This window comes from Gasterosteus aculeatus, chromosome 16 (genome assembly GCF_964276395.1).
Source record: "Gasterosteus aculeatus chromosome 16, fGasAcu3.hap1.1, whole genome shotgun sequence".
Taxonomy (NCBI): domain Eukaryota; kingdom Metazoa; phylum Chordata; class Actinopteri; order Perciformes; family Gasterosteidae; genus Gasterosteus; species Gasterosteus aculeatus.
In genome coordinates, this window is record NC_135704.1 from 6414290 (window position 1) to 6486378 (window position 72089).

Consider the following 72089-nt stretch of genomic DNA (forward strand, 5'->3'; position numbering starts at 1 on the left):
TTATGTTCCTACTAGCAGGCCTTTCTGTCAGTGTTGGAAGCATAGCAAACGGCTGAGACACCCGTAATTTATCGGATGTAAAGTGAAAAAAACCCACTACAGATGTTGCTTTACTGACCATCATAAACTCCTTGGAGCTTGTTTTCCAGGCAGCGTGCTACACCTGGTGCTGTGGCAGCAATACCTGGCAAATACTGTAGTTCTGACAGTGATGAAGGGTTATTGTGAAATTAGTGTGTATCATAACAAAGAATATCTCCATAGCAACAACAAAAAACGACATAGTGAAATATGACCATTGATGAAAGATCTCGTCAGTATCTTGACTGACGAGATCTTTCACTGTCTACTCACCCATAAAACAAAACAGACTACACGAATGTACTTGACATATATATATTTCAACAAATTGGTGAAAGTTCAAGGACACATTTGTTAGTTAAACCTGTTGTGCATCAATAGAAAATTCCCTATTACATTCTGAATATGTTCTTTCCTGTGGGCCTTTACAGTCAAAAGAGAATCAAAAAATGTCCTACTGAATGAGGGTCTCGTTTAATGGACTCATGGGGACTGAAACGGGCGAGTAGCACATCCGACATGGTGGGGCTGTTATAACGCGGCCTTAATCTACTTTAATTTATCAACAGATTTCTTTGAGGAAAGTTGTGGAACTCCTAATGCATTTCAAAACAAATGCTTTGTATTAAGTGTGTGTGTGTGTGTGTGGGGTGACAGGATGATGAGTAAGTGTTGAGTGGGCGAGTCTAATCGACTCAGTAGAAATAAATCTTTGAATAGACATTGTTAGCGTTTTAGGTGTTCGTCAAACAGGTTGACTGCACCACTGTCAGAGGAGAGTTTGTGACCACAATCTGAAAAAGGTTTACTGCGGAGTGTGTTTTCAATAACGAGGAATTTGCCATAGTTTGCACAGACATGAAATCATATTACTGCTTCGGATTGATGCTGCTAATGTGGAGCAATCCGGTTAATCTTTACTTACTGTAATTTAGTTTATCTGATTACACGGTATTCACAACCATGGCCTGGTATAAACATGGTTGTATGTTATCCCTGTCAGCGCAATGAAGGAAAAATAACAAGTTAAAATGACATGAGGAAATAATGAGCTTTTAAAAAACCCTGGATGTTACGGCCTTTGTGAAGTTACCGGGTGATACGCCTTTGTCACAGCAACTGGGCAATGCGGTTGACTCAATGTTCCCACTAATTGAGGCATGTGTTAATGCGATTTAAAAAAATATTTTACATAACCTATGAGCTCAAGCAACCCTTAGGCTTACTGACCGGTATTAGACGATATTTAAGAAACCGTATTTTGCAAACTCAAATGACTCAGCTCACATTTAAATCCGATCCTCGACATTGTAACGTAATGGAATACCCTGACAAATTGACAGCGCCCAATATTGTTCTATTTTTCTGCAGGCCATGCCAGATAAAGAGTTTTGACTATCCAATCCGTCATTCAAAGGGAGGGAGCCAAGAACCTGTTCACGCTGGAACAAAAGTCCTTCTTTGGGAGTGCAGGACCTTTTCATACTGTTTACATGCTCTGTCTCTGGCTCGCAAAGTCAGGATTTCAGCACACCCCATATGTGCTATAGCTTGCAGAACAAAAACAAAGATGGGGCGTGTTTGTCGTGTCATGTAGAGAAAAGTAGAATTTGTTTGAGTTGGTATAGCGAATGCATTCCTTTTGGCCTTTTTGTTTTTGTCTGTGCAGTTCATGCCTCTGACTTCCATTTGCTCACACAAATGTTGATGCTTTAAACCATTACTGTTGCGTTGCCCTCGCAATGCATTTGGACAACAACCAGTGAAAAAGAGAAGAAAAAAGTTTTGCTCTTTGTCAGAGGGGAAAAGTTTGGATTTGCTCATGCGGTTGAAAGCATTGCTGAAATGAAGAATTCCCCATGCTCGTCATTCTATTTTAAGCAACAAGACAGCAAGGTTCATTACCAGGATGGCACAGTGACTCAACCATTTTTCCAGATCAACGTGAATGCCTGCAACATGTTCTGCAGATAAACCACAGAATTGTTTTTGTGTAATGCATTCCTGCATCCTTACACACAAAGGATGGTACAAACTGTGGGAGGCTTAGTTTGGGTTTCTCTGCAAACACCCTGAAACTACGTTCAGATACTCGTTCGGCCATTGTCTGAGCAGGACAGTAGTGGGCAGGCTGAGGATTTCAAATAAACTGGCTTTGATTTTTAGTTTTCCCCTCTGGAATCTATATTAAGGCACACTGTAAGCCACAAGTGTCATCACTTGCAAAGCAGAACCAGACGGTTATTCTAGTCTTCCCAGTATGACCTTGACGTGTTATTTATAGGAGAATCAAAAAACTACACATTGATTATATGACACACAAGACATTTGTGTCACTGAAGCAGCAATAGCAAACCCTGACCAAATAGTAGTCCATACCATAGCCATGTGCAGGCCTACCAGCAACAAAAGACTGCTATTTGTGTCGTCAGCTGCACTGATAACATTACTTTTTGAATAGCAAGAATCTCCACTATTTAATCTCATTGTAAGGTGCAAAATTCTATCATTAATTCAAAAGTAGTGTATTACGCAACTGTTTTAGTGCAGTATTTACACAGTAGCAGTTAAATTTCTTGTAAATCTCATATTGTACTAAATTAAAAAATGAATGTAATCAAATAGAAAAACAAAGCTATTTGCTCTTGCCAGAGCATTAACAATTGATCTAGATGTTATAGAAAAGTTACCCTCCTCAATCATAATATAACTACTAGGTTAACATTTACCAGGGAGCAGCACAACAGTCTATCTATCAATGATCTGTATTCATCTTTATCTATGTTCAGTAGAAAGTATCCCTGTCAGAGTAAAGTGGTTGAGCACTAAGTAACCAGCTAAAACCATTGTTGGCATTAATTAAACAATGCGCCCACCCTTGTATCTTTGTGTGAAACCATGTGAATGCAACCAGGTAGGTTTAAATGTATTGTATACGCTGCATATCTCCCTTCTAGTTCACAGTAAGTGTTCTTGGGAGGTCAGTTCTACGCTGTAGCTCAAGTGATGTGACTGTAAGAAAGCTCTGTTTTTCATCAGTCATTGGAGGTACTTCTGTCATTCTGTGGACCACTAACGCTGTCCAGATCTGTACTGGAGTTTACAGTGTCAACTGATGCCATATCAGAAAACTGATCTTTACGACATATGGTCCTCCAATCAGTTATCCCCGTTAAAGCCAATGATTATAATAGCATCTGCTCACGTGGCAAATTCTAAACATTCACGTTAAGATTTATCCAACCTTAATACAGAAAATAATATATATTGCATGCTATATATTTTTTTATTTGAAAGAAATGTGGATGTAAATGTTATAAGTTGATGTCATCTATATGTGATGTACATACTGTTTCTTTTTTTATTTAAAAGATTGCGTTACATGTCAAGGGGGGGGACGTCAAACGTGGCCTCTTAGCGAGCAGGAAGGCTTTGTTCAAACCGTGCACATCTTCTGGCTAATTGTCTTTAACCTGCATCCCTTCTCATCTGGTAAAACAAAAATGAAATGGTAAAACAAGATAATCACCCTACTCCGCACTTGATTTATATACATATACACTCACCTAAAGGATTATTAGGAACACCTGTTCAATTTAAGGCATACAATAGTATGGATGAGAAAGGGAGTAATTATGACCATTGACGGCCCGCTGGGATGCAGCACAAACCTGCTATCAATGAGCTTGTTTTGTGGAAGAGGGGGCGCGAGATGGCGCATAAAGTTTTGCAAAACCAGGACTTCGCCAACCATCACTTGGCATGAGAAAAGAGTCTCTGAAGCTAACACATTTTACGTTCCACTCTTAATATCCACGTGAGTGCGCTGTACACGTGCTTTCGCTCACAAACAGATAGAAGTAACGTATCATAGTACCTAACTTATTTTGTTAGGTACTATCAATGATTGCCACGTCTCTTTATGAGAGCCATTTGATGCGGCTGCTTACCTGAAAATTCAAAATACCAGCTGCTAGAGGGGATATGTTTTCTGCAATACCTTGCATCTACTCTCTAGTTTTAATGTGTGAATGTTGATCACTGTATTTGTGAAATAACTTTGGAATCAATAGATGTCCATTATTTACACAAGGGTGTAACCATGGTTTAGACATTTGGTGGGAAGGGGGGGCGGGCGCGGACACTATGGCCCCGCTGAGCGGAGCCTGATGCAGGTTATTTTTTGTGCAGGCTAGGACACGTAAGCATGCTTCACTGACTTGCCCCTTAAACTGTTAAATGCTGGCTGTTTTATTTTTAAATTTGGCCATTGATGACGCAAAAATCATCTAAGTACATCAATGTTTTACTTGCAGTGCATTTCCATGTTCTTCAGGCACATCCTCTGGTCTCATGCTTTGTCATTGTGGACTTGTCGCTGCAGCGGCCTACACGGTCCTCCTAGTGCTGTTTGGTTCTGCTGTGTCATTGTTACCAGATGATGGCCATAATGCTACAGCGCTGTGCTTTCAAACTCAAAATAGAGCACCGCGCCTCTCAGGATCCAATTCCTGGCCCTAGTTCAACCATTCTAATGCAGAACCCCCTGGGTGTGTGAATCCTCTGACCAGTGCGCATTTATGTGCGGAAGGGGGTGAGGAAATGATCACAACTAGCAAGAACACCTGCGGTTCTCGAGGAGCCATTTGAGGGTACCTTAAGAGCTTCTGGCACTGGGCCAGACAGTTTTATAAGGGGAACTGGCACAATATCAAGGCGAAAGCAGCACAAGTAAGAATACAAGGGAGCAACCATAGTGTGGCAAATATGTCCCATTTTTAGGTTGGTAATCAATTATAACAGCGGAGGGTTGTCTCAGGTCAGTAAATGATAAAATGAGCCCGCCTTGGCACTAGTGGCAGACAGACAAAACAGTCACCCTGGGGCTCTAGTACTGCTTTTAACTCAGCAGACCATGAAATCCTTCTCCAGACTAGAAAAATACATATCACAGGGAACAGACAGACAAACCTTTGGTCATATTGGAGTGCCACTAAAAATGGCTATGCACCCACTCAATATTTAAAATAATGTCTGGCTGGTGTGACGTCAACATTGACATGTTAGCTCAGAAATGTTTATTTAGTCCATGTTTTTTAATAAACTACCTGTGTTTCATTTCCAGTCAGTGCAGCTGAAAAATAATGATACAATGCCCAGTCAAGATGATCATAAATCTCCATGTTTACAAGGTATTAGAAAAAAGGAGTATCTCTGCTCATGTGTATCTGTAGACAAGTGCACGAGACACGTTCCACGTTCCTCCTTGTCCGGGCATATCAAAAGGCAGGTGCCAACCCTTGTGTTCCTGCCAGCCTGATACTGCGCCAGATTCCAAAGGTTAACAAGGATCTGCACTCTGCAACCAGACGCACACAATAGGGCCAGTCTTCTCTTTGCACATACCTACTTTGACTTCCAAACGCACAAAACCAGGCTTGTGTGATTTGAACCCACGGACCTGCTGAGGAAAGATGATATTGTTGCTGAAAAAAGGGATACAATAATTATTATAAACCATTTTCTTTCTATTTCTTCCAATTTTTAATATGTGTGTACAATTATAAAAACAAAGGACGCAATTTAACATTTACTTTGCCATTTTAATGATGATCAGTCAATTTTTCAGTTTTAGGTTTTTTTTTGTACTAATTTGAATAAAACTGTGTAGCATAACTAGTAATGAGTGACTAAGTGTAAATCTCAGCAGATTTGGAAGAACATTGAGAACCACTTCCAAAACACATGATACAGTAAGCGAAAAAGGAAAGCCTTTTTAATAATGAATTCAATTCATAATACACAGCTCTTCATTATTAAAACAATTTGATAATAAAGACATTTATATGAAAGAAATGGTTTTCATTGAAAGTAAACCATTAAAGAAAACCAAGGACTGCGTCCCTAAACCTTGTTGTACTCAAAATTGATCATGCAACTATATTTCCCCTATTTCATGCCTTTAGCTCTGTCCTTCTGCTTCTTGGCTCTTCTTTTGATTCTTTTCGTTCTTGAATCTGTAGTAGTCATGTGCTTCACACTAAGTTAAGAAACTGTTTAAAATAAAGCAAAATTTTCTCAAATCCCATTCCTCACGACAATATTTCTACAGTGGTGAGTCTGTGCCTCCAACCTATTTATTTTTCATTACAAAATGTCATAGTGCATAAAAGGTTGAATATCTGTCATTCTGAGTTAGACTGCAGTCAGACGACATGGGAAATATGTCTGTCTACTGGATAATAAATAGACTGGAAGCAGGTTACTGCAGTGTCAAGTTCCATTGCTACAAAAAACCTTGAGAGCTTTTAGGCCACAATTCAAATTCACGAAGTTGCTTAATATTAAATGTTGTTTGCTGATTGTCTTGTAAAAACAAAAGGTAAACCATTTAGAAAAGGGACACAGTGTGGCTTATATTAATATGAGACATTCATGCTCCAGTTCCCCTCTTCAAAAATGTGAGCCTCCATTCAAGTGTCTTTGGGTTCTTTCTAATGGCCAGATGGGGGCGACACCTCTGGGCTCAAGTGTTCTTCAATTCATTATGATGTTCATTTTGTAACTTAGGTCTGTGTACAGTGAAGCCAGCTATTCATTAGGGTATAACTACCTTTATGATTGACAGGTCTGTACCGATGCTTTGTATACTCTGTTAGTTGCCGTGTTTTCATCTTACAGCTTTTGTCCTGGTTGGATTGAACTTTGCTCCACCCTCTTATGTCACTTCAAAATCTTTAAAAAAGCCAAGATGGTTTTAACCAAAAGGCATAACTGCGATGGCCAAAAGCCAAGGGGGCAGCGGACAAAGGGCAACGCTTGAGGCATAGAAACCGAGTTTCAAAAACCAATAGGTGAAGTAACAGTGCCAACGTCCACTTGTTATACAGTGGCTGACATGAACTATTGCACTTTGGATTGAAGCCGTCTGAATATGCATGCAGACAAATACATTACATGTTCACACAAACACGGACTGTTCTTTATTCCAGTCCAGATTTAGTTTCACCACTATTCTGTGTTAGAGCCCGCAGAGATGCGCAGCCAAGGCTGTGAGAGCTGCTCCAGGGTTTAATCGCCTCATTTTTTTTCTTTGTTTTCTAATGTTTAGTTACTGGAACAGAATGTGGAAGATCGTATGCCATTAGACCTGTGTACTAACATCCATTTGCACAAGTCCCCAACTTGTTCTTTCAAACATGTGTTGAGGAAAACAAGTTAAAGTAGAAAAGGAAATAAAGACTGCAAAGGTTTCACAGTTACACACCCATCAAAAAACACTGCAAATTAATTGTATTGGATGATACAGAATTCTTGGGAGTATTTGGTTGTGATTGTTTACTCAGTGGTCACTCTATCTAGCCTATGAAAAACATGAAAATGCATGGATTTAACCAGGGATAGATTCGTTTTCCATGCTGACTTAAAGTGCTTACCGCAAGCACTTTGACTTTTTGTCGACCTTTGCTGCACTTATGCACTTGTGGATTCTGAACTGAAGGAATTTCTGGTGAAACATAGTTTCATGTGTTCGACTGAAAGAAAAGCTGTGAATAAACAATGTTCTTGCTGATGCTATTCTTTATATTTGTCATATTGACCTTATTACATGAGTGTCATTGAGACTGTATCATAATCTCTTGAAGTAACTTTACATCGCGGCTTCCAGCTGATTCAACTTGAAAACCCTTTTTTTGCAGTTGGTCCATTTTAAGTTTCAGAAAACATCCTGACTGACATGACACACTTTCCCAAAAGTGTGTGTGAGTGTGATGGTCAAGAACAATTCTGCTGAAGTACAATTAACGTTCATCGATTAGTTGTTTATAACAACATGTACATGCAGTCAGATTATATAAACCAAAGAAAAATCGCAAATTAAGAAGTGGGAGCTGAGGATTGTGCCTTAAATAATTTCAAAAGAATGACTGCAATAAGAGATTATCAGAATAGTTGTCAACTTTTTATTTTCTTAAACATCAATTTTGATTAACTAATGGTTTTCCTATATTTCTAGCTGTTGTCCAGATGTGGGGCTCACAGAGCAATCAATGGAAACAGTTTTGAAAAGGTCTGAATTTATTGATAAGTTATCGGATCGACCATCAGTCAGCGGTGTTGACTTGAGTCAACTATGTTTTCTGCCCTGAACCATCAACTACAGAGAAGCAAGAGACCCTTTAAAGCAGCAGGCCAAACATACGCAGTAATCTGCCACACGGCGACAACGGGGACATCGCTTCAGTACCAAGGAGAGCTCACGCCAGGAGTCTGAGCTCAACATCAATTATGTTACATTTTAGAATCAAGAATCTAAAAGTAGCATCCAAACAAACCGCATCACTTTTAATAGTTTGAAAACAGTACATATAAAATCAGCACTGTTGTCAGGTTAGCAGCACGATTTAACAAACCCATTACTTTCGCCAACTAAACAGAAAAAAATCCCCACAAGGAATATATTTTTTAGGAAGAAAAGCAATTGTAAGCGTGTGATCGTAGGGGCTCCATTCGGCACCTTGGGGAATGTTTGAATTATGTAAGTTAAGTTTACAATTACAATGTAACAGGATCTGGAAACATCAATAGCTGAATGTTTCATTCCCAGAGCCGGGTCAGGATTATGTGTTCTTTGTATGGCTGATTCATTGTTTGATAGAAGTTGTTGGCTTCGGTATCAAGTGGTATTTGCGGGTGGTGATTGCAAACCCTGGGACAAGTTGAAATGCTTAGCTCTTAGGAAATGTCACTCACTTGGATATGAAGTCAGAGTCTAACCAATGAACTTGCAGCAATTCATCATCTGAAGCTGTTTTTGTTACAGTCCTCGTGTATTTACTTCATGGTCCGCAGCGAAAGAGAATGGACTCTTGTTCTTCACTGCCAAGGTGTACTATGTGTCAGTGGGGTCCTGCTCAGGTATGAGCCCACAGCGTCTGTGCCATGGAGCATTTCACAAGGATTAGGGAAATGTCAAACAATCCTTGAAGACAACCATCAGTTCAAGGAAAAAATTTAATTTATGTATCACATGCTCTCAATCACACATGCTAGATATCCTGTATGCATATACTTTATGTCGTGATCATTTGATACTGTATCTGGATCAAAGACAGTTTTTACATCCAAGAGAAATATACTTTTTTGGAGTTGAACTGTGTTTAATTTCAATAAAGTTTTGAATGCGGGTCTTTCCATGTAATGGATTATTTTGTAACTTTGAATTAGTCAGTTGGGGAAGTCAAAATAATCCAGTGTCTCGCTTTCACATAGCAAGACTTGATCAGCAGATGGCTAGTACTCCATTAGAAGTGCACGGCGTGCCCCTCTGAATAAGTGTTAGTGCCATGCAAGTGCTAGCCTAAACTGACATCTAGCAACAACACATTTCTTTGCTTGATCATTTTAACCCCAGCTGGCAAATGCGCATGTTACTAATATGAATTAGTTGCTTCTGCTTTAACAACCAGTCCAATTTGAGTCTTAATTGCCTTCTTACTGCAATGCTTTCCTTCTTATTAAGCTTTACAAATTTGTAAGATACTTATTATATTTTATTTCAGTTTGCAAAATAAAGGTCAGCACAGGGGTTGTGGTTGTATTGGCAATGACCTGGTGTTACAACAATAGGAACATACATCATAAATGTATAGTCAATACCAATCAGAGCATGACTTGAACAATTTTTTGCTCAACGGCCAGGGTGCCTACTTACTAGCAGCTCAGCAATTTCATTAGCCACAATTTTTGTTGTTGGGAAATTTAGATTCATTTGATTTAAAGTTGACTACATTTTCCTACAATTCACTTAAAGAACTAGATTTAAAATCCTTTCAACTTTAATTCACCCAGAATGCAGCAGCTCAACTGGTCTTTAACCTTCCAAAATTCTCCCACACTACTCCACTCCTCCGCTCTCTTCACTGGCTACCGGTGGCTGCCCGCATCCAGTTCAAAACATTGGTGCTCGCGTACCATGCTGTGAATGGATCGGGTCAAGCTTACATCCAGGACATGGTCAAACCCTACATCCCGACCCGCACTCTCCGCTCTGCATCTGCAAAACTGCTCGTCCCTCCCTCACTGAGAGCAAAACACTCGACTAGATCAAGATCACCGCAAACTAAAGACACACCTCTTCAGACTCTACCTCGACTAAAAGACTAACAAATTGTAGCACTTAAATTGTACTTATAACGCCATCTATAGCAAATTGTAAATTGGCTTATTTGAAGAAAATTGCACTTTCTTGTTCTTCTGAGTTTGTACCCTATGGTTGAATGCACTTAATGTAAGTCGCTTTGAATAAAAGCGTCAGCTAAATGACATGTAATGTAATGTAAAATTACCATTGTAAACATCCAAATCAAGACTACATAAAATGTGTGTATGTATAGTCACCAAATCTCCTGCTCTTATAAGTTTGAAGCTCCTTTTGTATGAAAACATCTGCAACTGATAAAATCAAAGAAAAGGAGCTCGTTGCATATAACTGGTACAGGGGCTTCATGAGGACCAATGGACCTAGACGCAACACTTTGTTGTCTTCCTCCGCTTGTACGCAATGCTCCATCCATCCATTATCAAACCGCTTATCCTGCACACAGGGTCGCGGGGGGGCTGGAGTCCATCCCAGCCAACTTTGGGCGATAGACAGGGTACATCCTGGATTGGTCGCCAGCCAATCGCAGGGCTACACCGAGACATACAACCATTCACACTCACACATCTACGTGCAATTTAAAGTCCCCAATTAACCTGATCCCCAGAGCATGACTTTGGACTGTGGGAGGAAGCTGGAGTACCCGGGGAGAACCCACGCAGACACGGGGAGAACATGCAGACTCCACACAGAAAGGCCACTGGGCGGAGTCAAACCCAGGACCTTCTTGCTGTGAGGCGACAGTGCTAACCACCACGCCACCGTTGCGCCCCTCTTGCTCATGTCCCACAATATCTCATTGTCCTTTATTGTTTCCACTGTGAACTTGCTTGTTCCAACTACAAGAGACCTCCTTAACATTTCACTCCTGTACGTCCTACAATCAGTGCAATACATTTTCTTTGCTGGATCATAAACCTGAGGTCTGAGGTCAAAGTTAAACAGACTCAAGAGTAGACAAAAAAAACCTTTTATAATCATATGTATTTTATTTTATCAACCGATTTTTATCTGCATGAGCATGTCTATAAATTAGCCACATAAATGCATGCCATTATAGGGCGGTTTGGGGTCTCATAAAATTGTTAGATAAACTTTATTTTCCCACTGGGAGTGGAATTACATATTGAAGCAGGTGTCAACATACCACTTACTGTACGTCATATCCCCGAAGGCGCTCATTAAATCGATTCCAGGCCAGACTTGCTTGGCAAAACCCTTCCAGTGTGATGTATCATCGTGACAAAGCCATTCGTATGCTGGAAGTTACAATATGAAAATCCATTACGGTATTTATATTTCATGGATTGTATGCATGAAAGAAGAATACTGTCTATACAGATTTTAATACATACAAGAATGGTTTACCTTTTTTCAGCAATATCTTTCAATATTTTGTGTCTGGTCACAGATTTGCCAAAGCATGGGGGCATTTAATCGCGTCTACCCGTTTAAGTATCATTGCATGCCGTGCCGCTATTACACAAGTACGTTTTAATGGGTTGGGTGGAAAGTATCCAGTGGCAGTCTAGAGGCTATCTGAGTGAACGGTTTCGGTTCACCAAGGGACACCAGATCATTACACAATAACAAACATTCCCGCAAAGTTAACATGCATCTTCACATATTGTCCTCGTTGTGGCCTACGGCTGAGTTGATTTTGTGATTTTATTTGCCCACAGGTGTCTTCCACTGTTTCTGTCATTCACATTAAAAGACGTTTTTACAATGAACTAGGTCTCATCTTTAAAAAAGAAACAATATTTACGCGTGTGTATATATTTCTACGTATGTGTTATACATAATATACAAATATATGTCTGATTAGGGCCAAGCGTGACACCACACTGATCGGGAGTGTGCTGGTTGGCTTCAGTTGCATGTTGGATGCCTCACAACCACTGGCTTGCCAAATCTCCGGGTTTCAATTGCACAAACAGCCAACCAGTGGGATGTGGTTCCCCAGTAATTGTTGTGTGCGATCATTGCTGGGCTCTTCCCTGATTTTTTTTTTCTTGCCGTGCCCAAGTGGCCATTGTTGCAATGTTGTTCCCAAGCCGTAATCATAGGCAGATGGCTTGCTGCTCAATCTGGATGGGGCTTTCCCCAAATAAATAGGCTCTGCTCACAGAAAGGTGTGATGTAAGGTGTTCGCTAGGAAGGATGCTTTTGGAGTTCTGAGACATCCGGATCTGGGATGTTGTGTTTGATACATTCCCTACTTGGCCATGAATATGTTTTCGGGAAAAGATCTCCACTCGTCTGGCCACACGACAGTGTCCAGATTTTGCTGCAATGCAATTGCTTTTTGATTTGAGTATGCACAAGTGGGGAGAGGGAAAGGAATCAAAGAGTGACCACCGTCCCGGTCGACTCCCGGAGGCTCTTCGGCCACTTGACCGCCGTCCTGGCCCACTCCCTGAGGTTCCCCGGCAGCCTGACCGCCCGCCAGGCCGCCCACCGGGCCGCCAGTCAGTATTCACCCGGCTGCCTGACCCTCGTCCTCGTCCTGTTGTCTGTTTTCTGCCCGTCCCACCCGCCCTTGTGTGTCTTAGGTCCGTCTGGAATCCGTCCCATGAGAGGTGTGGGGGGGTGGCGGGGGGGTTCTATCATGATTTGGGTTTGTTTCCTGTTTAATCTTGTAGTTTTCTACCTCTTGTGTCCCTAGGTTAACTTCACTTCCCGGGTTGTCCTGGCATCCCCTGTGATTGTCTGCTGTGTCCCAGATTGTTTCCACCTGTGTCCAATCACCTGCACCTGCACCTCCCCAGTGTATTTAAGCCCTTTGTGTCTTTTGTCCCTGGTCGCGTCATTGAATGTCCTACCCTGAATGTCGTGCTTGTAAGTTCCTGGTCCCCGTCTGCGTTGTGCCCCTCTGCACCGAAGCCCTCTAATGATATCACAGATCTGTTTTACTGTGCACAATACTCACATCTATTCTAGTCTTTCGTTACCAAAGATTCCAACCAGGCCTTTTCACTCATTGAATGTCCTACCCTGAATATAGTCACCCTGTCTTGCTGTGCTGTCCTGGTCCCCGTCTGCGTTTTGCCCTTTGGCATATTTGATTTGTGAATTTATAATGTAGTTTTGCTCGGAAACTCTGCGTTTGGGTCCTGCCTCTGCCTACCCTGTTCGTGACAGAAGGAGGCAACCAACTAAGGCCTCAGCAGAGTTTTTTCCCCAGAACTCATTCTGGGGAGCCCGTCTGGCCCGGGGCGGGCCACGCCACATTCAGCTGGCTGCCCCGTCTCGAGTCCAACGCTTTCCCTGGATCTCCAGCTGGCTTCCTGGCGGACGCCGGCGGCTCTCCCATAGCCCCCGGACGGTGTTCGGGTCGCCGCCCTCCGGAGGTGAAGGCCATCTCCTGGGGCCTCATTTATAAAACCTTGCGTAGGATTTGCGCCAGAAGTGGCGTATGGATGAAACATAGGACGCGCGTACGCACAGAAATATTCAGACTTATACAACCGTGCGCACGCACGTCCTACGCAGTTTTCCCTTAATAAATCACAATCACTTCTAAATGCAGCGCAGCTTTTGCGGCTTCATGTCACGCCCATAGTTGCCCATATATAGTCTGTGGAACGCCCACAAATAAATATTCATCGATTGCGAAATCATGGCAAACACTGAGAGGAAAACGAAGAAACGTAACTTCGAAGTCGAAATGATCATTGGCGAGGTGGAAAGGAGAAGTAAAATGCTTTTTGGAGGGCAGAGTATGGGCATTACTAATGCCAAAAAGGCACTTAAGTGGCAAAACGCTGCAGCCTCACAACCTCGGACTGTGGCCGAAAAAATGGTCTGTCATCAAAGTGGATGCAAAAAAGCTTTTAGCGCGCCATCGCCAAAGTGTTCCTGCCACGGGTGGGGGAAAGGGGACACCGGAGCTGTCCCCTTTTGATGAGAGACTGGCGGCAATGATTGGGAATCGGGGACAGGGTCTGGGCCAACATCGGCGTCAGGGGGGCGAGGCACGTTTGGAAGCTGTGCCACATTATGTAGCACAGCACATGCCAGCACGATATTGCACACCTTTTCAGGAGTAAACAACAACCTCCCTCCAGTGCAGTTGAGGCAGCGCCATCTGCCCTTAAACAGGCCGATGGTGCGCTCCACTACAAAGCGAATCCTTCCATGTGCCACATCTTCTAAGAGCCCAAGATCAGCCATTTCGCGTCATTGTGATGGCTTCATGGCATTTTATTACTGTCCATTTGATTGCATCTGACAAGCAACAGTTGTGTTTTGAGGATGAATTGCATAACATGCCAATATTATTGCAGAACATATTTCACTTTTCTTTTTGAAAATGTGTTAATTTGTATTTGTTTGTTTTACGCTGCTGATCAAACGGGTGTTCGTGTTATTTATGAGAGGCAATATTGGCATTTATTTTACACTAGTCTAGTTTTACACACTTTCACACACATTTGCGTGTTTCTTGCATTGGCCGACGGTTCCCATTTCACGTTTTTGTGCGTACGCATGGGTCCGAGCTTACGTGAAGGACCGCACATTTTCCCATCAAGTTCGCTTTTTATAAATACCAATTATTGCGTAGAGAGCGGCGTACGCCTTCTTTCGTGCATACACAACGTTTATAAATGAGGCCCCTGGTCTAGGGTGGCCAACCGTCCCGAATTGTCCGGGACATCCCAATTTATGGGTGATTTTGATATGTCCCGTCAGGGACAGCTCCAGTCCCGTATTCCAATCACAGCCAATATTCTTTTTTTTTTTTGACAGCCAATTATAGGCTTCTTTAAACGCGCCAAAAACTCATGCGGACTCATGGGACACGGTTGTTGCTTGGTGACAGTTTGTTTCAACTGGCCACTGGGAGGTGAGCGCTATCGTGTGTCAAAATGAGCAGTGAACCTTCAAAGAAAAAAAGGCTTTGCAGCTATGAAAAAGAATGGGAAGCCAAAATGTCATGAGTTAAAGCAGTCGGCAATGACGAAAGGAAAGTGTTTTGCACAGTATGCCACCGAGAACTATCCATTAGCCATGGTGCGCCCGCATGTGCGCTCGCGCGCCCTACCTGTCAGGGTTGCGGGTGGGAGGCAGGACTCAGACGCAGAGTTGTCAGGAAACACAAAGGACTTTAATAGTCAAAGGTCAAAAAACACAGGGACCGGGAGGAAAAACCGCAGGCAACATGTGTGACGAAAGACAATGACGCGACAAGTGACACAGGAGACACACTGCTTAAATACACAAGGGAGGTGCAGGTGATTGGACACAGGTGGAAACTATTAGACGAACACAGGGGATGACGAGACAAGGCAGGAAGTGAAGTTACCCGGGGACACGAGTGGCAGAAAACTACAAAATAAGACAGGAAGTGAACCACACCGTGACACTACCCTGGTCTCCAGTCGCCGGATCGCGCTGTGAGCGGGTGCTTGAACTGGCTGCCCATCTCCAGGCCACCTATCCACGCTGTGCCGCAGCAACCTCCCGCTCGTGTTAGTGTTGCTCATTGGTTGCTCATTTGTCTGTGAAGCCTAAAAAGTATTGATTGATTACATCCATGGTTACATTACAGTAGCTAGCTCCTTTCTTATGGCCGTCGGCGTGGATTTCCGTAAAGCTGTAGATGTAGGTGTGCAATATGGCACGTGCCACTGCTCATATTAAAACACTTGGGATCGTTGCCACGATGCATCATCGCTTCTCTAAAAGGCGACGAAGCCCTCCTAATGATATCACAGATCTGTTTTACTGTGCACAACACTCACATCGATTATAGTCTGTCGTTACCAAAGATTCCAACCAGGCCTTTTCCCTCATGCCGTTGCTCCTGCAGTCGTGTGTATTAGCTTGATTGGCCACAAAGCCGGTGCGGTTTAGCTTCACCTGACAAAAACCATGAAATGCAATCAGTATTTGTGGATTGTAACAGTTTGCGGCACATTGCACGTGTGGATTATCTTTTTAAGCAGTAAGGCGGTCATCGAGCTTGAAGCCACATGATTCATAGAAGCATAATGAACGTGTCCCACAGGCTGTGCTGGATAAGTGCTGGAGGAAAACTGCGTTTGGATAATTTGATGGCCCAATGAAAATATTTCATGATATCTTTTGCACGAAAAAAAGGGGTTGGAAGCCATCAATGTTTTCCTGAAAATTATTGTGTTCTGCCGGAGGAAAAATATAGAACTTGCCAAGTCTGTCAAAGTTTCAAAACACTCCCACAGTCCCTGTTTGTTCAACATTACTCGTCTCATAATTCAAGTGCAGTCTTGTTTGCTTCTCTCATTTCCATCTCATCTTTAATACTCCAAATATTGTACAGACAACCTTTTAATGTGCTCCCAAACGCTGTTTTACTATGTTGACGTGTACCTAAACCTCTCCCTCTCTTTGCTGTTTTCTGGGCTTCCCTGTGGTTTGTAATATAGCCAGGCCTGCTACGCGTGACTTCTACCACCCGTTGGCGCTTGTGAGCGTCCCCCAATGTTCAGCTCATGACGGCTACTCTGCACTGCTAGAATATGCCTGAAAACGCCGTCCACGGTGGGGCCTTTGCGATAGACGGATCGCCCCGACCCTCCGCTTTCCCCCAAAGCCAACACAGTTGCATTGCTTGCACTGTTAGCACCGTTAGCTGCAATTCAGCCGCTGTATTGGGAGCAGTGTAGAGGCAACAAATCAGCTTTCAATTTGGTGTTTAACACCTTTTGAAGAAAACATAGAACTCCATCAAGTTGAGACTGGGGGTACTGTTGTTCTTCTAAAAATACCTTTTATTTGAGCCCCTTATCAGGCAGGTTATAGAACAGTAATCTGATCTAACCTGATGATGAAGCGCTTCCATTTCTCCCTGTCATTCCTGGACATGGCAAAGAGACCAATGTGCCAAGAGCGAAGGGGAGAGGAGGCCGAGGATCGAAGGAATAAGTACACAGCCCAAAATAAAGCTGTGTGAGGTCAGGTGTGGGAATCCCTTCGAGTGTGGATCTGAGAGAGCGAGAGAGAGAACAGTGACATATGGAGCTGTGTGGGCTGTGACATTCCAGGAAAGGTGAAGTCAGTTAGAAAAGGATTTGTGGGCAATGGAAGAGAGCAGGGAAAAGAACACTGAAAACATCAAACGCTATTAAGCGGCTAAATTGTTTTTTCTAGAAGAGCAATAAAGAAGGTTTTCCACATTCCCACCCTGAATCACAGAACCTGATTCCTGGAAAATTTCTTCCAACCCACACATCCAATTGGTCATGGAACACCTCAGTTGTTCTTGTGTTCATCTTGTTTCATCTCCATGAAGAAAAGGAACAGTTGATATAATTTGTCTAATGAGCAATGATTCACTTTGAAAATTGAAATGCGAAACCAATTTACACTCTAAAGGTCTTTTAATTATGTCAATCTAAACCCCATTTACGTGATCCTCCTCCCATCATTCTTTGCTGGTTTGTACAAGCAAGTAAAAGAGATTTCTAAGTTAGGAGAAATTAAAATTACTTAATTTAAGTTGAGTTACGCATGGATATCGAATGACATAACATGATTTAACCCCTTTCATCCACAGAAATTGATCTTATTTTTGTATTCGTCTGTTAAGTGTCATTCAGTCAGTTATGCCATTTTTTAAATTTTCAACCTTTTTAAGTTGACATTGTTAGAGATATCTATGTTCTTAGCTTCTGTTTTGGGGCACTATTTTTATGCGTGGACTGTGCACAACAAGTTGACATGGTAACCTGCGAACATAAATATACATAAAAAACATCCAAAGACGAAGTTGAACCTTCAACCTCATACATGTGGTAGTCGATGCCAATACCGGTGAAAATGAAACAATTGTCAATACCCAATTTGAAACTATAAAGGAAAAAAAACATTTTAAGAAAATGAAGGTTTTTTTGTAAATTCTCTATGAATTCCTAATGATCTGCCAAATGTTTATTGTCCAAAACCACATTTTGCAAGATAACATTTAAAAATAGAACTAAATTTCATTTAAACTCTCACATGCTCATGACAGGTGTCATGTCAGATATATACACCCACTGAGTATGCTCTAGGGGGAGTTTAGGTAAAAAAAAAGGTTATTTTATTTTGAAGAATATAATAATGCAACAGAGTGTACCCCAAACAAGTCAGAGCCAGTTGTTAGAGCTGCTATCGTTGGCCTAAGATCACTGGAAGTACGCATGTATTTCTTTTAGGTTGAGAGATAATAACAACCCGAGTTGCAAAGCCTATTTTTTCTCTCTTTTTATTACAGTTATGACACCTCCTTTTAAATTTAATAATGCTGAGAAAACGTAAACTCTTTAAAGCTCAATGCACACCACTGACATTCAATTCATTCAATTTTTTATTTCCATGGTAAGACGCTGTTGCCGGAGTGCAAAGGCTGTTCACATGGTATTTAATCTGATGATGAAACATTCTTAGCGTGACATCTCTTGCTTTCTTGAAAAAAGAGGCCATGGCATATTCTTACAATCGCAGTGTCCTGCATGTGCATCATTACAGCATCTGAAGAGTGAGCAGACATTAGGATAATAATGCTGAGCTGGCTCTTTGACAGGCCATCCGCTATCTGTTCTAGATCGAGTTTATACAAACGGGGGGTCAGGCGTCAGACTGTGGGTAAGTCTGGGTTTACACTGAGTGAAGCACAATGGAAACGGTCTCTCCCTGCATGCAACATCCTTAACACGCAGATTGCAGTCCTTGCATTTCCAAAATAAATCCTGCACGGTGCAATAAAGCTTTATTGGGAGAACTACTTTATAAAAACAACCTAAAATACACAGTGAGTTTTACAAATCCAAAGAAACTGAGAACTTGTCTCTAATCGAAAATGAATTGCTTAATAATTTCTCTGGTAGGCCTCAAAGGTAAACACTGGCTTAGCAAAGTAAATATTTACTGCGTTTGAGGCCGTTATTTCAACAAGTCGGCCACTGCGGGGCCACAAATGGACCCTTCTCATTGTCTGGAGCCCATTTTTGTGTAGCTTTGCTCTTGAGAGCAGTACTGCTGTCAACCTTTCAACTTGATTTGGTCAGGCATTTTCTCCTGGACTCTTTATAAATGTGGATCAAGATTGGAGATTTCCGCTTAGGAACCACAGTCAACAGGGCTGGTATCAGAGGAAAATTTTAAAATTTCTCAAAACTCCCAGAAAATTCGTCCAATTGCTTTACATGTAATATGCCTGTGTGTTATTATTGGCTCCTCATACATCGAGCCCCGTTTGACGAATATTGTTGCTCTATCAGATTGCAGCAGGATGAAGAACTGCGTCCAAGTTAAGCATGCAAACTTGGAACCTGCTGACAATTGACTGTGGCAATATGGAGATTTTTCCGATGCGTCAGCATGATTTAACTATCTCAAAGGCCATTAGAAATGTTGGTGGTTTTATTTTGAAGGAATCCAAATCTTTTCATCAAAGTTTCCCAAATGCTTGCTCAGCATTAGTAACAGATGTCACTAAGTGGGAGCACAGAGAGGCTGATGATGTGACCAGCGGCAGATGTAGTAGGTTACAACTTCCTGAATATAATGACCCCGAGTTATATATCATTATCTTGACTCTCTGCGGCATTTCACTCTCAACCGGTTTACAATGTCAGTTCACAGCAGTTTACCTGTTAGAGTGTAAAAAAATTGCATCACTGTTTTGTGGGTTTGAGGATTTAATTTGTCACACTGTCTTTTGTCACTGGTATCATGAAAACCATGTTAACTGCCAAAAAGGAAAAAGAGAAGAATTAACCGAACCTAAAAGAAAATTGGAAGCCAAAGGATAAAAGTAGTGTTATTCTTTATTTCTTTTTTACAGATTTACACTAAAACACCGAACCTAACAAGTCTATCTGTCTGACAGAATCCCTTTGTCACAACAAAAGCCCAAAAACGAGGGCATATAGTCTATATCAAAAGGAGCAACTCATGCATTTGTAAAGAACTCGTTTTAGTCTTGTTAGTGGATGAATATGCATTTGAGTATTCTGTAATCTACAGCAGCAGTGGGATGATGTGTGTTGGACAAATCCTACACTCTGGCCGTTTAAAATGTTCAGTATAAACAAATACTTGTACATACAGTACAGTACTCCCCACACATTCTTCAGCCCCCCCAAGCCGGCTATGCATGCCCAGTTTCTGTTTTCTGGAGGGTTTGAATCCATTCACATAAAAAACGTTTTGTGCTTTTGTATTTCTTTTTTGTTTCTTAGGGCCAGTAAAGGATTACAATAGAAGGCAGACGTGACTTTGAAAACAGAAATTAAATCAATATTTTTTACTTGAAGGAACATTTGCATAACCACATGGGTGTATTCGACTGGCTTTTCTGGCCTTGCTCACTTCACCGTAATATGTCTGGTCCCTCAAGTGATTTTTGTTTCACTCTTGTCCTTACCTGCTTATCTGGATGGCAAGGTGTGTCCGGTTGGTACCCTTTTGCAAATTCTGTCTTGCTCTGGTCAGAAATGTTCTACCTCAAGAGAAAATAACCTGGAGGTTATTGTTTGAACATGCCCAATGTGTAATTATGCAGGATCATATGTTCTTGTTACGTGGGTGGCAAGTAGGCTTGCCGCTTTGCTAATTATAGCTGTGGGTGCCCATAGGTTGGGGGCATGGCAGGGTCCCTCGGCATTGGAGTCTAACATTTAAAAAAAGAAACCAAATCAGAAATGGATGTTTGTGCATCCTGAAAACATTTTCCAGAATGCATGCAACCGCTGAGAATTCAGTTACAGTATGTCCCTCCGACGTCCTCATTTCCCAATCTTTCATCGCCCTACCTCGTTCCAGCTCTCGCCTTCCCTTGTCAGCAGTCTCTGTCTCCACTGGCCCTTTGGCCCGCTGTGCCTGTCACGTATGAGGGAGAGTCTATGCAGCCAAGAGGCTCCATCCGTTGGGATCTTGAACTTTTTTTTTCTCACCCGAACAAAGGCGGGTGCTGTCTGAAAGTACAGTGGCTATTCATTATCTGTCACCCAAGCTTTCATAGGGTGCTGTTATGAGCAGCCACATCACAGCGTGTCTGGTTATAAGTGTAGGTGAGGTCCAAAAAGACCTGACCTGATCACTGACAAATTAGAGGAAAACAACAAGATGTGAGGGCAAAAACACACATCGAGTCCCAATAATATAACTAAATCTCAATAATACATCAAACTGAACTAAATAAATCAACATTGTGGTACACACTTTATGGTCTCTGCTCTGAGAGTAGTAAAAAAAAAAGCTAGCTTAGCATAGCAAAACAATTAGAAACAGCTAAAACTGCCAGCCAAAAAACTGGCAATAAACTAGTGTTTACGACTTAGTGATCTTTAGAGGCTGGTGCAGGCAGATTCTGTTACCTCTAGGTAAGAAACAAGAAGGATGGATGTTTCCAAGCTAAGCTTTTATTCGGCATGGAGATGTGCACACAGCCTTCCTCTGCGTGCCGCTCCAAGCATTTCTGTATCACTTTTCCATTAGAAATAACTAATGTTGTCCTACCGATCCTCGAACTCTCTTTCACTATGATCTTGTTAACCGGCTCCAATATCAGGTTTACGCCACTCTTGTTTCCATGGTGGCATTTAAAGGCCAACCACTGACATGGTTCAGTGAGAGGAAACACGGCAGCGCCCCTTTGCAGACTTGATAGCCCCTGTCTACGACCACACTGTCTGCTGTGCCTGCAGTAAAATGCTAGGCAGAAAATTTAATTGCATGTCTGTCTACTTCTTGACAGATCATTAGTGTCTTCATATGTGTGTAATAATAGGCTATTTGTTATCATTAGGTATGTGAATGCTTTGGAATTCCTTCTCTGGTATGCTGTAAGTGAGGCTGCAGACATTTTGAACGGTTTCCGTGGGGCTCGGCGGTTAGTTTTCTTCCCTCGACCTCCACTAAAGTAGCATTTTGTCACATGGCCGCGAGTAACGTTTTTCAGCTTGCATCTTGATCTTCAGGTTCCATATCAGGCTGATGTTGTAATAGTTTGATGCTCGACACACATCCAAGTCACCACCCTAAACATCACTCTTGGCGTAATGCTGACTGTAAGTGGTGACATGTTTGGTCTACATGGGCACGTTCATTGCGCTCTAGTAGCTGATGCAAATAATTTGTTTGTTAAGTTTGTAAAGCCTACTAGGTGATTTACTGCATGAGGTCAGCTATTTGTGCCCTTTAAATTAAAGCAGCCCCATTAAAACGACTCTATATTGACTCCAAGACTGACTTGAAATAGTCTGGTGGTGTTTTCAGTTGGGCATTAGTCAGCCCCCTTCCCAACAAGCTAGCATGACATCGCTATTTTAAATAGTCCTGGTATCACTCATGCTGGCTCACTGTCATGGTTTCCTGGGACAGTAAATGGAATAGAGGTATGATTCATGTATTTCTATTACCTGCTAGTCAAAAAGTCTGCCGCTTTAAAATTATGTTGATAGTTTACAAGTGATGCCACAATTTCAAATAGAAATAGGAGTCACAAACTGCGCATGAATGTTGGAAAGTGTATTAAGAAAAACATTTTCCACACCGCCCTGTTGCTGCTAATTGGTGCCACAAAACTGTGTTCTAATCCACTGCTGAGAAACGTCCAGTTCAGATGCACTATTCACTCCTGTTTTGTGAACATTTATGAAAAGTGCCCAGTTTAACAGGGAACTACTTTTGCACATCAAAGTTAGTTAATAGTCCTAAATCTTTTAAGAAGACTCTAAGGCCTTTTGTGGCTCCAGGATGGCTCGGTTGCTGTCTCTACAGAAGTGGACCTCTATTTTGGGACGTAGAGTCCGTAATAAGTGAGTTACCAGACCTCCTTAGCCCACTTCTCATCTTTGCTTAAGTATAGCAGCTACAAAAGGGTCATTTTTAGCATCAATCGCTGAACAAACTGTTCTATTCTGAGTTGCATTCTGGGTAGAATTAAAAGCTTGAATAAAACATATATGATTAAAGTTACGCTCCTGGTATTTCTACTTTGATTTAATTCTTTTAGGAGTAGTGTTTTAACCTTTATAATGAAATGAAATACGTGTAACCCTTTTTTAACTATTTCAGGTGAAGTAGTTATCCACGATACCTGGCTATTGCTTATATAATGCTCTCCGACCCCGCCCAAAGAAAAAACTCAGCTTCTTCAGGGACTATTTTTACTTTCCTAATTACTTCAAGATGTTTCACTGTGCCTGCTTTTCAGTCAGTCACCTTTTCAGGTGCACATCAGACTAAAAAAAAAAGGTGTTTCATGGTTAAACGGTCTTACGGTATCGACAATGAAGAGAGTGACAGAAGACCAGGGCGGCTTCTGTATTCGCAACTGTGTCCAGCTATGCGCCCATGGCAGACAGAAGAGACAGGTGATACGGCAGAGGAGAATAAGCGGGGGAGGGTTGGGCATCACTCATCAACCACAGGTATTTCTATTAATATTCTCCAATGGTGTTGCTGTGAGCCGACAGCAGTTGAAGAGTGGAGACCTGTCAGTCATTGTTAAGGCAGTCTTCTGGTGGGTTTCAAGGAATGCAGGGCACGAGGTGTACCTGGAGGCAAGACATTTGTCTGACACGGTTTGGCTCAACTCCAATTAGCCAAGGTGAACTGTGTGTGTGTGTGTGTGTGTGTGTGTGTTCTGCCTCAGACACACGCCTCAGAGTTCTTCACCAAAACTTCTACCAATCAAACCAATCAAAGATGAATCTGTTTAGCAGTTATAATGGGGCTTAACAACTCTTACCTATACGTATGGAGTTGTTTTGCAATTAATGCTAAATCACATAATACAAAAAAAAATGTTTATACGATTGTCATTTTGCATTATCAGTGCGTTGATGAACCCCACGTGAGAAAATCCGATTTCCGTGATTGACAAAAGAGATTCCCTCGGTCAGCAAATGACTGTATTAATAGTTTAGCCTTTTAAATCATTCTAAATTGGATAAGCAACTACTACTAAACCCTGCGTTACGTTTGTTTGCTTTCCCACCACATAGGACCAAGGACAGAGTGTGCTTGGAAGTGGATCGAGACCACCTTTTATTAGAATCCTTGCACAGTTGTTTGGCTGGTCCAGACCAGAATTTGATTGACCAGATACGGGAGATTAGATTTCTTCAAACACAGATTAGTTGGCGCACACAAAGCAGATGTAACAATTATGTTATTGTCACACATTTGACCACATCATAGTTTATTTTCATCATCACTGCATGTTTAATTTAATTTTCACTGCATGTTATCTAACTCCCCTGTCATTTCAGATACTCCCACATAATCAGCTCATTACCCTCACCTGGTTCTCCTGGCCCTCACCTGAAGCACATCCTCTCATCAGCCACTTACTATTTAAGCTCGTCACATTCTGTTGTTCCCTGCCAGAGTGTCTTGTGTGTTATGCTGAGTTTTCCAGTTATGCCGATTTACCTCTGTTTTGATCCTGCCTTTTAACCCCAGATTCTCTGCCTGCTCCTTTTTGGGATTTGTTCGCCTCGCTGATTGCCACCCTGGTTCTAACCTCTGCCTGTTCCCGTCTACGGATTCCTTGCCTGCCCCTCTCGGATTTGACCTTGTCTGTCCCGTAGATTAAATTTACTAGTGCCTCCCATCTTGGTCTGAGTCGTGCTTTTCGGTCCCATCGTGCACTGGTACCAGTAACCGTGACAGTTATAGCTCTATCTATCTATTTGATAAACAATGTAATGAATGAATGCCAAACAGGACAGACGGCAGATGGGTCTGACAATCAGCCTCTGTCATCCAGGAAACCGCTGTTCATTCACTATGTGTCACATAATGTGTTTCAGTGACAGCTTATGTGGTAATTTCAATGCAAATATCAATCTTTTCCAGTGGTTTCCTCTCTGGTTTTTCAGTGGTTTCCTCTCTGAAAATACTGCATACATGTAACAAGCTGAAAGAAGCCTCCACAGGAAAAATGCATGCAAAATGGTACAAACTAAAAAAGAAAGTATGCAGTGGTTTGTTTTCTCTGTGACAGAAGCACACACAGCTTGGGTTAACCATGGTTCCGCAGAGCTAAGAATATGGTAAAATGTACAGAGGAAAGAGGGAGGGAAAACTCTGAATGTGGATCCTTTAAATGAAGTTCCATGTAAGGTGTGAAAGTGGTGCATTACAATCTTTTTGTAAATTCACTCAAGTTTTACGCACCTGGCCTCGAGTGATTGTCACCGTCTGCAAAAAAAAAAGATTTATATTCCATCTGCAGAAACACAGCACGTCAAATTGTAAAGTAATGACAGACAAAAGGTATGGCTGCTGCTGCCTCAGGGCTCGTAAGCTCCACAGGGCTGTGCACAGAAGTGGGTGCATGCTTGTTGGATAGGCAATGGATGTTCCAACATTTTGCTAATTAGCATTCCCCGGCTGCCACACTGTGTTTAGCATTACTGCAGTTGTAAAAACCCAATATTACTTTGATAAGACAAACAAATTAGAAAGAAAGAAGAAAGATTCTTATTTCCTCTGGGTTTAGGAAGTATTAGGAAGTATTCTTTTGGAAGAAATACCAAGCGATTAAGAAAGAAAATATTATAAATTATTTATATATATATATATGAAAATTAAATCCACTCAGAAGAGTGCTGTAGTGACTTTGCTGGCAAATCCACCTTTGAAGAAAAGGGTTTTTTATTTTTGCTATTGATCAATATACAGTAATCACTTGGTTTTTCTAGAAGTGTAATGATTATTCACAATCACCACACAGTAATTTGATGGGATCTTTGTCATACATATATATCTTTGTTTTTCTATGTTTTGTTTAGGAAACCAGCTCTATTTACCTGGGTAGGAGTGGTCAGAGATGAATAGCAGAAACATATGGTGAAAGAGAAAAAATGTTCGGGACAACTCCTACTACAAACACATTTGTTCTTAAGTGGCATACACGTGATTTATGGGAACTCTCTCATATACCAACATATACCAACATATTCATACATGTTCATTCTCATCTATCGGGCCTTCAAATAGTATTATTGGGGCATAAATTATTTGACAAACTTCAAGAATGCACACACATTGAGTTTAAGCTGGTTAAACCATTTTAAAGAATTTAAGTTTTTGCTGAAAATGACCAAGCAAAACCGTAGAAACCCACCATGAAAAAAGAAAAGAAAAAAAGTTGAGATATTCTGGCATTTGGCATTACTCGGTGGTATCATCGTTCTGAAAAAAGCATTAAAGTAAAAACGGATCAATCCCCATTAAACGTCATATTGTATTTGAGAGGCAAATGGTGTGTTTCTTTGATTGGCTTCCATTTCCTCATTTGTCGTAAATTTGACAATTGCATATTTATTTCTCATTATATTGTGGTATATTACTTTTGTCCCACTTGGTTAGCTTTGTCAAAAGGTAAAAAAACGTATCTATAGGGAAACACGAATATAAAAAGAATATGTAAAAAAGTACACCATGTCGGAGACAAATGGAACACACAAACATTTTAAATGTATTTCCATCACTACCCCTCGACTAAAGTCTTCATTTCAAGATATTATATTTGAATGAAAACAAATGTTAATAACAACGCAATGGAGAAAAGAAACACTATGACGAAAAAGCCCAGGGCCCAGTGCTTTGCCATCTGTTATTACAGAAAGAGCCACGAGCACATAAAAACTTGGGATGCCGTTTGGAAGCTGACCTACCAAGTGCTTCTCAAAAACAAATTATTGAAAAGAACAGAACATAACCACATCAGCTCGATTCAGTGCCATGAAACAAAAGAAAGTTCATGACAAGCAGAGAAAAGTATTTGACTTGAGAATTGGCGGCCCAAACTAGAGCTAAAATGACAGTGAACACTTCCACCTAGGAAATGGGGATTTAAAAGATATGGTTATGTTTTTTGATTGTAAACTAACATGTCAGCCATGGCAGCTTCATATGATGAATGCCAGTTGCAATTGGTTTCCCCTGCTCACAGGTAATCGAGGAAACCGATTGCAGTTTTAATTGCCCATCTGAAATGTCATTCTCTTGAAATGACTTATTAGAGACTTCATGGGATTGCTAAATCATTTCTGTACTATTGTCAAACTAAACAAAACCATCCCCGCCTGCAGTCAAAAAGCCTTTTTGCCTTAGAGAATATTCATAACCGGCAAGGGAACAGGACATATCTGATTGGCATTCATGATAAGAGCTGCTCGAACTCTTTACATACTAATGAAAGATGCTCAAAAATAAATGTGGTCATACAAGTGCAGTTGGATTCTCTTAGTGCTGCAGATTGTTTTTATTCCTTCTCATTGTTCCTTGACCTCATGACGTTGTCTATTAGGGTCAAGGAAAAGTGGTTGGAAAAATAAGATGTTATTTATTTTGCTACTACATCCGAGCTGTCAGGGCATTTCCAATTGTGCATATTATTATTTTAAAAGCCTATGCAATACTTTTCAAGTAAACCTAGAGGAGAGGAAAAAGTCTGACTTTAACAATGTAAATAGGAAAATAAAACACTTCCTCGTGGCACAACAGCACCTTTGGTATAAGAGCAAATATACAAGACACCCTTATAAAAGACACGATGGCAAATAAATCTAAAATGTGTCTTAGTTTCGTCTTAAGGAGGTGTCAATGTTAGAGTTCCAACCGTAAGCGCTGGTAATGGTTGATTATACTACATTCATCGGGCTTCCATATGAACAAATGCAAAGAAATTGGGAGAAAAACAGGGATTGCATGCATGAGTCTGCAGTAGATGTGTGCGTGTCTGTGTGTGCGTTGTAAGTCTCTGCCAGAGAGACGAGTAGGAAAAGAGAAGGCAGGAGTCAATACACATTGAGCACGGGGAAAATCACTACACGGCTGTAGGTACAGCGTGCCTCTGACTGTTACTTGGCTGAAACCATATTGTTAGAGCTGTCAGTCATGGAGCAAAAGTGCACGGCAAATAGCAGAAGCCAGGCCCCCTAAATAAAGATCGATGTTTTCTTGGCGTCTTTCCCAACAGTGTCTTTCAGCTGCTACGTTCTCTCTCACCTGGGGACAGGGAGGATTATGTCAGCGCCAGACCGGCTTTACGTGATGGGTTTGGAAACTGCCAAAAGACACAGTACCAATACGTGGGGTGTGTTTTAATCCAATGAGTTGGTTACATGCCGCTTTGCAATAATATAATCTGTTGAGTGAAAGAGTAGTAGGCAATGTTTGTCAGTCTGCAACAATGAAAACACACTGCTGAATATGAAGAAAAATGGCTTGTAGTTGGCAGCCATTCAACCACGCTTATCGATTCAATACTAAACCCCCATCGGGCGAGTATTTGTACATGAAATCCATCCACCGCCCTCTCCTCGTGAAAACGTCGATCACATTTATGTAAAATACGTCTAAAATCTGTGATATCGCATTTTATCGTCCATATTGTAAAATACAGGATCAAAGTGCGCATGCGCAACACTGGATTTTCGCTGTTTGTCCACAATGAACGGACGGTAAAAGCACTGATTATTCTACTATATCTTTTGTATTTGACAGCTACATTTGTCATCGTAACGTCTAAACAATTGGAATAATACACATATTGCATATATAATCATAAGAATAAACAGTATAAAATACAGTATAAAAAAATACAAATACAAGCTTATTAAATAAAATTGTTTAATGAACATTTTGCCAGTACCTACCTTGCCTACCCTCACTGCACGTCACATTTCACTATTGAAGAGTGTCACATGAATGCAATGTAGTTATTATTAATGTTCTAAATAGAAATCGGATGTATGGTCACACAAAATAAAACAACAGGGCTTTCAAATATATTAGCTTGGATTTTAAAAACAACATTTTCAAATGTTCTATTCCTATTTTTAGGAATGGCTCTGAAAGAGGCCTCTGGATTTTAGGGCCTCACTCCCAAATGTTTTGACGTACATAAACTCTACCCAAGAGTTCCATGTAATCCCCCAAACACACATACTCACACACACTTTGCTCGTTAATGCCTGTCTGACATGGACAACCAGTCTCCACCTCCCTCCACGTATTTCTCCTCATTTCTCTCCCCTCGCAGAACATGAAAGACACATGCTGCAGGTGCTGTTTGACAAGTGCAACTAGTCTGAGCCATTTGTCCCCCGGTGTGTTTGCACAAGATCACAAATCTCCCCTAATCTCTCTTGTTTGAATTTGTGTGTGTGTGTGTGTGTGTGTGTGTGTGTGTGTGATGCACAACCACAGGTGTATACACGTGTGCGCTCACATGCATGCATGACTCGGGGAGGACTGCTCACTGACAAATGAGACATGTATTGAGTTTGATCATCCAATTCAGGAGTCAAAGCGTAAGCTCTACGAAGTAAGATATCATAAATCCCTGACTCTACACTTTTGTTGTAAAGATTGTTTTGCCCTTATGTTGGTATCGACTATGCATCAGTAGCGCACTTACACAGCATTGGCTTGACAGAAGGTTACATACGAGACAATAGTCAACTGAGGAATCCTCTCTGGCTATTTGTACAAGCCGGTGTGTTTTCACAGCTGGACGGCTGCAGTGTAACTTATCCTCAATGCACCTGGAATCCTCCACCAATTCACACATTGACAGCGTTGAACCATTTTGTCATGTAGGACACCGGGCGGAATACACGGACACTGTGATGTCAGACTCATGGTGGCATCGAAAAAAAGATATCTTTAATTTGTGTGGGTTGAATATTGTAAAACATCCAATGCTGCAGAGAAGCTTGTTAGTAGGTTTTACAACATTGCACCAGTGGTTATAGTTGGAGTAACTAAATTAAGTGCAAATGATTGTGGAGAAGAAGGGGCAACTTTCTGAAATGTAAGAGGCTTTGCCAGAGAATGTTCACCTGGGTCTGAAGTACTCCTGGATGAGATCATTAATAGTTCCCAGGGAAAGACACTTTTTATGGAGCTACTTTGAAAGCTGTGTGTGGGTCACAAATCTCTCACTGTTACCCGTCTTTGACTTTAAACACAACATCTGGGTGTCAGGATTCCACCCTCATCCCGTTCAACATCGCCTCCCACTCAATTCCATTCTCCTCCCTCTCATTCAATCACCCGGTCACCTGACTACTAATCACCTTCACCTGAGCCTAATCACCAGCACTCCTTTATAACCCAACATGCATCACTCACCCGTTGTCTGATCTCGTCATTCCATGACTACAGACTCTTCGAGCTCACTTCCGTGTCTTCCCAGATACCCTCCTGAGCTTCCTGAAACTCCATGCGTCATCATCAGCTGTTCACCACCTCCATCGGCGTCTTCATCCGTCACAGAGCAAGCAGGACTCCTCGCCTTTCAGCTAAGATTCTCCATTCACCCCGTGTCTTACAACCTACTTTCCTCTCGACGTCTGCAACAATAAAGCTGCATTTGAAACTCACCCCTCTGTTCCGTGTTTCAATACCTGACAGAAGATCAGACCGCAATATGCAACGCTCTACGGATGCACGAGAGGATCCACCGCTACCAATTCCCCCGGCTTCAGCTCCTCTGGCAGCGGAGTCCCTCCCGCGTACACCCGCAGCTTTGTTCTCTGCCTCTTCGAGTCCCATGGCCCGGCCCGCGCCCTACTCCGGTGAGGCGGAGGATTGCAGTGGGTTTCTCTTACAAACATCTCTATACTTCACCATGAATGAACATCAATTCAGTGGCGATCCTGCTCGGGTGGCCTTCCTCATATCACTGTTGTCCGGCCCCGCTCTTCAATGGGCTCAAGCCTTGTGGCAATCCGATTCTCCGGTAATTAAATCTCTCCCTGATTTTCTCCGTCACTTTAAAGAGGTGTTTGGCCAGACAGTGGCTTCATTATCTGTTCACGATCAATTGTTCCAACTTCAACAAGGGAATTCTTCCGTGAACGCCTACGCTCTTCGCTTCCGCACCCTCGCCGCAGCTAGTGGATGGAACGAGCCCGCGTTAATCACCGCATTCCGCCAGGGGTTAAACCCGACGGTTCGTCAGCTGATTGTGGTGTATGATGATGTCATGGGCATCGAAAATCTCATCCAGAAAACCATTCGAGTTGCACAACTACTCACTGCTTGCGATCGGCCCACACACATGAGACCTTCCCCGCTGCCGGCAACAGACTCCTCCCCGGCCTCTCCTCCGGCTCCAATTCCTATGGAAGTCGACGCCTCTCATCTCTCCCCTTCTGAGCGCCTTCGACGAATGCAACAACATCTATGTCTATACTGTGCTTCTGACCAGCATATGCTCAGCAACTGCCCCGTTCGACCTCCGCGCCTAGCAGTGAGTTCAATTACTGTAGCCCCTCCAGTAGAACATCTAGTGAAAACACGAGTACATCTCCTAACCCATAAACTGTGTTTTCCAGCGCAAGCCCTCATCGATTCAGGCTCCGCGGGGAACTTCATCTCCTTCACCTGCCTTCAGAAGATGAATCTTAGCAGAAAACGACTAGATCACGATCTCTCTATTAACACCATCCAAGGCAAACCGCTAGGCCGAGGTCGTATCCGTTACTGCTCCCCCGTAATCACTCTTCAACTAGGATGTCTGCATTCCGAGAAAATTTCCTTTATGGTGCTGGAGGAGTCTACCGCTGAACTCATCCTGGGACGACCCTGGTTGATCCAACATCAACCCGTACTCTGCTGGAAAACCGGCGAGATCCTCCGATGGGGTAATGACTGTCACCACTCCTGTTTGAAGTCTGTTAAGAAAATCTCTTCTTCCTCTTCCTCGCCAGACGACTCCGAGGCCGCGGTTCCTGTGTTATCTGCAGTTGAAACCGGCTCCCAGACCCACGTCCAATGTGAAATTCCAGTGGAGTACCGGACGTTCCAGGACGTCTTCAGTAAAGCACTGGCAACCAAGTTACCACCTCATCGGCCAGGGGACTGTGCAATTGACCTGCTACCCGGAGCTACACTTCCTAAGGGCCGAATATATCCTTTGTCCATCCCGGAACAAAGGGCCATGGAGGAGTATGTGGCAGAGGCATTACAGCAAGAGTTCATACGTCCATCCATCTCCCCGGCCGCCTCAAGCTTTTTCTTCGTGGCTAAGAAGGACGGGGGCTTGCGGCCCTGCATTGACTATCGTCACCTGAATTCACAAACCATCAAATTCCGCTATCCCCTTCCTCTGGTCCCTGCCGCTCTGGAACAGCTACGTGGCGCCCGCCTCTTTTCCAAGCTAGACTTGAGAAGTGCCTACAATCTGATACGAATCCGTCATGGCGATGAATGGAAGACTGCCTTCGTGACCCCCTCAGGCCACTACGAGTATCAGGTAATGCCGTTCGGCTTATCCAACGCTCCTGCTGTCTTCCAGAGCTACATGAACGAAGTTCTCCGGCCCTTCCTCAACCGGTTTGTCATTGTGTACATCGACGACATACTAATCTATTCTTCTTCCAGATCTGAGCATCATAATCATGTCCTTCAAGTACTACGAAAGCTACGAGAACACCAACTATACCTCAAATTGGAGAAGTGCGAGTTCCACACTTCAACCGTCCAGTTCCTGGGATACATCATCAGCCAAGAGGGAATCCAAATGGACCCGAGGAAGGTAGACGCCATTCAGGACTGGCCCATGCCAGCCACCATTAAAGAACTCCAGCGCTTCCTAGGATTTGCAAATTTCTACAGACGTTTCATCCAAAACTACAGTCACCTCAGCTCTCCCCTCACATCTGCTCTGAAGGGCCGGCCCAAGTCCCTGTCCTTGACACCCGCAGCCATGGAAGCATTCCAACAACTAAAGGACTCTTTCTCCTCTGCACCTGTTTTAGCTCATCCCAACCCAGAACTTCCGTTCATCGTGGAAGTTGATGCTTCATCTACTGGTGTAGGAGCAGTACTGTCTCAGCGGCAGGGCGAACCCCCCATACTCCATCCATGCGCCTTCTTCTCCAGGAAACTTGCCCCGGCGGAGCAGAATTATGATATTGGAAACCGTGAGCTACTCGCCATCAAGCTAGCCCTTGAGGAATGGAGACACTGGCTGGAGGGGGCTAATCACCAGTTTGAGGTAATTACTGACCACAGAAACCTTGAATACCTTCGTGAAACTAAAAGACTGAATCCAAGACAAGCCCGCTGGGCTCTCTTCTTCACCCGCTTCGACTTCATGGTATCATATCGCCCTGGAAGTAAGAATTGCAGGGCAGATGCCCTCTCCCGAATCCATCATGCTTCCTCGGACGAGGCCGAACCGGTTCCTATCCTCCCTCCAGCTCTCTTCATTAGTCCGATCATCTGGGACCTTGACGACCAGATCAATCAGGAAAACCTTCTCCATCCTGCTCCGCCGGGAGGGCCAGACGGGAGCAAATTCGTCCCTGAACACCTGAGAACCCCCCTTCTGGACTCGGCCCACTCTGTTCCGGGCACTGGACATCCGGGTAGCAAGCGGACCCTCTCACTCCTCCGTCAACGGTACTGGTGGCCCACCATCTCGGAGGACGTCGCAAGGTTCGTCAAAGGATGTTCAGTCTGTGCCATCGTCAATACCCCGAGGAGACTGCCTGAGGGAAAATTATTGCCTCTACCGATTCCGCGTCGTCCATGGTCCCACATCGGAATCGACTTCATGACCGACCTTCCTCCTTCTGATGGTTTCACGTGTGTACTAGTAGTGGTGGATCGTTTCTCAAAGGGCTGCAAGTTAATCCCGCTAGCTGGCCTCCCTACTGCACTCGTGACCGCAGAAGCCCTCTTCCATAATGTCTTCCGGAACTTCGGAATTCCAGAAGACATAGTCTCGGACAGGGGACCCCAGTTCATCTCCAGAGTCTGGCGTGCCTTCTTCCGGCTCCTCGGGGTAACTGTCAGCCTTTCATCAGGATACCATCCACAGACTAATGGCCAAACTGAACGCAAGATCCAAGAGATTGGTCGATATCTGCGGACCTACTGCCACCAGTACCAGGACAGCTGGAACCAATACCTCCCCTGGGCGGAATATGCCCAAAATTCCCTGCGACAGTCCACCACCGGGCTCACCCCATTTCAATGCATACTAGGATACCAGCCACCTCTCTTCCCCTGGTCGGGTGAGCCCTCGGAGGTTCCAGCTGTCGACTTCTGGTTCCATCAGAGCGAGGGGGTATGGGACTCGGCTCACGTTCAACTCCAACAGGCAGTCAGAAGGCACAAGACACAAGCTGACCGTCGAAGACTAAAAACTCCTATTTATCAACCAGGACAGAAGGTTTGGCTCTCTACTAGAAATATTCGACTCAGACTGCCCTGTCGTAAGCTGAATCCTCGGTTCATTGGACCATTCCCCATCGAGAGGCAGTTGAACGAAGTCACCTACAGACTCAAGCTACCCCGACAGTATCGTATATCTCCCTCATTTCATGTTTCGCTGTTAAAACCCTTCATTGAACCGGTCTCCCCTTGTCCCTCAGATGACCCCTCGGTGGATGTACCTCCTCCTCCGGTGCCTGTGGAGGATGAACCCATCTATGGGATCCGGACCATCTTGGACTCTCGGCGGCGAGGTCCCCGACTGGAGTACCTCATCGACTGGGAGGATTACGGACCTGAGGAACGATGCTGGGTACTTCGTGATGACGTCCTAGATCCGACGCTCCTCTCTCTGTTTCACGAGGAACATCCGGATCGTCCTGCACCCAGAGGTCGGGGTAGACCTCGTCGCCGACAACATCCTTCGCAGGCGTCAAGAGCCGCCTCGGGAGGAGGGGGTACTGTCAGGATTCCACCCTCATCCCGTTCAACATCGCCTCCCACTCAATTCCATTCTCCTCCCTCTCATTCAATCACCCGGTCACCTGACTACTAATCACCTTCACCTGAGCCTAATCACCAGCACTCCTTTATAACCCAACATGCATCACTCACCCGTTGTCTGATCTCGTCATTCCATGACTACAGACTCTTCGAGCTCACTTCCGTGTCTTCCCAGATACCCTCCTGAGCTTCCTGAAACTCCATGCGTCATCATCAGCTGTTCACCACCTCCATCGGCGTCTTCATCCGTCACAGAGCAAGCAGGACTCCTCGCCTTTCAGCTAAGATTCTCCATTCACCCCGTGTCTTACAACCTACTTTCCTCTCGACGTCTGCAACAATAAAGCTGCATTTGAAACTCACCCCTCTGTTCCGTGTTTCAATACCTGACACTGGGAAGCAGATATGTTCAGAAACGTTCTCTTTATACAGTAGGCCAGTGTTAATACAGTATTAGTTCCATGTCCAGAAAGCTGTATGATACCGTATTTATACAGGAAAATGAAATCTGTACTTGTAGATGTACTTTATGAATTCACATTATACAGTGATAAAATCAAATTCTATATAAATATGAAAATATTTTTAGTTGAAAGTAGAAGGCCTTTCTCAAAAGAAAGGAGGCCAATTTACATTCCTAAATTACATGAACGGTAGAATGCACGACAGTCGTTTTGCACAACCCAGCCGCCAGGAAGACTGTTGCCATTGAAAAGTCAATATTTCTGAAATAAAAAAAGTCCCATGAGTCATCCTTGAAGTTGTGAAACGATGTAGGTTTTACAAGGCTAGAAAATGTTTCTAATAAAACATTAATAATAATTATTTAATCAGAATAAATAAACAGCATAACATTAAGTAAATGTTTGGTGTACATAACAAACTTTCAAGAGGGCATCTAAATGCCAGATTATTTGTAATATTTTTTGGTGCAAATAATAGTTACAGAAATTCACTTTTCTTTTGTTTTGACGTGCCATCTGTAAATAGGCAATAACTCCCACTATTGCTCATCTGTCTACAGACAATACAAAGACTATAGGTGTTGTAAGGGCTTGGTCCAGATGCAGATAGCAAAAATATAAAAGAATTCTGCTAAATATCCACAGTGAAGATGTAAAACTGCCTTTTCATTTCAGTACAATGGTCAAAACCCACAAGTTTTACTGTGATGCAGCTTTCTGGCAGCTTTGACCATTCACCTCCCATGATGCAGCTGGCTGACTCTGAGCTGACACGTCCTAATGAATCTGCTATTTAGCGGAATATTCCCTGCCAAAATACCTTTCATTTAAGGTGGTGGGAAATCTGTCAATCGACCCACGGGGAGGACAGAACCACCAAACTGACGCCCACCCTTTCAAGTGGATCTTAACTGGATTTAGTGACCATATTTAGGAGTTCTGAGAAAAAATAAATGAAAATGGGGACTGCAGTGCAGAGAATTCCAGCAATAGAAACTTATTGGGTATTATAGTGAAGGGAGTGTACTTTTCCTATGAAAATCAAGCCTGGCTGTGAATGTATAAGTTATCATGTCCCTCTTGGGAACACACAGGATGCTGCCTACTTGTCAGATAATCTTTTTTGTCAAGTCCATTTACCTCATTTATCATCTGAGATAATATCCGTTGAGGGATGGGATTAAGGGTGCGGGGAGATGGAGTTGCACTGGTCAATTTACCACCACCACACCTCTCCATGTCGACAGGTGGACTAATCTTTCTCTGTACAATGTGAAAACTGACTGCGCTTTGCGTATCGTTGAAATGTGTGTTTAACCATGTTTAACAGCTCTATATAGTTCACAGTGATCTAGGTTCTGCATTACAGCAACGGCAGGTATACAATGGTTTCTAACATTAGGAAGGAGTTTAAACAATTTACATCAAGATCAAATTATTCCTGAAAAGCAAGTTCAGTCTGTTCTTTGCAATATAGCAAAAGTTTGACGTTATTGGGTGAGTTTAATTTTTGGTATTTCTATTTCTACTATACTACGTCCGTGTGAGCTGACTGAATTTATGCTTTATTTGTTAACTGCCAAGCACTTTAATTTAATTTGGAGTCCATTTCATGGCCAGCTGACATGCAGATAAGAACCTCCAAACAAATGACCGGAGTGTCTCCAGCAGCCTGACTGTGTAATTGAGGGTTTTCTGAATGCATCCCCTTGGCAAATGCACCCATAGTTTCTCTCTCTCTCACTCAGTTACGCTCTGTCCTTTAGACACAGTGACAGTGACAGAGACAGGGATCAGACCAGCCTACATACAGTATATATATATATATATATATATATATATATATATATATATATAAACATTTAACTTACCACCCTTATCCATTTTTTTTCAGCTTCTGTTTTTCTCATCAATGAGACGAACCGTCGACCATGTTTGTGGAAGAAACTCAATCTCCGAATATTCTCTGACGTGCATACTGTGTTAGCCAAGGTTTGCTTTTGAAAGTAAAGTAATGAATTTAATCGTGAGCTCTGGCAGAACGCTCAAGGTCTTTCTTCTGCATTGACGTTAGACAATGGTTGTAGTGATTGTCGAAAGCTGCCAGCGGTTCACCTGCTCAAATCCTTTTTCTGTGTTTGGTGTGACACCAAACCCTATCTTCTACAAAATGATATTCCCATACAACTAAACTGCGGTCTCTCTTCTTTCCCAGATGACAGTTAATCTAAAGTTAAACGTTGAACAATGAACTTAACCGAAGACTCAACAAAACGACTTGCTTCTGTTTAGGAAACTACAGCTGCAAAGACTCCCCAGTGCACACTGGTGACTACCAACCATAAACAACCGCACAAGAAAATAGACATTTTTAAAATGACAAAAAAGTCCATCGCCCCAGGCAATTGCTTTCTTGTTTGTTTTTCCTTTTTCAATTTTAAAGGACGTGTTTCCAATATATTATATTTATTTGCTGTGAGGCATCATCAGATGTGCCGCCCGGCGCCTCCGAGCCCAGCTTCTGTCCGCCCACTGGGCAGACCCCCGTCGGTTCCCCGGCCGTCAGACCGCTGTACCGGCCCACCCCCAGAAGTTCCCGGCCGCCCCCCGGCTCCCTGTAAACTGTTGCCGGCACACCCGAGTCCGGCTCCCGTCCGGCCAGGGGGTCGACCCCCAGAGGTTCCGTGTCCGCCCTCCGGGCCGTCCGCCGGTCTTCCCCTGGCTGCCCGACCCTCGTCCCCTGGTCCTCCCCCTGTCATCCTTTTTGTCTTTTGCCCGTCCCGCCCGTCCTTGTGTGCTTTTAGTCCGTCTGGGATCCGTCCCTTGAGGACGGGGGGGGGGGGGGGGGGGGGCTGTCATGGTTTGGGTTTGTTTCCGGTTTTATTTTTTAGTTTCCTGCCTCTTGTGTCCCTCGGTTACTTCACTTCCAGACTTGTCCTGTCATCCCCTGCGATTGTCTGCCGTGTCTCTGATTGTTTCCACCTGTGTCCAATCACCTGCACCTTTCCTGTGCATTTAAGCCCTTTGTGTCTTTTGTCCCATCATTGAATGTATGAATGTTCAACCCTGAATGCATTACTTGTTCTCTGTCTGCGTTTTTTCCCCTCTGGTGTTATTTTTGATTTTTGGGGTTTAATAAAGTACATTTTGGTTTTCAAGTCTGCATTTGGGTCCTGCCTTTGCCTAACCCGTTCGTAACAAGGATTAAACGATGCAAAGAAAATAGAGACTGTGAAGTGGTCCTCGGACATCATCCAACCCGGATGAAAACAAAGAATATGAGTAGTGATCAAAGCTCGAGGCAATACGGCAAAATATATCCTTCGTTTGGTATTACTTTCTCCGGTGATCCAACGCCGACTTGTTTGTGCGCGGCGTGTGGGGAGAAGCTATCTAACAATTCCGTCATCGGCTCCAAATGAAACACGCGTCACTTCAAAACAAGAACACACTGGATTGTTTGCTTGCAGTGCACGAACTGAGAAACAAGTGACGTCTATGAGAAAAAACTAAAAGGAGTCAGAGAGTTGATGACTTGAATTTAAGACATTTTAATTGGAAATTTTAGCATTTTTGTTGTATTTTGCTAAAAAATAATTCATTTGGGGTTTTTTGTAATGTAAATGATTTACCGTGTCTCAGAAAAGGTTGGAAAACAATGGTTTAAAGGAATACTTAAGGCCCATAATGATCCTTTTGTAAATTGGTAACTTACCCTGAATTACTGTGTTTGGGAATAAGACAGCACATGACTGAGTGAATGAGCCCATAACTATACTTCATGAGTGTCAGAGTGTTTTGATTTAGTTGGCTGTTTTTAAACTCAAAATTAAAAAACAATGTTTTCGTCATAGGGAGCATGATGAGTAATTTGGTTTTAATTATTCCTGATTTGTTTCTTATCACTGTTAGAGCATATTTAAACACAGGGTGCACAAAGGGAGGCGTGACACTTGCCAACAGACCCCAGGAAGAAGATTGCTAGCTAGATTATATGGATGTAAACTATGTGGGCTATAAATCAGTCCAAAAAATCAGACTCTGTAATCTTTTAAAAACATGAACAAAAGAACTCTACGTCTCAAGTTTCTGAATCATTTTGTTTCTTTATCCTGACAAACTAGGTTGCAGAAAAGACAGAACCATAAGACAAAGTATAATGTATCCGTAAGACGCAGAGAGAAATAAGGGGATGTTAACAGCTACAGTAGACGGAACAAAAAATAGTAAGATGGAGAAAGAGGGACTGCAGCCCTGAATCAGAGGTATCGTATTCAGCCCAGCCCTGACAGAGACCGTCGGTGTTGAATAGGCCCATTGTTCGAACAAGGCCTCCATGACACAAGCCATTTCATTACGGAATGAGCCCAGGCACAGTGAGAGTAGATGGTGGTTGCAATGCAACCCTGCAAAGACCCCCTCCCTGCGTCCCCTCGGGGCTACCTGCATGAGTAGAGAGACAGGCATAGGGGCGGCGCACTCTCAAAGACATCACATCTGTCTTTCAGTGTAAAGACAGAGGTAACTTTATAGTCTCTGATGTAATATGCCACAACTATGCTGTGACTTCAACAGTTGGTTAAAGCATATCACAAAGTCACCATCTCTCCCCCTTTCCTTGTCTCTCATTTCAAGTCAAGCATATATATATATTCATATATATATTCATGTATATACTATTATCTTGTTATTAAGTTAGGACTCAAAAGTTTTATAACTACTAATGTATATACACACAACATGGTGTAACTAGTCTTTAAGGTACAAGATAACAGCGTGGCGTTCTTTTTTTAACTTATTAATTGTGTGCTACATTTTATGACCAGGATGCACATGTTTTGTATCCTGTGTGGAAACCAAAATAAAAATGACATAATTCAACTCTAGGGAGAAATGTGCGTGACATTGTTTCACAAAAGAAATCAAGGTACTCCTCCTTTCGTCACTGACCACTGACGTTGATTTCATAAGAAATAAAGGGAACGGAATATTGTTGCCTTCCGCTTGTTGTTTTGCTGACCGACCTGATAAACATGAATTCCCACCTATGAATTAGCATCATTAAGTAATTTATTATTTGGCCTCTTTCTCTGTTACAGAACAGCAAAATATGTTTGTTTTGGGTTCGTACCGCTAAAGTTAACCTGCTGATGTGTCGCAGCAGGGAAATAGTTTTTTACGATGTATCTGTGACTTCCACAATGTGCAAAGAAGCAGTAGTGGTTGTTTTGTCCACGGTGGATTACGTTGACATGTGCGTGGAGACGTTAAAAGAACACATCTTGGTTGTCACATGTAGGTTCATTCAGATTACTGAAGCCTCATATTAGCTTTGAGTATACTACAGAATTCATTTTTGTGGATCGTGACCATTGCAGCTTGTCTTGTTACTTTTTGGCAGCGTGGAGAGGAGTTTTACACAAACCTTTAGCCTACTCTTATCAATACCAGACACAACCTCTGCGTGAACTATGAGGCTAGTACACTTACTTCCCGCCCTAATTAGCAATTTGGGGATGGTAATGATAAACACCGCTAGATTCTTTGGCTATTTTCCTGAAAGTATCACTGCTGCTCTGGAGATGCAGGTTGAGGCGGTTTGGTCGATGACACAGGGGTTCACAAACTGTGTTTCCTGTGTTAACTTGGGGTTATAAGTGAACCAGACTCTGTTTTTTGGAAGCAATTAATACATTATCTTCCAGTTTTGAAGATGCAGCTCTTGTCAAAGTGTGTCCTTCTGCCCGGCCCTCTGACTTTGTCTCTTTTTCTCCCTCATGCTCATCCCCTCCCTGCAGACGTGCGGTCTCTCTGACCTCTCCGTGAACTTGTGCGGCTACTCAGAGCTGTGCCTATGTTATTGGAAACACCCCTCCAATATTTCTATTGGCCACAATACCAAGCTGATTTGTGCTTTGTTTGGATATACATTTCCAATCGCAGTCCGAGATGATGGGTTTGCTGTGTGAAGCTCCCAGAGAGAAAAGGAAAAAAGGGGAGGGGGAGGAAAAAGAAGAAGAGGGGCAAACAAGGAAATACAGAAAGATCGGAATACAGTGTGAGAAAACAGGGAGTACCTCGCACAATACGTGAAACTGTAAAGCAACATGAGAGGGCAGGGTGGTTTAGAAAAACCTACAATGACAATGTTTTTATCAGGATGAAATAAAAGTAAGGAGTACCAGAGGCCGTAATCAGCCAGAAGACAGCATACTTTTTACATTTTGGACTTGAGAGGCAGAAAGCGTGCATGCAGGAAAAATCAACAAGGTACTGGCACATTGAAGGTGACAGTTGTTTAAAACGTGGCCTCCGGGGTTTTATGACAGTTTTCCAGATCACCTTCAACAGATGGAGACCTCACTTCCCCTACAAGATTAAATGGTGTTGATGGAAAGCACGATAGGTGTGTTTGGCCCGACCAGATGGAGGAGGCACTAGGATGTGGCCTCAGCGGATAAACAGCAACACCTGAAGAGCACAAGTGTTTCTGCCTTGCTTGCAATCACCCCGGAACCATACAGCAACATGACAGACACATTGATGCGTACAGAAAAGTAATATCAAGGGTTTTTAACACTTAATAGGGGCTACTTTCGTGACTCCAATATGGCAGCGGGTTTTACCAGAGAGTGACCTGAGTGCAATGCACGCCGTGAGCTCCCCAGTGCACGCTCACATGCGCTGGAATGGACTTAGTCAAGCGGAACACAGTGAAGCTCAGATAATAACACACACAAAAGGGGAAAGCGTCTATTTTATGTTTACATAGCAAATATTTTTTTTCCAGCTATATTAATGCTCTGGGTGTTACATAGAGATCCCTTTAAGCAAATGCCCCAAACAATATCCTCCATGAGCAGTGTGTCACAGAAATCAATATCAAAGGCAGTGTTTCTTTTCAAGCAGCCACCAAATCACTCATCGGTGTGGGTTTATTTTACCAAAGCTTCATGGTCAGGCTAACTTCACTGCTTGCAGTGTGAGGGTGGACACCACAGTGGTAAAAGTACAGTTTGTCTCTGCCAGCTGAGAAATGAGAACGTAATGATGTGTTATGGAGTACAATGGGTAATGTTAGTGTCAAAATCAGACTCTCTTTCTCTTTAACAGAGGTTGTATCCCAGCTTGGGCGTAGCAGGTCAGTAAGAAAAATGGAGAACTTCAAATATTGGTCGCATTAGACTATGTCTGTGCACGGCACTGCTATTTAAGTGTTAAACTCAACGTTGTCTTCCTGTGAATTATGAGGGAGCGTGCCGCATGGAGTAGAGAGGGCGCGCTGGCAACCGAAGGGTTGCAATGACAAAAAGTGAAATCTTCTTCTAGTAAATATATTTTCATGCACACTTTGAATAAGCAAGTGAACAGTGTTCTGTGAAGGCTTCAGGGCTTCAGGGCTTTGTTGAGTGCAGCATGTCACCGGCTGACTGCCGCTTATTGCTAATAGTTTCTTTGGCATCGCTGGAATCAACAGAAGTGAATAGGCAACTGTAAGTTGAATTGATATAATTATCCTGTACAATTTTCCTCCCCTTAGTGCAGTAAAAGGGACAGAGAGGACAGAAGCAACTAGCTGCGGTGGTCATTCTGTCTTTATATTGTATTTCATTTCAGTTATTCTGGATTATTGTGTTTTATCTACTGCGTATTCATGATATTTCTTTTTTTTTTGGTCTGTTCTCCTTAACTTCGTCTCTGCTTGTACTTTGACCTACACTGCTGTGAATCCTGTGACCTCGTTGCAGCAATACAATATTATCTTATTTCATCTTAAAGGGGACATTAATATAAAAATTCCACTTTGACGGGTCTTCTACACATTATTGTGGCAATCTGGCAGCTCTACCAACCGCTGTAAAAAAATAAATCGCGCATTTTTTTTTCTTCCTGTAATTAAATTAATACTAATAAAAACTACCCGTTTAGCAGTTAGGCGACGTCATTTATTTATTTATTTTTAATGATTTGTTTTTTACATTGCATGATGACACAGGGGAGGCATGACATACACAGCCCAAACCACAAAGCAGTGTGGCTGGTGGGGGGAACATGGGAGTGGTTAGCTGGCTCATTAGCGGCCCGTTGGAGGCCAATGTCCCCATTTTGGACATCCCAGAATTGCGTCGACCAGATAATTATACCACACACCTTGAATTTGTTCTTTATATATATATATATATATATATATATATATATATATATCATATCCCTGGAAACATCTGAGCCTGAGCTACAAGGATATCAAAGCTGTTTGAGCGTGCTCCAAACACAACTCAAGCCTAAGAGAGTTACACAATATCTGCCTGTAAATTCCTTCAAATAATTTACACACGGCCGTGCAAAGGTTGTACAATCTGTGGAAGGAAAAAGGTAACACGGAAGACTGGGCAGAAAATCAATAGAGCGTTCAACGCAGAATCGAGTGATATCTAAACATTTCTCTCAGTCAAACCTTTCCAAAGTAAGAGTAAAAAAGCCACGCCATCAAATTTTGTGACTCATGAATGCCTCGTACCTTTACCGTTATCAACGAAGATATGAATTTGAATCCCCTGTTTCTGCAAAGTTATCCGTCACAGACATATTCCGTTACTCACAGAGCTTCTTGTCGCTTTTAAAGCCACTGTCGCTCTGTTTGGATTTTTGGCCTGGTTCAAATCTGGCTTCTGAGAAGCTTAGGGACTCGTCGCTCTTTTCTTCGTCATTCTAGTCGGATCCAATAGGATCAGACGATTTGAAAAAGCGGTTGAACCATGCAATACGCCCAACCAGAGCCATCAGAACCCTCACAGCGGTTCCGCTTTATCCTGGCGGGAAAAATATGTTCCAGAGTAATTCAAGTTTTTATCATGGTTATGCCATTTTCAGAGCAGACGCCAGAAAACAGGCTAGTCACCAACTTAAGACCTCAAACCGGTAGTTTCAGGCAGGCTGAAAAGAGTGCCGTTAATAATGATCCTTGAGTTTGTGACGACCCCTGCTGTGGAGGCAGCAGCCTTCCAATCTCTCCCTACCTCTGTGCAGTACGCACGCAACAAGGACTTTAATATCTGGTGAAAACGTTCCAATGCTCCCTGACTTTGCGCATGATAAGCAGACACACGGTTATGCTTCACCTTCAACTGTTTCAACACCTGTCCAAACAAGTGCGATGTAAAGTTAGAGCCTTGGTCGCTCTGAATCACACGCGGAACGCCAAAAATTGAAAAGAATTGTGTCAAGGCCTTGACTATTGATCTTGCAGAAATTGAACTCAAAGGATATACTGCAGGATATCTTGTTGTCTGGCACATCACAGACAGCAGATAAGAACAACCAGACTTTGAGGTTGGTAAAGGCCCCACACAATCTATGATCAAATGCTCAAATGGTTGACTGATCGCTGGAATGGGACAGAGAGGTGCTGGCTTGATTGACTGACTCGGCTTACCTGTGAGCTGACATGTATGACACGATTTTATGTAATTTGAGACATCACGCTTCAACTTCGGCCAAAAGAAGTATCGCAAAACGCGGTGATAAGTTTTCCTCACCCCCAAATGACCGGATTCGTCATGTGCAATCTTTAATACCGCGACACGGAATGTTTCAGGCACCACAATTTGAAATACAGGCTCACCAACAAAATCACCTTTACAAGGCACCCATTTCCTCACAAGCAACCCATCCTGGAGAAAATAGCCAAGAGCCACGGGTCACGGCGCAGGCTGGAAACACATCTGGTCTAGGGGTATGATTCTCGCTTTGGGGTGCGAGGGGTCCCGGGTCCAAATCCCGGACGAGCCCCCATTTGTCACGACCTGACTCTTTGAGCCATGACAAGATTTGAGTTGCACTGGTTTCCGAGGTGTAACATATTCTTTATTTAACACAAGAACAACGAAAAGCCACAACCATTCCAGATGGGATGTGAATGTCAGTATTATCAGTAGTGTAGGATGTGCATGAGGGTAAAGTGTAAATGATGGGTGTTGTCAAGGGCATTTAACCAAAAGGAAACAGGATTCAACCGGCGGCTGCCCTACCACACTGGACCTCTGCTGGAGAGAGTAGAGAGCGACAGAATGAATGAATGAACACAGGGCTTTCTAATCTCAGGGCACCCGGCCCAGGTGCCTTCAATCACCAAAACCAAATCTCATTGGAAGGCTGCTGCCTCCACAGCAGGGGTCGTCACAAGGTACTTTGACCAGAGTATGTTTTAGACATTTTATTCAGACCACAAAGAACCATATCAACTTGTGGTAAAAGGGAATAATACGGCTCCTTTTAAGTTGAGTTGCATGTTTTTATGTGCTTTTGGCCCTTCTGTAAGATACATCTAGTCGGGGGCCCCGTGCCCTGGTTTCCTTCCTTGCCCCCATGGTAAAGCATGTTTTTTGAATAACCGTGTATTTCACAGTTTTTTCCTGACTTCGGACCGCGAGTAACTGCGTCGTGGAAGGTTTATTACCCAGGACCCAAGGAAGCGTGAAGTGTGAAGTTGTTTGTATGAGAAGGCACCACAGTCCAAGTATTCCAACCATTTGAAACAGTCATGTTTCCAACACATTAGTATATATCATTTTGGGAGTACTTACATGTGTGTAAGTACCAGACAATATGATGGAAACTATTCACATGCAGCTATTAACTAAAGCTCCAGCATTGACATTGAACTAGAAAGAGACAAAACTATAACTTTCAAATGCAAGTTACGTAAGATCTAGACATTGGACATCTCTGAATATGGTTAAAATTACAAAAGGTCAGTGCGATAAGGACCACCCAGAGTCTTAGATGAGGCAGCCAGCCGATCACGTCCTCAAACATATGGGCTTTCAGTGTTTGATCAAGGGACCATAGCCAACTTGGATGGAGAATGAGCACCTACATTCATCTCGGCGAACAGTACACATATTGTGTTAGGGACTCTCATGCACTTGGCAGAGACATTGTAGCAAAAGGCTTTTCTAAATATATTTATCAGATTGCACATTAGACTTCACATGTGCTTACTAGTCAAAAGTGTCCTTGTTGTCAAAAGTGGAACAAGTTTCAGTTAAAATAAAGGGATTATCTCTTAGGTTTGAACCAAAGAAAAATAACAATGTTTGTCCCTGGAATGTAAGATCTGTGCGCTGAGGCTAAAGGGATGACGTAATAGACTCGGGTCATTGACTTTGATTCCCCCATGACTCATCTAGTCTACAATATGAGAAAGCTCCTTTTGGGGACTGGGGGGGGGCTCACAGTTCAAGCAGTGAGGCACTGTGCGTAATGCGTCATTGGATTTCTATGGAGAAACTCTTTCCGGACCTTTTACAGAGTTACATTTCAGGATATTTTTTCTCCTCTCTCTATAAGCTGTTTAGATGATTTGTTTTGTAATGAGATAAACATGTAAGTGGAAAGTGAATTTCCATAATGTGCCTGCAAGGAAGGTACTTCACCAGCCTTGTTTCAGACGTTTTGTGTAGCACAGAAAGACTGGATATTCAGATAGTAGACACACCTGTGCCCCGCTTAGTGCATCAAAACCTACAGCCCACCGCCGCTGAATCATACATTTTTGAACAGTTAAATAAAACACGTTGAGGAAATATCTTTTGGAACTTACAGACACCAAGGATGATTTCCAATACCAAATAATTCAGGGTAAAAACAACGTTTCTTAACTTTTTTATTTCCAATAACTTCCCCCTCTGGGGTTCACAATTTTTATTAGAATCATAAAATGGGATGGGATATTTAGAGTATAAGGACTTCAAACCCCTAAGAACTCTGTCACTAAAATACACAAATTAGAATGAACAACTGTGGAAGAGTTCCCGTGTCAGCACTGACTTGCAGAGAAGAAATGGAGGCAATCCAACAGTTTAACTTCATATTCAATGACTCTCTTCCAATGTCCTGATCATTTACATCTGGAGTCCCTCACATGCATTTCGGGGAGAACGGATTAGTATACGTGTTTTACATGGAAGTCACTTTGAAAAGCCGAGGTTTATGTCTCAACAAGGTGAGGTGAGGTAAAGACGTTTCCATCTTGCTGCTGTGATGGAACATCGCCCTGACCAACAGGGCGATGTTCACGGGATTCACCTGTTACCAGTTAAAACAGAAAATGCAGCTCAGAACCTGGATTCTTTCAAAGTTGTCTCTGTTGTGGCTCCTGGTTGCCAGAGTGGGGCTCTATCTAATCGTTAAGCAGATTCCTGCGACGAGCGCCATTCTCCGAAGCTGCCCCAGCATCGGCGCTGAAAATTCGACCCAGGACTCAAATAAAAGCAAAGGACTAAATTACGGCACTGAATCTCTCAGGGGCAAGTCCCCACGGACAGCACTGGCTGCAAGACTGGGGGAGCGTTTTCGAAAAGGTCTCTCCAGGAAATTCCGCATGCACAATTTGTCTTTGTAGCAGGCGAGCTGGCACGGCCCTCGGCTTCAGGATGTCATGACCGGACCAACTTAGCACGCAGCAGAAGTGCTTATTGCTCATTGTGTACTCATTCCTGACACAGGGGAGCCTGGTGTGGCTCATGTCCCGGTGATCAGACTCAAGCTTTTTCTCACAACAACAGTTTGTAAGAGACCCGGGTGAATTTCCATGGACCTCAGCATGAACTCTACCACTTCACCATGAGAGACTCCTCATTTAGGGAGAGGCAAGAGTCTGATAAACACTGTGAAAGAAAGAACAAGGAAAGAAAGAAGGACAGAGAAATGGAAAGCAGGGCTGGCACCTCCAGCAGGTTTATTTGAGGCCGTGACAGTGAGCCCTTGGAAAAGAGATGGCGTCTAAAGCCGGGTCCACAGATGGGCGGAGGGTAAACAAAAGGGGTCGTGACAAATAGACGTGGCATGTCAAGGCCGCTCGCTTCTTCTCTGGAGCTTGGAAGATAAAGGAAGGAAAAAATCTGATTATTTTACTCGGCCTGAACTCAGTGGGGCAGAGTGGAGACAGTGCCTGGGAACAATTTGTCCAGCCATTATCTTAATCCATTAAGGATGAGAACTGCAGGCCACGCTCGGGGTCCAATGTTCCATCGTTAAGATGAAAAGAGGATTCCTGAAGAGCTTTGTTTGTAGATTATCTCTGTTTCTTTTCTGTATTTTACTTGCTGATAGTACGTCTTAACTCTAAACTCCGCAAAAAAATTGGCTTTCATTCTGGCCCTGCTCGCCGCTACCTTTGCCCAACTATGTGCATGCATGCAAACACTTTCAACCAATACAGACATGCATCTATGATGGACCATTTGTTTAAAAATGTGTTTTTGAAGTCTCAAGTCAGGATCCTGTATAGAAACACAGTTATGAGGATCAAGAAATATCAACGGTTTGAAATCTACCAAGTCTATTAAATGAAGCCTCTATAAATTATCCAGTTTTGGTACAAGTAAAAAAAAAAACAGTTTTGTGTTTCAAACGTGTGCAGTATTTGGACTGCTGTTTCCTTAAAAGTCTGTTCATTCCAAATAATTGTCATCGAGTTCATAGAATTATACTAGACAGGCGAGATAATAACCGAGCAGAGTAGCGGTGAAGGTCATGCAGAGCAGCTTTTTTACTTTTACTTGGTGTTCCACCAAGCACTAAAAGCCTGAGTGTCGTCCCAGTCTTTGTTGTATTGCTGCTGTTGTAAGCTGAGCCGAGACTTTATGACTTCAGGGTGGCTTTGTAGCCTCTCAATGTGACACAGGCAACAGGAGACGTACATGCATGGGTGCTTGTACTGTATGTAAGTGTATAAGAGCAAGATTAAAGAGTCTACAGTAATACAAGTGGCTCTTTGCAGAGGTACTCAGACACAGTGCTCGTCTTTTAAGCTTTGCAGACTCTCACAATGACAATACTTGCAGGTATAACTTTTGCATCAACCAATTTTAGTTTAGCCTGTAGCAGACGAGCACTTAACTGGTACCACCAGTGAAAAAAAGCCAGGTGTACCAATAGTCACCTATACTGTATACGGTTAAGGAACAGTCATCTGAATCTGGTGACAATCCAGGTGGCAGATGGGTATTTATTTGAATAGTTAAAAACGTTGCGCTTGTTGCAGAGCAATTCACCGCCAGAACAATACGTGGAGTGACGTTTTTTGGGGAAGACGACTGAGAGAGGCACGTCTTTGTGTGTGGAAGTCGTTGGTTTGTTTATTTAGGGATACATAAAAATATTGTCCCGGATTTTCCTCCACAACTTGGTTCACCCCTCGACCGGCAAACCGATGTTTGCGGAGATCTCCCTCCATGAGTTGGAGACCATCTGCACGTCCTTATAGTCCGCCAATGACGGGTTGTATAAGTGGTCACATTTCCGTATTTCTTCCGACAAAAGCTCTTCAATCTGATTCATTCTCTCTTCAAAAATTCCTTCCTTTTAAAAATGGTGGTATTATGGCATAAACCCGGAAATGTGAGACTCCGGAAAGGAGGTAGACCAATCAAAGCCTTGCAGGCGGCGTGAGGCTTGCGTAGCTTTTGACGCTAGTCTACAAAAATCGGTCAATGCGAGCAAGCACGCAAGATGGGGTAAAAAAGCACACAAGGGCCTCTTGCGTGTGCGTGTCCCTGCGTTTCTCTGAAAACGCAGTCACATCCAGTCAGAATCACAGTTGCTGCCAATGCATTAGCAGGTTGTGGCAACTCCCTTTATCACCACCAGTGGAGTCCAATCATCAAAGACTTTGCACTATTCATATTTAATGAGTGTATAATACATCCTGGTTAGATTCTAATTAACTCGCTCTGGATTGAACTATAACTAGCTGGCAAAATCCCGGCCATTTTGTGTGTGTGTGTGTGTGTGTGTTTAGATATACGGTTGAAGCTTAGGGTTTTGGTTCAAGCCCACAGGAAAGAAAGAAATGTTTTACTGGTGCTTGTGCTGCTGTGAGCCAAACACTGTAACGAATAGGCACAAGCAGCAGGCCTCTTCCAAAAAACTCTATGAACACACACAGAGTTCTTAAAACCTATCTATCAAATACATGCATCTTGAATGAGAAACAGGAGTCTGTAAGTTCCCAAAAGATCTGGAGAAATTGACGAATGGAAATATCATGTCACAGCAACACAACCACCCGTCAGTGCCAAATTATTCCACAAACAAAAGCCAATGGACATAATTACATTTATAGTAAAATCCAGCACCACTTCCTCTCTGGGGACGGAAGCTGGTGCCTTTGTAGCCTTGGAAGGTCGGTCTCAGTCCAACTTGGCAGCAGAGGGAAAATACTTTGATGTACAGAAAGTTGACTTGACTTGTGTTTACGCTGTAATGAATAAAGGATGAAAACAGCAAGGATAAAAGTGTTAGGGGTGAGTTTTGGCTCTACAGAAACCCACTGACCACTGGCACAGTGGTTGGTGGGAATACGGAGTACGTACTCATTTGTTGGGGAAGAAAATGACCATGAAAAGACTGTAAGGCTGTCTTGAGTTTGACAGTAAGAAAACACCAGCGTAAGCTTTGAGAAAGTCACATTAAAAGGAATAGTTTTCACGTGCTGTTTCAGTGTGTTGGCCAATGTGGCTTCTAAAGCCAACGTGGATCAGGGTTTGATCTGTTTTCATACATCAGTTTTGTGTTGCAGAGGGGAAAACAATTTCATTAAATCATTTTTTAGACCTGGGTGGACCTTGATTACGGGCATGTGAAACATTGCATTGTGTGACTGGTGATTTCGACAACAGGCTTCATGAGTCATTTCTGCCCCTTAGGGTGTTAAGATTTAAGATTCAGTGCTGCTAGTAAGGAATCCAATTCTCTTTACTCAAAATGAGCTCGTTTTCAAAATGCAGGGCCAATTCCTGGCTTCAGAGAGTCCATGAAAGCGCACACGCACACACACAGACCTTTATTGTATCCAAGTAAAACCCACTTTATAAAGACGTGGTGCTCCATGAAAACCGACCCTGTACTTATTGTTGTTGCACTTTATAATATCTGAAATAATATGGTTTCAACAAGCAAACAGAAAATTACAACAAAGACTGTGATCTGTTCCAGTCAGAAGGGGCTTCCGACTGAGGCTCAGTTCTTGGAGCATCAAGAACTGGGTCAACCCCCCCCCAAAAAAATAGGAATACCTGATCAAATATGTTATGTGTAATGCGTCTGTTTTGAGAAAATCTAAGACATCTTGCTCTTATTTATAACACAGTTGATTTGGTGCTGTGCCTGCATTGCATTACATTTTTGTACTGGGTTGCCGGTTTCTACACACCTGTTTACCTTGCAACTCTCTTCTGTATAGAAGTTCTGTTGTTTCATAAAAGCCCTAAAGTTGTGAGCCTCTAAAAAGGAAAAATGACGAGAGTTAATACAACTACATTGTACACATACGCACACACACCTACACACACGTCTTCTCTTCTCTGCGGCCAGTTCTTCAGCACACTACGGCAGACATGAGGGGTTTGGGTTGCTCACTAACATACAGCGCAAAGCGCATCCATAATAAAAACCACTTCCTTCAGATTTAGTGAGTAATTCTATTTTTCATAACAATAAATCGCTCATAAATTTTTGCAAGGTTGCCAAGTTTGTGCTGAGGTGCACAAGGTGGACATGTGCACTTACTAAGCATGTCTGTGACACACATTTAGAAAACATGGAGGGAATGTTCAACGGTGCCTGTGACAGCTGCCTGGGCCACAGCCATTTCCCTCAATTTGCATCCATCACCGGTCCTTTTACAGTGCTTTCTTGGAAAAGGTACGATGGGATATCCTCACTGGACGTAAGAGCTTACTCCGTGGGGAACATTTGGCACAATCAATCTTGTTACTAATTAGTCATAATATTTGCTCTGGTCCCCACAAATGGAAGCCTGTACTTGGGACTGGAACTTCCATTATCACATGACGATACCACGGTTGACCCATTATGTGCATGTACAGTTTTTCTTGTTTAGGTGTCTGCGTGTGTGAGTCTGCTTGTGAGTGTGTGTGCTTCGGAGTTTGTGCGTCACAGATCTCAGAGCAAATAAATCATTCATGGAAGCCTGTTCTTTTGTTTGAAACAAGACTGATGTGGTTGTGACTGATCTGATTCTTTTGGCATTTCTTTGCTACGAGTTCAAAACAAAGTGAAATAGCAGAGTGAAACCATGGAAGCTTTCGAAAGGGCCTTGAGGCCTCCGCTCAAACTGTTATGTGTTATTCAAAATACATGTAATATAATGCATTAGATGACTCGTGTTTAATAACTCAAGTTTCATGGTCGTCCATTTCACTCTGGGTTATTTCGATTTCAGAAACTCTATCAAACCAAGATGATTATTTGCCTGAATCCCCCCTTCTGACAATGGACCGCAAAGCTCCAATTATTCAATGGTTCTAAGGAATTTCTTGCAAACAAAATCCTTGACACTGTCCTACTTAAAACAATACATTTAATTGTGTTTAATTTTTTTTCTGTACTTGATTTTCACCTTGCCGGGTGACAGTCTAGTAATGTCGCAAGTAAATACAACCTTTGCCAGTTAGACAGAGTGCAGGATTCTGTTTGGAACCTCTGATATGTAATGTGAGTGAGTTTAGCAAATAATAGGGAAGGCAGAATAGAGAGATATAAAGACTGTTCACGGTCGGCTCGGTGATGGTAAAGTGTCACAGGTCAACCAGTAGAATAGACCTATCTATTATGCCTTTGCTGTGCTATTGTATTTATTGGCGAGTCTATACAGGATATCCTGTTATAATTATTTTCAAAATGCGGTACTGGCTCCAGCTTTCACTGATTTCATTCATGCATCACAATCCCTGACTTATTCTTCAGCTGTTTGGTGCCAGTTGACTAATCCTATTCAAGCAGATGTACAGCACATTACATTATACTAATTCTCATTATTGCTACAGCATGTTGATGCTCTCTGTAGCTGTGATGTTTGTCTTTGAGGGTTCCATCAAACAGCATAGCTGAGGGTACAAGCATTGCTCTGAATGTTTAAGTCTTTTAGTTATGAAAGGTTCATAACGAGCCTCCTCAAAAGTGAGGGACTTGTTCCAGGACAATTTAAAATGACAGCGTTTAAACTGTAAAATTAACATTTTGGGCCCTTTTTTGGACTAAAAAAAAAGGATATTTAATTTATGCTGTGTTTATGACTCTTAATAATTTGTGGAGGCTCTGCAGAGAAGTAACCTCTGTAAAACAAACAAACCTTTATATAATTTCCTCGTCTGTTTATGAATCCTGAAGGCTGGAAAACGCATCACACTACAGTTTTTTGTGGCAGTGTTTCAGTGATTGTTTCCAACAAAACGTGCGTGTGTAATGATACATAGAGCGAGAGAGAGCGAGGAAGGGCTGGCTTCACTGGAGCGGAGGGACATGCTGGTAAAACGTCTCCTTTTAAATGGTGACTATACACGAAGGAATTTTCAAAGCATTGATCTCCAAAGAAGGTGGGATTTAAACTTCTCATTCAGTAGGTCAGGGTCAGGTATTGTATTGAGCAGAACTCTTACTGGGTGTTCAGAAAGAATACAAACTGAATTTTGGAGGGTCGTGATTGCACAAGACCAATGGAAAGGCACGATCACATTTACACGCAGGAGTTGATTATACATAAACTTCAGCCCAGAAATGTGCGCATGTTAAGGTTTGGTTCCCTTCATTTATTAGTGATGCATCAATTCAAATGTCCAGCAATTTTGGTTGTCTTTATCTTTAAATATGTGTTGATTAGATGAAAATGAAGGTTGATTTGAATATTCCTGTGGTCCGCAAGGGAGCCAGGAGTGCCCCGTGGTAGGAAGTGAGGAAGGGGCCGTTGCCCCATAACTGCCCCATCTTACAAACTTGGCCCGATTCAGCATTGCGGCTTGTGTAATCCATTCACATGATGGTTTCTAATGTAATAAACTCATTTTCGAACCACCATTACTCACAAACTAAATGCAAACTTTCCTTAAACCTTTCCGGTTTAAGGAAATAGTAATACAAACACTGACATAGAGGTCAGCTTGCTTAGTATGTCTTAATGGTTTGTTTCCTTACCAACTGCCAAAAACAGCCAGATTACTCCATTCATAGTAAATTGCAATCATGATTTGTTTCTAACAAAATAACCTATTTCATCATTCTCCGAGTGTTTCTTGTTTCCTTTGAAGTGCCAGGGAAACAATTGCATTCCTTTCAATATTATTCACTTCCTATCTTAGCCATTCATGGACTGAAAATAGCCAATGGCACCAAGATTTGTATTTACAGTATGCCTTCTTCCGTACTGGAATATTGTACCGAACTTCACACCGAGCGTTGAAAAATGTTCCGATAAAATCAACAAAGAGAAACCAGAATATGGAGTTTATAAGATTTGAGGGGAACTCGCTGAAGTACATGTTGTGTTTTATTTCAAAATACAAGGGCTATATATAACTTTCTGTGCAGAAACCTGCCAGAGAAAACTTGTCTGGAATAGTGTGTGGTTTCCTGGAGTAGGTTGAAAAGCCGGGTATACATCATTGCATAGAACGTTTGCCACTCTGACACCACCACTTTTCTTTAGTCACACTAAAACAATGTTTTGGTGACAATGTCTTTTACATTTATCAACACCAGCTCGCAATTAATGTGCCATGTGTAATAAAGTAATGATTTGAAATGACTACATCATTAACACTTCAAGAAAGAAAGAGGATCTCATGAGCCTCCAAAAAACGAATGAATGACCACCATTTTTTATCTTTTCTGATAACTAAATGAAATATCCAAACACAGAGTAACAGCCTTCTGTCACATCTACTTTTACATGGTCATTGAGCAAGGCATTACACTCATAGTGAACAGTGCTGTAGTCCCACTGCACAGTTTCCAGATGTGCAGGAGCCAAGGATCCTCGGATGCCTCCTTCCTCTCGGGGCAGGAATCAGCAATGTCCCAAAATAAGCTTTATGGTTTCCTCCTTTAACTCTCCTACCAATACTGCAGAAATAAATAATGGGTAAACATCTGCCATGGTGGCCGATTTTTGGCGTTGTGTCTTTCCTTCCACTACTTTGCCTCAGATGTTACACAACCCCATTGAGTCTTCACTAATTCACAACCCTGACCCTAACCCCTGGCCATGGCTGTGTTTTGCATCTTGAAAAAGAGACAGGCCCTTTGCTGCCCTTTTTTTAAAAACATCCAAACAGATTTGCTGTGTCTTTTTTATTGTTGTTGCTAGGCAACAACTAAACAAGTGCTGACATTTGCTTACCGTGAACTGTACGCTACCTAACAGATAAATGAAAAACAACTTTTCCGAAATCTCCAATACCTCAGTAATTTCTGAGTTTCTGTTTAGATCATTGTAACTATGGTTGGTAAAGTCATATAGCTCTGGGTATCCAGCAACAGTCACCACAATGAGAAAAAACACAGACATTTTCTGCTTTTCCACTCTGAGTTGAAGTCTTTTCAAACTTCTGCAAAAACGAGAGGCACTCAGCTCCCCCGAAGCAGCGAGTAAAACGCTTAACTCTCATTAAAAACAATTAATGACAGCCTGGGGCGGCTGCAATAAAAGCACTCTGTCTGATCGTGCCCGACTGTGAATCTGTCGGATCAGAACAAATGGCACAAATATTGCAGATGCAACACATCCAGCTGTACAGGGGCCCAGAAGCTGTCTTGTGTCCCAAAACTCCATGAAACTGTGTGACATTAAGTGTGTGAGTTTGAGATGCAGACGTAACAACTTATTTTGTTTATCATTTTCACCAAAAAGTCCCTGGCGCTGATCAAAGCTTAAATGTTTGCAGGATGGCAGCCTCTCTGTGATTGCACAGCCGTTGTCTGGAGCGGTTGCATATATCAGCGAGTGTGTTTGTGCGTGTGTGCATGTGGATGCTCGCCAACGTTTGTGTTTGGGGCGAGGTCCCAAGAAACAAATTTGCGCAGCGGCCAATAACAATTTTGCTACTCTGCTGGTCAGAATCTACCAATCCAGCCTCCTCTTCTTAAATGAGTCCGTCAGCTCTCTGGCTCAGACCCTGTCAATTAAACACATGAACACATCCTAATTGAGCATGCAGTTCAAACTGTTCTGCTCTGATAAACGAGACAATACTTGGTAATACATGGTCTGTGCTTCTGGAGGAATTTAACAAGGTGTTGCATGTTTTTAATGAGGAAGGCCTTTTAGACTTCTTTCATAAGCATCAATCAGTTTTCAAAAGCTATGACAGTGCCATCATGTTGCATAGCAGGTACGTTGCACGTCTCTTAATTAAGCTTAATTAAGAGTCCGCAGTCCGTCACAGGTTTAATTAGAAAAAGGCAGCAGCCGGAGGTGTGCTTGCTTCTGTTTGGTGTGTTTAAGAAAATAATAGTTTGCAAGTTTGTGTTTACAGAAAAGGTTTTTACAAGCTACTTGGCATTATTCAGGTTCCAAAAATACTTTAGCAGAATGGGAAACCTCATATGTCATTCATTTGCTTTTGGTTTTATGGCACTTTCATTTGAACATTTGGACCCTGCGGTTAAAAGGAGAGTTTGGATTTTAAGTGGGACTCGGCCATAGTTTTATCAGTAGATACATTGTCTACACGATGGTAGGGAATAGTACTATTTTATTTTCACCACCTGCCCCATTGACTAGCAATAGCCTTGCATTTAACACTATCATGTTTATGGATGCATGTCTCTTTAAATGATATTGAGAAAATTCAGAAATAGCTCCTGATTACCCTGCGAGCTTCTGGCTCAGCTGCTGCTGTTGACACCCGAGTCTCCATTACAATGAGCATTCCCAAAAGTCCTCGTATTCTCTCTGTCTAGACGGCTGAAACAACCCACAGGTTATCACCAAGAAAAGGTATGTGTGTGTGTGTGTGTGTGTGTGTGTGTGTTTGTTTGTTAATATAATGTGAGTGGCATGGGTGTGAAAGAGTGTACATGACCTGTAGAATCCCAGGGAACAAAAGGGAGGGTTGTCATTGGAGTGTGTTTATCTTGTTCTGTCTGATTCTTGAATTGGTCTGGTTTTGTATTTAGGACCAGTGAAATGTTATCTTTAAATGTGGAGGTTTAACTCAATTGTATGCATTGCGCTCATACTGAATTATGGCATCTAGGAGAAATCAGGGCGGCACGATTAGCTGGTTTTTGGGATTTTGAACTGTTTTCATGATGAGACTTCAATCTTTTTATATGTCCAGATTTTAGAAAATATTTCCTAACCTTTCTAAGTAGATTTCAGAATGGGCAAATGTAAATTTTCCCCTTGCAAATAGGTAAAATTATTTCACAAATGTTTATATTCCTACAGCTCAAGAGCGCAGTAATTTAAACGGAGAGTAGATGGAGTGAATTCTTTGATGCCTGAATGGTTTCACAGCAACACAAGGCTAAGTATTACATCGTAAAGATAATTTGGGCACTGCGTGTTCTGGTTTGGTTTGCCCCACCCCCTGCTGGGCCCAGGGGACCAAAGTTATGTTGTCCAGATGGGAAATAATAGCCCACACCTGGGCTTCGGCCAGGACCCCAAACTAGACTCCTGCATGGCCCCAAAGCCTGACTCAGCTAAACATCCACAGAGACCGGTCCCATCCATGCTGTGGTCTGACCAGTGTCAGCCAACACACAATTAACCAGACCAAACCAAAGCTCCTGAACACCAGCTAATATCATTGAAAGGCTTCAGCTTATTGCTTGAGACAGTTTGCATCTGCGGCGTTTTTATTCACCGTGGACTCAATGATGGAAATGATGATTGTAAAAGAAAAGAACAGCAAGTCACACACAAAATATAAACTTTATTTGTTGCATGTCTAACACCTTTGACAGATCTTTACACGGTGATACCCACAGAACTCAGAATGTCAGCAAAGGGCACTGGCAGATGAATATAGAATATCTTATTCGGCAGGAATTCATGATTTATTTAAAAACAAGTGAAAAACATTAAACAAAAGCAAAACTGTCCAAACAGCCTTTAAACCTTTATTAAGTGTCAGACGACATTTAATTTAACGGGTAACTTCTGTTTTCCTTTTCTTGTTAAACCTGAGTACCACCCCATTATAGCACGGGTGGGCGGATCCCCAAACTAATACTGAAGTTTATAGAGGGACTTTTATGCAGTTCAGGTGCTGAAGCCACTATGCACATGGCATTGTTTGCACCTGCATTCCATCAGATAATTACAGCTGGCATATGTTCACCCAGCTCTCAGCAACAACGACAGACCGGCGGGGCAGAAGAGTAGGAGTACCACCTGAGCCCATGGAGATAAGCAGCATTGAAAAGGAGGTAATCAAGAAGACTCCTCCCTCTCTTTTATACTACCCACACAGGATAGTGGACCTGCCTGGTCTTGGGAGTAGGCTGAAGGCCCCAAACAGGAAGAATCTTTTAACCCCGACCTCTTTACTACGGACACTTTTTGTTTCATGCGTCCACGTCCACTGGGTCGCTGAAGTGTAAGTGACCAATTTGGGACGATACATTTTTTGAATTTGGTGCAGCATTGAGATGGAAAGTGTTCCCTCTCAGTAGTGTTGGGGCACTCACCATGTGTTGGAAATAAGGTCTTTTTATGAAGATTAAACCAAGACCGTAACCACACCTGCGGGGGATTTTTAGTCCCAAACTCGGCACCGTTTTGTCATTGGAAGAGGGCCACAGACCCAACGGGGGATGCTCGCGTTAAGGCCTCGACGTCACTGTGACTTTAAACAACAAGCCCACCTCCAGCGCCTTCAGTCTGACTCAAGTTGGTGGAGGCAGGTGAAGAAACAACGTTAGTTTTATGGAAAACCATGGTTGACAATCTTTAACTCTGCTGAACAATGGACCAGATAAGCAAATGGAGTTTTTCGTGGGGGGAGGTATTTTTAGATTCTCTTCCCACACAAGTCAACGCGGCAAAGCTTGGCGCAGCAGCGCCAAGTTTAAAAGGAAAGTTGAAGAAACGCGTCGACCGCCACTTCTCTGTTTAGGCTTTTGTCAGGGCAGAGATTGGTCAGATTCTGTTAATAACTTTTTAAGTTTACCATTACAAAGGCTTATTGTGCAGGACCGCTAAACTACATAATTGCTCCATAGATATTACTATGGTGTACCATGCTGCTGTTCTAGTGTTGTTTTGATCGATCACTCACCGTGAGGGAAATTGGTTAGCGAGATTGACAGTTATGTTTATATATGATAGAAGTTTCCTCATAATTTTAGATAGTGAGTTCATGTGTACCGTGATAATCGGTAGACACGTAGCCTCTGCTCAAATGCCAACCTTCATTGTTCACTCGTAATGTGGAATAGTACTTTGACCGTTGACGTCAACGTCAATGTGGTTATTTATTCCCAGGATGGTGCCTCATTATTACTATAATTTGTTAATCTGATGTTTTTTTTATAATTAAATGATCAAAGAAAAAGTACGTATGTATATATGTTTTCTGTACATGTATAGCTTAGTTACAAAGAATAATTCACTTTGCTGTGTGATATTGATGACAGCAGTGTAGATAAATGTCCTACAAAACCTCCTGTCATTTGTTTTGCATGGGAACAAAGGGTTTCTATTGTCATGCCATTAGGGAGTTTCCCCCATTGGAAAAAACAACTGTCATCCCCCAATGGTGTGTATGTACTAAGGTTTGTTGATGGTTCTGTGCAAATTCCGATAATGCCGTGAACTACGGCGGTGAACTCGTATTACTGAGGTTCAAAGACCAATTGAACACAGATCCAAACCCGCCACCGCTGTTTTTACATACCTCCATCGTTTGGCTCCGCCCCTGCAGACGAAACCCGGGCCCGCAGGTCGGACCGGGAGCAAAAAACCCTCTCATGCCTTGTGGCTTCTCGTTGGCACATTTTTCACCATTAAGGTTTTGGAGGGAAACTCTAGAGTGCATTCCTGGTAATTAATAAGGCAAGAGCAGGTTTCCATTTGGAGTATTTGAACATGTTATAATAATAAAGCTTGAACATTGGGGTGGTGGTTGGCGTTGAGTTCTGCCTTGTTTTCTATTTCATAACTTTGGAAAAATCGAGGGGACGGGTGTGACAGGAAAAAAGGATTTGTGATTTGTTTTCTCTATTTTTCCACTTTTGCAATCAAATGATAGGAGAATATCTCGTTCACATACCTGACAAAAATCCCTCTTATTAGACTTCGAGTAATTGTGTGTGTGAGAGAGAGAGTGACAAAGAGTCTGGTTGGTACAAAATAACATATAAAAGCTTCTCTATGACCTTTTCCAAATGCTTCCCAATAACTTCTCAAATACACCACGTTACGACCAAACCATTCTTTACTTAATTGGAGTCGAGCATTGAAAGAAGTCATTGTAGTAGATAGTTTTTCTTTCCTTGAAATCCTTGGTAAATGTTAATATTTTTTTCACTGATTTCTCTTGAGATTGCATTCACTTCAAATTCAAATCTACAAGACCGGGTCAGTTTTAGTCAGGCTGTACTGTAATATGTCTTATTCTGCGTTCAAAGCGAAGCCAAATATTCACACGAGTAGATTCTTGCAATGTCATTGCACAGACGCGAATGGTTGCAGATGAAGCGAATTTTTAACGGGCGGCGCAAAATACCCATGAAGTGAAGTGTACATAAATCGGCTTTTAAAAAACAAATTCGCCCGACGCTGTTTCGCAAAAGCCAACCAGCGTTGAGCTGCTCAGCTAGTCATCTCTGCTGTCCTGCTGCCAGAGCACAAATATACTTTATGAAGCTGCCACTCACCGCAAATAGACAGACCGGCGCTCCGCAGCAGAGATTGAACGCCTATTAGTTAGTTGGCGTCTAACCGATAGATGCTGGCACCAATCCGAGCTAACAGGTCATCAAACTGGCTTCTGCTCATGCTCATGTAGCGCCGGAGGCAGCAGCCAAATAGGCGCACTTCCTGGAGGAGTCAGTGTCTGATGTGCAGATGGAACCTGGATCGGCAGCCTCTGCCATCAGTGTTTGTTAATTTGACATGTACTGTAAAGCACCTTGAGGGGTTGGGAATCTAGAAAGGTGCTCTTTAAGTGCAAGGCCCTTATCATTAGATCAGAAAAATACTTTATTCCGGGAACAGAAAATAAGATAAATCTAAACAAATCTGTGGTTTCGCTGTGGTTTGGCACTTTCTTATAAGGGCATACTGTTAATCAAACGCTAAAAATGAAACGCATTCAAGCCAGTGAACTTTCACTGCTGTGCTGAGTCAGCTCCTTTATCATCGGCAGAACCCTGAAACCAGCGACCGAGTAGGCCTCACTTGTATAATGATGTTAAATTGAAAATATATGTGACTCATACATGCAATCACTCCGACACATAATGTAAAACAAACATGATCAGTTCTATACACCTCAAAGTCAGAAAAAAACCACATCTGCTCACATCAGTTAACCACTCCAGAGTGAGCAAATAATAAAAAATAAAAAAAAAACTTGGTTCTCAATATTGATCAATCAAATTGCGCTGTGTTGATAAGCAGAAGCAGCAAGGTCTCCTCACAGTGACACAGAGCATGTGTGGGATGAGCAGCCTGTCAGCAGTGTGTGTGATGGCTGCGACATCTAGCCAAGTCCTCTGCTTCCCCCCCCCAGAGAAATAAGAACGGAGCGCTGTTCTCTCTGAAACGCTGTTGGATTCACTTGCAGAGCGCGTCCAGCCTTCAAACACGGCAGCACAGCCGGAGGAGACCAAAGTTCCTGCAGGGAAAATGAGAACTGTGTGTGCCTCGACTTTGATCGTTTTGGCTATAATCTGTGAAGCTGCTGCTTTTCCTGAGCTGAGGAAGTAATACTTATTAAGCGAGCGCATATATATTACCTCTCACTCTCGCCTAATCCATGTATTTCTCTGAGTGAGTGGGGATCAAACGTGAGGGGTGTGCCCATTCAGGGGTTTTGGACCTGCTGGTTAACAGTGGACTGATATTTGACATTGAAAAAATCCTGGAGTAGTTTATCAAAGCTTACACCCACAATACTGTCGCCGTAATCTAAAGCTGTGAAACCATTCAAGCCCTTGGCAAAACAGGAACTCCCATTGAGATCAAATTATTCTTCTCAGAAACTGGTCTCGGTCCAAATCAGCTTGGAAAACTTGGGTGGGAAAAGAGAATGAGTAACATTATCCCCCTCAGAGGAAACATTAAAGGAGGAATTTTCAATAATATCTACCCTTTACACCTTTTTTTTTCCATCTTCTCCCAAATACCAAAAACAACTCAAGAGTTTACACCTGTTTCCCAGGTTCTATGCAAGTATTTGAGTGTGTTAAGCAAGTAAAGAACACCTTCTGTTTTGGATATGCACTTTAGCCATTGTAATAGAATTTTAAATTATTTTAGAGTTGGTCTGCACACCATTAAGGACAATAATAATATCTCCCATTGCTAACTAATCGCACTCTTTGCAATGTACACCTTTTTAATCTGATCCATAAAAAAGGGTAAACATGAAAAGAACAATTGGGCATTTTACAGTTCAGCATACCAATAATTGTTCCTACAGCTGTGTGAAAATATAAGCACATTTATAAAACGTTGGTGTGTGTATATGGTTTTGTCTGAATTTGACAAAAACTCAAGTAGGGTTGTTGCTGCTTGTTACATGGTTCTCCACTCAGTTATTGTTGCGGTAAATCCTTTGACCCGATGATACGTCTTACTGCAGGCATTTGTGCCCCATTGTGTGAAAGTTCATAACAACATGAGGCAAGGCAAACATTTTCTCGGAAAAATCGCTTTGAAATAAATCATTCTTGCCCTTAATGGGTAACTAAGTGCCAGTGGGTTTCAGTTTACTTTGATACGGTTGCTAAGGAGAAACCACAACTCAGGCAGATGCCTCATTCATTCCCAGGCCTACAACAGCGCTCACATGGAGAGCGGAGAGCATGTTCTCACAGACGGAACGCGAGCATGTGTGTGAATGACGTATCTCTTTAGCAAGTTTTTTAAACACATGCCAATATCATTTTCCATCAAAGCTCTATTGGGAATAGAATCCCTCCATCTCCTGGAGGTGATTCAAGTGTATTTTGGAGGGAAAACCACCAAAGTGAAAATGCTTTATCCTCAAAACAGACATCATGGAGTCAAATTCTGAGAAAGATTCTCAAAGTCTTTCCATTGCAACACATAGGGAAAGTTCTTCTGGTGCAATATCTAAATAAAACGGTAAAATATGGTTTAAATATGTGGTCACTAGACTATCTTAAAGAGAGAGAATACCCTCCTTAGGCATCTGCCTACATGCTCAGTCATAATCCCTTTGTCTCATAGAAGTGCAGAAAATGTTTAGGGCCCAGCTTGACCTTTAACCCACAATCCTAAACAACTAAACATAGCTGATCCGAGGGACATTTGAGGACGGCCGTAGCTCAGTCTGAGAGTGGGCGGAAGCTCCGTTCCCTCTCGTTCTTTTTCCTCATCTGCATCCACTCCCACTGTGAGGTCAGAGACGTGTCAGCCAGCCACGACTGTGTTGTTTGCTGGAGGTCGGCTGACAATTAAACATATTGTGTATACGGTAATCTCTTTACTTGCTATTGTGTCTTTTATTTCATGTTTTACAGCTTATCCGGTCACATAATCACATGCATGCACAGATCCCAATCTGCAACACAACCATGGCCCTTGGACTTCGGTGCAAAGTCAGTCAGAAGGGGGGTTGTTTGCTACACATCCAATGGCTGAGAATACTAACAAGACTACATTCAAAATAGTTTTTCAGCTCAAAGACAAACTACTGAATGCTTTTACCTTCCTGCCCTTGTGTAAGGAATGGGGGAAATGTTCCCCTAATGAATAAATCAAAAAAAGTACTTTCACTGCGTAGAAGCTTTCACTTTGGAAATGGATTCTGGTTTGGGGCATTAGCACTGTTATATGTTTCATCTAGACCCAGTTGAACTCGTCCATCATGTTTAAAAAATGTCAGTTCAAAGGCTTGGAGATTCCAGTGGTCAAAAATGTGCTGTGTGCTTTGGACAAATTGTAAAGACCCAGATGTGCATTTTATGAGTCGTAAACATCTCTGTTTTTGAAGGTTTATATTTTGGGCATTTATTTCAACAGTAACATGGTTACTATTTAGCTACTGAGGAATTATATTTACTGGAATAATCAATACCAAATGGCAGATGTGGTTACAGCGAACTACGAGAGACTAAATTAAAAAAAATGTAAATGCATACTGGGTGACCACAACATGGCAATGGCGACTGGTTAGCCAGTTTTGCCAAGTCTGCCGTTGCATTACCATTGACCGGCAGTTACTTATATATATTTTAAGGACAGTGTTGTACAGTGCATAACGTGTTTTTCCTTAGCTGTTTAATTAACCAGCTGTTGGATTTTCTTAGCACTGCAGTTGTGCTAAATCACTGTGTTTAAACAAGCACTGTGAACTGGCTAACGGAATTCATTTAGATGGAATGAAATCCGGTGAGACAAATACATGTGATTGGTTGACACTGCATCATTTCAGGTTCAACCGACTCAACTTTAATTTTAATGCATCAAGCCTCTTCCTGCAGAAACAAATGCCTTTAGTTTGAAGCTGAAAGTCAACGGCTTTCATTGCTTTGTTTTTTTTGCATTAGCGCAATATAAGCATTAGAGTCTAGCATAAGTGGTTGTGGTGTACAGATTTCTTTCAGACCTACTAGGTGAGGGTATTGATTATTGAGACATCTCCCTGTGGCTCCGTTTAGCCGATTTTAGCTCTGTACTGAAAATGACGTGGGTTTTCACTAAGACTACACTACATTTTTGTTCTTCTTTTCATGTTGTTTAAATGTTTTGTAAAGATTTTTGCAATGTTTCGAAAGTTTGGGATCTTGGGATTAAAGAGCTTTAACTAAACTGTGAGGAAAGAACTTGATTTCCAAGCTGTTTACTGCAATCCACAATTCCTTTTCATTAGCCTCATCATGGACTTTCACAGCAATAAACTTGATTGACTAAAGTGCTGCAAGACGAGCCCGTTTATTACAATCTTAACTGAGCAGGATTAAAAGTGGGTGGCTAATGTTACTTTAAATAAGTGCAGCGTGTCCACAAGAATTGAATTACAAAACCCCTTCTCACCTTGACTGGTAACCTAAAGCCAAAACTTTACGTTGAGAAATGTGGAGCTGGCACAAACCGATAATCTCCCTCCTCAGAGTTACCACAAGCCACACACTGCCTGCACTCAAGGACACTTGCTCCCCTCCTTTACTTAGATTTAGTTTTGTCCCATGTCCCCTTGCTTGACGAGCAAAGCAATTACACTAAACTCCTTGATGTGGGAGCAGAATGTTTTACGACCATGACAGGGATGTATGCGGAGATGGAGGCCTGATCTCAGCTCCAGAAAAGCTTAGTCATTCAAACCCTCATGCCTAAATATCTATTCGCGTTGTGTTTCACCACAGTCTAATATGTGTTGGGATCGTTTCCTTAACCATGTGTAATCTTAGATCTTACTCAGTGTTGTTCATCTGGTGGGAGGCCTCAGGAATTGTGAGGTCACACTTGGGTCAAAGAATGTGGCCTTTGACGAATTTCTCCCTCGTTAATTTCACCGTGGGCCTTGCCCCTCCACGTCACGCACTCTGGCCCATCATGACATTTTGAGGCTCCTGTCAGTTTCCATGGTCGGCCTTCAGGCTGTTTGAACTTGAACGTTCTTCTGCATTTTCTGCCTCAGGTCAGGCCTGTAAACGAGTGCAGAGGGCAGGCGAATTTAGTTGGGCCAGGTTTTTGGCTTCTATACAAACAGAAACACTTTGGTTCTAAACTGAGATTGGTGTGGTGTGCAGGGCTATCAACAGAAATTAAAGCCTACCATTCGCAGAAAATGATTGTTGGTTTGTGGTCAATCGGAATACTCAGAACCTCTGAAACCAAAGTCATTGGGCAAGAAGGAGTTTGAAGTGAAACAAAGGCCTGATGTTCCAACACGTTGAACCCCATCCGTCCAATTTCTGGTATTCACTTGCAAATGCATGCCTCTGAAGTATTCCTTGAATGAGAGAATGCAACACTTTCCTTGGAGTGAATACTTTGTGGGTTGCGGGTGACAGCAAATAAAAGCATCAATCTCCAGTGTTGACACTTGGACGGTTTCTTCCCCTTCCCAAAACCAACCTTCATCTGAAAGCTGCGGCAAAACTACCTTGAGGAGAGTGCTTGCATGCAGGCCTCTGACAATGCGGCAGCATCGGCGATGCCCCGGCAGCACAGGACTTGAACCAGAAATCTCTGCCTCTCCATCACTAACCAGAGAAAACTGCATATTAGTATTGTTTTCCACAGTCTGGGAAGGGAAAGTTGGACTCCACTTGGACTGTGTGCTCCTTTTGGAGACTTGCCGCTCCTGGCTCAGTTCACCTAATTAGCTATTTATCTATTCAGATCAATCTCGGGCTGTCTATCAGCGCTGTTATGTTCTTGTGAATTTAACAGAAGATGAACCCGGACTTCTTGGAAGGTATAGGCACAGAGTGGCCACAGCATTTAATTTCCTGTCAAACATCTGTGTTTTTAGATCAGACATGGTGTTTGCTCAGCCTCACTCTTCACTAACAATAAGAAAACAACAGAGCAGAGCAGTAGTTAAAAAGACACTATAATCCTTAAAAGAAAACATTTGCAAGACTTTTGAGGGCGTATCAATTGGTGGTGACCATGCATTCTCCCACCGCTGTTCTCTTTCAGATGTTGCGGCGGATTTCTTTTGGATGCTTCACTTTTCTTGCTGTGTTTTGTTATACCGGATCTCGCTGTGAGCTACCCTCGAGTTTCCAGAACTTCACACAGTTGTCTTTCCCAGGTTTTATAAGTCAAAGCGACGTGGAAAAACCCACTTTCATCTTTTCTCCTCTTTCACTTTTATATTATTATTTGTGCATGTTTTTGAAACTTTTTCCACCCTTCATTCCTCCCACAAACTCTACCTTATCTGTATTGTTGTTTCCCGCTCCGTCTGAAGTTGTGTGTCCTCTTTTTTTTTTCCCGCCTCATTCCCTCTTTTATCTCTTGCGTGTCTGCATGGAAAAAGTAGGGAGAAAAAGCACAAGTTATGCTTTGTTTCTACTGGGGGGCCTGGTTTTGACTTCTTAGCCTGTGAGTCATTCTCCTCACCAAGGAATGATGTCATCCTCATGTTCCGTTGAAAAGTTACCTGATTCAAGCCATTTACACGGGCAAACTCCATGATAGAAAGAGCTGAACAGAGTTTGGGCTGTCTTTCAGATTGCATAGTTGTATTGTCTCCAGGATACATGCGAGTCTGTGTGGGCCGAGAAAGAGGCACAGCACCACACCAGGGATTGCCTTATAGACAAAGCCTGTCCCCTTGGAATGACACGCTACACCCAACTGTAGGATTTACTTTTCCCAAGCTACTCGTGGATTTCTCCCCAGGAATAGGCTCGCTGCTGGGTCAAAGTTCATTTTGCACAGCCAGCTGGTGTAGAGGGCCATGCATGAGTTGCTTCACAGCAGCTGTGTTTACATCCAGATTAGATTGATACAGGAAGACAGGCCACAGTCCTGCCACTGTGTCTTCTCCCCCTCTCTGGCTGTCATCTCGCCCCTATGCTGCATGTCCCAGAACAACAACGCTGGCTCGGAAGGCTTGTCCCCTTCAAGCGACTCCACAGTCTGTGGTCTTTGGCTCTTTCGCCGCCCTCGTTCGAAAATACTTGCAGTGTTTGTGGACATAACTGAGAAATGCTCGCTACTTTTACACAGAACTCAAAAATTATGCTGCAAGAAAGTGGAGTTTGGAGGTCAATAGTTCTGAGCTTCCGCACTCCTAAAATGAGCCATCAACCAATCACGTTGTGTGGACTTAGATTGAAAAACAAGAGGGAGGCTCGGTGGCTCCGAAACAAAACTGAAAACGTTATTCCTTCTTTCAAAGTGGACTGAGGGACATGGGTAAAGTCTGTGATCATATTCTTTGTTATGGATTAGTTCCAGGACAGCCTGAAGCGTAGACGGGAAAATGACAAACTGATGTTGGGACCGTCCTAAACGAGCACGCAAGATGGGGACGACAAGTCAGTTTGACGGATTACTGTTTTTTTTAGAAAAGGTCATTCATTGACTGCAAAGAAAAACAGGGATTTTAAACACTATTTCCAAAAATCTTTGACCATAGATGTAAGAGTTCCCCTTTTGAAAAACTTAAAAGCCATTGAGCGAGAGTGATGAATGTCCTTATAACCGCAGTGGATTTCACAGCAGAGCAGAGGAAACGCAATCAAACCGAGGCGGCTCAGAAAGCCACCGAGAGGTGAGCGAGCTGCCCTTAGTCTGACAAAGCGAAAGAAGTGTCATTAAAAACACTCACTATGTTATGGTTACGAAACTGAAGGCACAGCTAGCACGTTGTGTTTATTACGCGCGGCGAGGGAACATAGATGCGAGAGGTTCACGGGGAAAATGATGTGCCTCGGATTGGCCTCTAACAAGTTGGAAGCGGGGAGGAAAATGTTTGAGGATGGCAGAAGCAATTACCTTCCTCTGGCCACTCCGAGTTCAGCCGTTTTATATTTCCATTTCGCCCAGGGCAATGAATAAGGAACACCATTACTGCCTTTCATATAAAGGTCAACCTTTATGCCGTTGACACTAAAAGATTTGCATTACTCATATAGAATTTCAAAAAATGTGACAGCTTCGAAGTGGGGCAGAATATCCGAATGTCCATGAACAGAACCCAATTCCTCAACATTTTTCAAACCCTGCAAATACGTGTTACAAGCTGCATGTGTTTCATATCGAGGGGTCCTCTCCCTTCAAATGTGTGACCTCACATCATTTTGCCACAACAGGGCAATAAAGGACATCTGCAACGATACATGTGACAAAATATATATATATTATATATATATAATGTCCTCTTAGGGGCCTATCAAAAAAAGTCATGTCAACAACAAAAGAATCCCTTACTTTACTTTGACTTGATGTCACTATTGTCTCTATTCTTCTTTCAAGGCCTCCTTGTTATTTCCCCCTTCTTCCTTCTTCAACTCCCCTCAGCCCCCCGTTCCTTCACCACCACCAGCCCGAGCCTGTGCAGCCCCTCCCCCACCCCAGCAGTACTTTTCCAGCTGTTGGTAATCATGCAGGTGGCTGATTGGCGGACAAGCCCAGCTGCCGGCTGATGGTAAGGCCTATGCACGTCCAGCTGTGGGAAGGAAGATGGACTTTAGTCAAAAAGAAAAAAGCCTACAATCACACACACGCCAGTCTCACGTACATACACAATCAAGATTTCCAGTTGGTAGGAGAGATTAAAAAGCCCATTTTCAACGACCACCAGTTAATCATCATCAGCCGCAGCATTATCAAGCTTAAATTCTTGCGGGACCGACCGGCTTGTCACTGACTTAAGTATCGAGGGGACTGGGCTTAGATCAGCTAACATGAAACATATGACCTCATCTTGTCTGCGCAGCATCACTCTGGTGACGTGCTGTGTGTGTGTGTATGTGTGTGTGTGGTGTGTGTGTGTATTTGTCCATGCCTGCATCCCTCACGCAAAGAAACGTTCCGGTGATCCATGTGTGCGAGGTCTGAGCCGGGGGGGATTTGGGTACGGCTTGAAAGGCCTGGCAGGTCTTCTTCTGTCAGTCCAGAGGTGGGCTCTACAATTCTTCCAACATAACTGCTTCATATCTCTCTACAGCTCCAGAGCAAATAGTGAGGCTTGTGGGAGGGCCCCCTGTGGCTCTCCTACGCTGTAAATTCCATTACACATTGTTCATTAATATAACTTTAACAGTCTTGTAAAAAACTGCAGATTGCATGTTGTGGGCAGCATTTTCACCGCCACAATAAATAGCTTGACAACAAAAACAGGATGAGTTGGACCAAACTAAAAGCCGAGCTGCGTTAAATCCAAAGAGCAATACCTGCCAAGCGTCAAACAGCTAGCATCTAGCCATCAAACATTTTACTAAACATTTTATTATGAGTTAAAGGAGATTACGCTAAAAGGACAGGATCTCTATCTAAAGTGGGCAATGACCTTTTATAAGTAGACATGTATTGAAACTCTTGTTGGCTACTGTTGTAATCTCACAAACTGTTTTAACTGTAAATAAAGTTAAAATCAACAGTTTAGAGTAGGAATTTGGTCCAGACATTCTGAACAATGTTGCCGAAAATCTTAGCTGACTGAAAATTTCTTTTTGATTTTTCAATTTAAGAGATCATCTTTAAAAAAAAATATATGATCAATTTGAAGAGTGATTATTTGTAATGGTATAGTATCGTAGTTGAAAGTGATCTTAGCTTGCTAGCAGTCACTTTCTCTCGTGATCATACATATTTTAATATTCTGTTGTGTCACAGTGTGTTTACATGATGGTATAATTGGAATCTTTGCTTAGTCGGACTATGCTATCTTTCGGAGCAAGTGCTATTATCCCAATACACATGGCAGTGAATAAATCGAATCATTGGCCGAAAGCATGTCATCCGATACGATATGTGGCGCTGTTTTCATTACAACTAGTTGTGATACAGCCATTTCCGCTTGACCTCTACACCACTACCAACAACAACAACATGGCGAACGGAGAGCAAGGTGAAGCTACATCCCTCTACTATGTTTGCATGATGTTAATAGGAGCACAGCAAATGTGAATGGCGCTATTGGCTGATTTGATAACGGAGAGAAGACGCCGTTGGGATCTCACACATGCGCAAAGACGCAAAGTCACATTAAATGCCACAATAGTCAAATTATCAACTGGATCGGATCGAGTTATCCAGGGGTTCGTAGTCGGACCGCACATTGTCGGACAAAGGTGTTTACATGAAACGGATAATTCGATTTCAGTCCGACTAAGCCAGTTATTCGAATCCATGTAAACACGCTGACTAACTACTAGGCTAAGTTAAAGCAACAGAACTACTTGGATATGTTTAGTAAATAATCATAGCGTTTTGTCATTGGGTTACACAACATATACAATATGAATAAGTCAATTTTTACCCAGGTTTCACACTGAACAGGATAGGTGGACTTTTGGAACAAGTATTAGGTTTGACCAAAACTGTCCGTCCTCCCTGTCCTCTCTTCCACACAGACTTTGTCTCAGAGGCCAAAGGGTGTCTTTCTATCAACAACAAACGCCTAGGGCCATGACAAAGAGAACTAGCCAACCAGGCTCGTTAGAAACACTGCATGAGGTCACATTAGCACTCGTGTGTCATTATACTATTCTGGATTCACACACTCATTGAAGTATTACCATGAAAAGCCCAAATTGTTGCTCAAAACTATTTTATACAAGCACAAATCCAGTCGGTTTGCAGATGTTACGTTTCCAAAACCAACAGGGAGTTGGAGAAGTCTCACATGGGAAGTTTGTATTTTGGCGATGAAGTTTGTAAAAATATGTGTTTTTAACAACCTTGTAACAGCAGGACATCGTTTGTGTAGCCCTCCCATAACCAAGTACATTACAGTAGTTAATATGTGGAGCAGTTTGAAGAGGGAACAGACACAATTTTGATTTGAAATTTAGACCCATTTAAAAATTAATGTAATGTATAAAAAGTCTTTACCTCTGACTTGCTGCTCTCATTATTCAGCTAACTTTTTACTTAGAAGGCCGTTCATGCTCCTGAAATATTGAAGTCAAACTGAATTCTTGCAGTGTGGGCTCACCGGGTTGGCAGGACTGCCATTGGCAGC

General features: G+C 42.6%; 2 long non-coding RNA genes across 2 annotated transcripts; both read left to right on the forward strand.

Moving 5' to 3' along the window:
• The first annotated feature begins 34783 nt into the window (after positions 1–34783).
• LOC144388758 (uncharacterized) lies at positions 34784–35331 on the forward strand. The gene is made up of 2 exons (XR_013452996.1): positions 34784–34923; positions 35145–35331. It is a non-coding gene; the product is annotated as an uncharacterized LOC144388758 (long non-coding RNA).
• A 21705-nt stretch (positions 35332–57036) lies between these two features.
• LOC120834126 (uncharacterized) lies at positions 57037–60359 on the forward strand. Its single transcript, XR_005714422.2, has 2 exons — positions 57037–57232; positions 58588–60359. It is a non-coding gene; the product is annotated as an uncharacterized LOC120834126 (long non-coding RNA).
• Positions 60360–72089: the final 11730 nt, after the last annotated feature.